This window comes from Peromyscus eremicus, chromosome 3 (genome assembly GCF_949786415.1).
Source record: "Peromyscus eremicus chromosome 3, PerEre_H2_v1, whole genome shotgun sequence".
Classification (NCBI taxonomy): Eukaryota; Metazoa; Chordata; class Mammalia; order Rodentia; family Cricetidae; genus Peromyscus; species Peromyscus eremicus.
Window position 1 is genome coordinate 84,085,996 of NC_081418.1, and position 72,089 is coordinate 84,158,084.

Below are 72,089 nucleotides of genomic sequence, written 5' to 3' on the forward strand. Positions count from 1 at the left end.
TGTATGGAGACCTGTTACAGCAGGCTTGAATGTGGCTTCCCCCCTCTACTGTTCTGGCATGGCTGATTTCTAAGGAACAATGCACATTCTAGATCCAAATTTACACAAGAGCTTGGAAGAAATCCTCAGAAAACTTCCTATAGACTTAGACATTCCTCACTGACCTCCCACTCAGCCCCCAGGTTAACGCCTGCACTCTAGGCCTTGTCTACTTAACTGATGAATAGATTTCTTCTGCAGTTACAGCAGTCCAAGAGAGGGACCACAGAAAGGTGTCTTCTTCACCAATGCTGCCCCTTCATGGAGATGGGGATTTTAGGTCCAACTGTCCTAACCCATCCAACACTGCCGCTTCCTCCTTTGTACACACAGGACCAGAAGACAGACAAGGACTGTTCAGGTGCAGTTACCAGTCACTGTCTGGGTTTTGGTTAGTTCCAATTTCCAAACGTGGTGGCTCTTCACAAAAGCAGGACACATCAGTGCTGTTGTATTAGTCACAAAAGAAATGGTGATTACCTATTTCTTTGCTTTTAAGAAAGGCTCCCGCACCAATATTTTAGGCCTACATTTTCTAGAAGGTGTGCAAACACAGAAAAAGGCCAGTGAACCAAGCCGAAGTATTATATGAATATTTTAATGCAAAATGCTTACCACTTAAAATTAGCAAAGCTTCATTTAAATTAAAATTCCATTAACTAGAGATGGTTAACCCCAAGAATTATACAGTAGTTATTTCCGCTATATAACGCCGTCCTATGCAGTACATTCAGAACTGCACCATTAGCTGTCATTCCCTCCGGTGCTCTTCTGGACCCTAGTGGGTGAGGGAGGGGCTCCAACGAACATAAAACAAAATAAAACCCCATTAAACTCAGCAGTGATCCCTAGTAGTTAAAAAATCCATTTGAATGAGCTGTCCAAACAAACAGCTGGGGTATAACTGCAAGTGTTGTTTCAGAGCCAACAGGTCTTCAGCTAGGTAGAAGATCTGCACTAGGTGAAGTCACAGTATAAGGATGCGTGGTCTGTAAATAGTTACTACATATACACACTTAGTGTCTGTAAACACTAGAAATATACATTAGATAGAGACAGTACCCTTGCAAGTCGGGTGTACTTTAAAAAAGAAGATGAGGTAACATGAAATCTCAAAGTCCACAGGAAGCCTGCCTGAAGAGTTTGATCAGCTGCCAATAATTCATCTCCAATGTCAAAGAGGAGTTAAGGTTTGCCCAAACTGGCTTCACTGGCTTTCAGCATAGCAACTGCATCTTTCACTGCATGGTAGATAACATTCTTCACCTAGAGATGGAAGAAAAAGATGACTGCTTCGGTAAACCTCCAATCCCTCACTAAGAATAACCTCGCCAATCACAACTTTTTACTCTCTCAGAACTGAAGTCAATACTCAACACGTAATGCCAAGGGTCCTGGTTCCCACAGACTGGTATGCCACATACATACAATCCATGCCTTCTCTGGAGAACTTACAAAGCTCTTTTTTCCCTTAACTGGTTTTGGTCAATCAGACTTTAACAATTACTGTAGTTTTCAAACATGAAGCAATATGCATTAATTCACTGTTAACTGGGTTTGAATTGTGGTCTTGCTGTACAGCTCAGGGTGGCTTCAAACCCTAAAATCCCCCTCAGCCTCTGGAGTAGAGTAGCCGGGACCGCAGGTGAGCCACAGCACACAGTCTGCTGACGTTAGCACTCAAACAACATCTCTGAAAACACCCCTTCTGATCCCAGTGTTCACTCAGTCCTGTTCTATCGCTGTGACAGAAACACCACAGCACTAAAGGCCAGGCACTGTGTTCCAGACCCCTGGTTAGTGGCTAAGCCAGGGACCAAAAGTCCTTATCCATTTCACTACTGAAGACTTTCAGTGCCTATGACGAGGGTGAGGCTTCCTCTGGGCTTGTAGCTCTGTCACTCAACTGGACAGAAAGCTGGTTCACTATTCTAACTGTGATACAGCCAAGTATACTGACTCTTATAAGGTCACTACTGGTCATGAAGCCATAGGCAGCAAGTACCAGGAACTGGTGCTATTTTTACCTGTAATTTATCTTCGTGGTTGGTATGAGTCTGTGACAAATAACGGAATTCCTGAGTAAGCCAGAAGCAGTGTTTAACATGCTCTGGAGACACAAAGTCTTCAGCCACTTTGATACAACTGTATAAGTTATGAACCTGAAAAACACCAAGCCACAGCTGTAACAAACCCACAATTTCACAGTAGAAAGGCAATAAATAGGAAATAATAACTGGTTCTGACCTGATGTGGCGCTCCTGCTGGGATAAATACCACATCCCCAAGAAATTGTACAATAGCCCAGCCTTGAACTCCATACTCTTGATACAGGCGCTTTCTTAGTGATCGGTCTAAATACCAGCTCTGATCATGAATAGGATCGTGGTCTGCAGGGTTTTCTTGACCCTGCTCTTCTGATACCTACACAATACATTAAAAATAGTACAACTTAGCAAATGCCAAGAACCAAAGAGGGTGTTTTCCCTTCCCAAAATACAAGCACTCAATAACATCCGGCCGCCACCAAGCTCTGCATTCCCATTGGCGGAAACGGCACTCAAACACATGGACAGAATGATTCAGAATCAGAGGAAACCTGGCCTGCCTGCTGTTGTTACTGACAGTCTGGATATGTTCTTGGACAATAGTGTAAGTCCAATTTTTAAATGTAAGTAGATTCCTTATGAGCCAACTTGTCTTGCACTTATTGAAGGTCTATAAACACTTACTAGTCTGAGTTATGAAACAGTTTCAAAGACACAGACTAAACTTCTTTATTCCACGTTCAGTGTCTGGAAAAGCATACTCAAAAAAGTGACATTATCAAGGGAATATGGTGACCAGGAGGTCAAAGAGTCAATCTTTAACAGAAACACTAGAAGTCTAGCAACTGGCGATTAAAGGACCTACTTGATGTCAGGACCACAAATGGGCCAGGAATGTTTCTATGACTCAGGTATGACTAGCGAATGTCAGTCAAATATCCCTGGTTTGTAAGCAGCAGCCTGAGTTTAAGATAGAAAGGTCCATCTTTCCAGTGCCAGGAAGAACCTACACCTAACATCCTGCAACTTCAGTGACAGAGTCCTCCCAACTCCTGCCGCCCTCTATCTACAGCACAGTGAGAGTCCTCCCAACTCCTGCCGCCCTCTACAGCACAGTGAGAGTCCTCCCAACTCCTGCCGCCCTCTACAGCACACAGAGTCCTCCCAACTCCTGCTGCCCTCTACAGCACAGTGACAGAGTCCTCCCAACTCCTGCTGCCCTCTACAGCACAGTGAGAGTCCTCCCAACTCCTGCAGCCCTCTACAGCACACAGTGAGAGTCCTCCCAACTCCTGCTGCCCTCTACAGCACAGTGACAGAGTCCTCCCAACTCCTGCTGCCCTCTACAGCACAGTGAGAGTCCTCCCAACTCCTGCTGCCCTCTACAGCACACAGTGACAGACAGAGTCCTCCCAACTCCTGCTGCCCTCTACAGCACAGTGACAAGAGTCCTCCCAACTCCTGCTGTCCTCTACAGCACACAGTGACAGAGTCCTCCCAACTCCTGCTGCCCTCTACAGCACAGTGACAAGAGTCCTCCCAACTCCTGCTGCCCTCTACAGTACACAGAGTCCTCCCAACTCCTGCTGCCCTCTACAGCACAGTGACAAGAGTCCTCCCAACTCCTGCTGCCCTCTACAGTACAGAGTCCTCCCAACTCCTGCTGCCCTCTACAGCACAGTGACAAGAGTCCTCCCAACTCCTGCTGCCCTCTACAGTACACAGAGTCCTCCCAACTCCTGCTGCCCTCTACAGCACACAGTGACAGAGTCCTCCCAACTTCTGCTGCCCTCTACAGCACACAGTGACAGACAGAGTCCTCCCAACTCCTGCTGCCCTCTAGAGCACACAGTAACAGCAGAGTCCTCCCAACTGCTGCGCTCTAAAGCAGGGTCTCTCACCAACTGAAAACAAAACCAATAGATTTCAGTGATGTATTGAGAACATGAGAGCTTGGGGCCCAACACTGACTCATGAACTAATGAAATGCCCGTATTTTCAAGGCAGTATTAAAAAAAAAAAAGCCAGGCCGGGCGGTGGTGGCGCACGCCTTTAATCCCAGCACTCGGGAGGCAGAGCCAGGCGGATCTCTGTGAGTTCGAGGCCAGCCTGGGCTACCAAGTGAGTTCCAGGAGAGGCACAAAGCTACACAGAGAAACCCTGTCTCGAAAAACCAAAAAAAAAAAAAAAAAAAAAAAAAAAGCCAGGAGATGATCAGACAAACTCAACTGAAGACAGAACAAAAACCTCCCAGTGCATTACCATAGAAAACAAATACAGAAGACAAGTCCTCCTCTTTTTAGAATCCTGGTTTCTTAGCAACTACTGACAGCCCATCCAATTGATATGGATTTGCATCATGTGGTAATTTACAGTATTTCTATTCTTATGCTCTCCTCACATGGCACAGGGTAAGAAACACACCTTTTTAAGGAATTCTCTTATCTTCTCCGTGTCCTTAGCAGCATATATGTGCCAGAGGGCTCCTGGCTTCTCTTTTCCTTCAATAAATCGCTTAATTGTGAGTTCATCAGAATCTCCATCTTGGATGGTTCTAAGGACTTCTAGAGGAAGAGAAAGCAAGTGTGAACCCCAGGTCCTCACTCAGACAGTAAGCCCAGCTTCCATGTTTTAGACCTTACCTTCTTCCTGCTCACACTGTCCTTTGGGAATTCCCACATAAACCATAACATTAGCTGCATCAGATACATCTAAGTGAAGATTTGTGGTCCCATATTTCCGATCTTCAGGAGTGATCAATCCTGTAAAAATAAAATGCCCGAGTGTACCAGGATACTTGGAACCAAGAACACAAGTGAGGGATCAGAGTAGTGAAGCAACCTGCAGGAAAGATTTGCTCAAAGGACGTTTCCAGAAACAGCTAAAGTCAAGCTTTGGCTTCATAACCAATGGAGGCTCAGAGACAAAAGACATCAGTTCAGCTCACTCAAGGAGTTCACTGGGCGTTGCTTCCACACACAGTGCAACCTCAGGCAGCTCCACTCAGTAGGAGGGGACACTCCTCAGCACACTGAGTCCCCGGCAGTGCTCACAATGTATCCACAGGACAAAGCTGCCCTGCTCAGTGGCCACTGGGTACTTCTGACACCAGGACTCTCCCTCTAAAGCATGGCAGGCACAGGCCTGGTAGTCTCAGAAAGGTTTCATTTCTGGCTTGCTAGTGCTTGCCATTTGAGGGAGGCTACAACTGAGGGGTGGTGGGTTTGTGCCAACCTGGGACCCTAGAAGCCAGCTACACTTTGTTTCCACCTTGCTGAAACACCAGCCCTAGGAACAGGTAAAGCCTTAGATATTTGCTTCACATCATGGAATTTGAAATGTGCTTTACAATGATAAAAGAACAATTAATATAAAGGGGAGACACAATGAAACAACCGGAACAACAGCTGACAGTGGTTTACACTGGATGAGGTGCATATGAGCCTCTGCACTAGACACTGAAGTTTTCAATGAGTTCAAAGATACTCCTATGGTAAAAAGTATAAAACATAGGCTTAAAAAGCAATTAACATGTCAAAAATAAGATGAAACAGTTCCGTATGACCACATAGAGTATTTTCAAAGTCAGATTCTACTTAACATAAAGCTCAAAAGCAGGCTATAAACAATACTATGACAAAAAATAGATTCACTCCCCGGGCAGTGGTGGCGTACGCCTTTAATCCCAGCACTTGGGAGGCAGAGGCAGGTGGATCTCTGTGAGTTCAAGGCCAGCCTGGTCTCCAAACTGAGTTCCAGGAAAGGTGCAAAAGCTACACAGAGAAACCCTGTCTCGGAAAAACAAACAAACAAACAAACAAACAAAAAACAACAAACAAACAAAAAAATAGATTCACTCTCTTGAAAACATTTTTATGTGTATGAGTTTGTGTTGAGTATGTGTCACATGTGCGCATGTACCCACAGGTCAGAGGTCATGAGATCCTCTGGAGCTGGAGTTAGAGGCAGTGTGTGCTGCCGACAGGGGTGCTGGGAACTGACCAAGGTCCTCCGGAAGTGCAGCAAGCACTCCGACCACTAAGCCACCTCTCTAGCCCCAGAAACATATTTGATAGTTATAAAGATGAGAGAGCGATAAACACAGACCTCAAAGACAGTGACTGAGGACAGGAGACTTAGGGTGGAGCTGGGAGGAAGAGTGTCCAAAGAGAATGGTAGCCAGGGACTGCAGGCTGTTTTGGCCAGTGCCATACTGGGTAAAATGAAGGGTTGTAACAAAACCAAGATAAACTGACTCCTGCTCAACCTACGATACTGAAACCAGCCTCTAAATGAGGCAGCCTCAACTTGAATGGAACCAGGATTACACAACTACCTCCCGCTCCAAATCCTAAGGAGTCTCAGAAGTTTTTTCCTAGGGAAAGCTTTTGCAGACAGTGCCACCTATCGGTGTCTGGGAGGAACAGATCTACCTGCTGCTAAAATACTTAAAGTCAGAAATGTTAAAAACAAATATTGAGAATTGAAAAGGCTAGCAAAACGGACCTAGATATCACCAAGATTCAAATGACTACACAATGTAAAGATTCTGCAATTAAAGTTGATGTTGAAGACAGAAAAACATAAAATTGCAATCTGCCTTAAAACTGCAGCTGTGCAAAAAAGCAAATACATGTACATGTGACCAAGAAAGAATGTGCAAGACCTGAGGCAGTGTCTGGCTGTTCTCAATCTAAGCGTTTTTACAAATACCTTGTTTCATTTCCATTATGTTCAATTAGACATTTCCTTCTTACCATAAGCATTGTACATCTTGGGGCCCAGGTCTGGCCGTACAAAGTAGTTTGGCAGTCTAGAGGCCAGATTCAGTTTGCCATCTCGCCTGGTATACTCGGGTAGTGGAATGTTGGCCATCAGATCATCAAACCTAGAACAGGAAACCAAGAATTTGCAGAGCAAGGTCGATTTTCTACTCTAGTACTCTAGGACTTCCTTTGTCCCCTTCTCAACAAAAGAGCAGATCGGAGACAGCGAGGGCTAGCCTTGGTATCTAGACTACAGCAGTCACCAACAGATGTCGTCTTTCCTGTGCTACACGGATGTGTCAAAATGATCTGGAATGTTTCAGGCTACAGAGCTGATATGTACTTCCTGAGGGGAGCTAGCACTCAGGCTGACACTTTACTCCTTAGTTATGAGGCTCCTTTCTAAGGGTTTACGCTTAACCCGAGAAAATGGATCTACCAATTCAGATGTCTTAGTGTGTGATCCCAGGACTGCCTGAAACCCAGTCTCAAGTTTTCAGGGCAGGGCACTTCCATATTAAATATGCAGACCATTCATTAGCCAGATCTAAAGTCATTACACCTTTCCATTTCATTTAAAAATATACTTATCTCCTAAAGGTACAGATACAATGTAAATATAAATATAAATATATATGTGTGTGTGTATATCTCAGAACAAATAAAACCATGAAGCTGTCTTACACCTCATAAAAACTACTTTCCCACTACTGGAGAGACTGTTATTACCAAGCAAAAGACAGAATTAGCTCAGCCACACCTGAAGCCTACCTGGAAGGCATCATGTCTCTGAAGTCTTCACCTGGTGGCCAGTCCTTAAGCTTCAACACCATTGGTTCTTTTTCTTTTTCATTTTTCAAACGGTCTTGAGATTAACCAGAATAAAGGAATTGTTATTCATACTTCAGAAACAAAAAAATGTTAAGTTAGTTTATACCTTAATATTGCAAATAGAGTATTTTATCTGTACAATGCTATTTCCCTCTTGCCAATTGCCAACTCTCATTTTTATGGCTTCAAGAAATAAAGCTATACTATACCTTGGAGAGAGCAAAATAAAGACTGCTAGTTAAGACCTACTGGGTTCCTGTTTTTGAACACACAAAACTTGTCCCTGGAACCCTGATTTTGTTTCTTCTAAGTGTTGTGAAAGTACCAGCACCACCCCAACTACCCACCACCTTCCTGCACAATCAGAACCCTGGGGGGAAGGGGGCTCAAAAGCAATCTCCAATCTCCTAAGGTCGGCATGAAACAGAAACAGCTTGTTTTACTCAGAAAGAGGTTGAGCCCACCTCCCTAAGGTTCAGGGACAAGAGGGCCTATTAGTGTCCTCTATGCCCATCTTCTGGACTATACAGGTCAGGTTTAGTCAGAATTGCTCTCTTATACTAGTACCACCACCAGTGGCAGGCTAGTTCAAATGCATAAACTTTGTAAAAACAAAGAGAAGAAAGATACAGCAAATTTTGAAGTCCTGAATCCATAGGCTCCTGCTATTCCCATGTCCCCTCTTTACACATCCTTAACCTCTTTGAAAGATCTTTATAATACATACTTGGAACATCTTCAAATCCGTCCCAGAAGTCTCCTACTGTGGCTCCTGTGATGATTTCATTGGTCCTACAATTGACTAGGTCCACTTCCTGCTCACCAAACTCTTTCCTGAAGGACTCGGGTTTCCAGAGCTCAGTGTTTAATTTGTGATGCACCCCCGACACCATCACTGGCTAAAGGAAGGAGGAGGAGATGTAAGTCTGACTTCTACCAGCTCTGCCCTCTTTGAGCAGCTTGTCCTCAGTCTCAGCTGCTGAAATGACAGCTAAGTCCTCCAAGCTTCCAGTGGCTGTATCCTCACTATCCACCTGCTACATGCTTTGCTCTTGCCGTGTGTTAAGAATCCCTGGATTATTAATTACGCTGCTAGGAGAAAGGATCACTCTTCTGACAGCCCCCAAGGCACAACACCAGGCTGGGTATGTATGAACATGACATATAAGCCAAAAAGTGTTACCCACAAGGCCATGAACACTGTGACGGGATCACCCACAACTGAAGAGCCAACGGAGCCACCCTTGAGAGCAGGCACCACAGGCGAGGACACACCGATTCCACGATGACATTATACGGTCGTGGCACATGCAGAACTGCCTTCAGCACAGGGCTTTGTTGTTCTGTTTAGAGTTTGGTTTATTCCATGTCTATCTGTGTGCCTGTGCTTGTCTTGCCCCGTGTTCAGGGACACCTGAGGCTGGAAGATGGTGACACAGGCAGCTGCAAGCCAATCATGGGGCTGGGGACTAACTCAGGTCCTCTGCAGCAACAGCAGCTCTTAACCACTGACCCTCTCCCCAGCCCCCAAGCACAGGCTTTAATCCACGAAAGGGGGATGTGTGATCTTCTTTTGAAATTGCATTTGTCAAATCTCTCAAATCCCAACAGTTTCTCAGTCACTTTCACTGTTGAGGTTGATCACACAAGGTCACTCAGGCCTGTCTCCCATCAAACCCCAAGAAATGGCTGGCTAAAAGCAATCAAATTCTGAGTGGGAAAGAGTGCAGCTGAGTCGGTTTATACAAGGAAGCCGCAGCCACATCCACCCCAAACACACAAACCCAGGAAGAGAGGAAATAGACACCACCAAGGAAGGAAAGTGGGGGTGGGTTGGGGGGGCAGAGGCCACTCTTACCTGCCCTTGCTTCCAGCATTCCCTGAACACATTCCAGTTGCTCTTATTGTTGGGGTCTTGCAAGCACAGCAGGCGGTTATCACACAGCCAGTAGTGAGGCGTGTCAAAGCCAAGAATGCTGGGCTTGATCGTCAGCCCCTGAGGCCTCTTGGGTAAATCAGAAGAAGTCTTGTTTTGCACCAAAGAGGCAAAGATGTCATCAAGGATTTTGGGTGTGTTTTTGAGTCCATTTTCTGTCTGAATTTGATAAAGAACACAAATCTTAACTATGCCATTCTCTATTGTTGAAAAAAAAATCTCTATGTCTCTACAATGGTACGATGACGACGAACACATATCACATATTCACAAGAGACCAATCAGAGAACCCAGAAGAAGAGGCAAGCTCTCAACTCACACACCTGCACACCTGGGTTTAAGAAAGTGAAAGTAGCTGGAAAAAAAGGGCCCATCGCATCCCTAGGAGCCTGCGGAGCACCTATGGTGACACATGACTCACACTACTTTTTCTACTCAACTTCGTAAGGGGTACCAATAATAAAACAAGCACATACCTTTCCTGTGGAGGAATTCAAGAGATTTCGAAGGAAACCAGAATTATTGTTGCTCACAGGTGTCAAAATTGTGCTGTTAAAAGTATGGAGGACCGTGCTGGACTTGTTCAAAGGGGGCAGGGGTGGAAGGCATTTGATTTCATTCTTTAAAATTGGCATAGTCAGCTGTTTTTCTAAAACAAAAACAAAATATCCAGATGTGTATTCAAGGCAAACTCCCTGTTTGTCCCTAATAGGATGGCTTCAGGGTGTAGCTCCCTCTCCTAAAACAAAACAAAACAAAACAAAAGCAAACAAAGAAAAACCCTCTACAAGGATCAACACTAACAGTGTGTGTTAGGTGAGAGTTCAAGGGGCTGGAGAGATGGCTCAGTGGTTAAGGGCACTGACTGCTCTCCCAGGACCTGGGTTCAAGTCTCAGCACCCACAAGGCAGCTCACAACTGTCTGTAACTCCAAGATCTGACCATCCTCACACAGTCTATGTACATGCAGCAAAACACCATTGCAAATAAAAATAAATACATTGTATTTTTAAAAAAAAGTTCAAAACAGAATCAAATACGCAGGGGAAACCAGAAAACCACACATGGTTTTTACTTTTATTTTATGGATGTGGGTGCTTTGACTGCTTATGTGTCTGATTCCCATGAAAGCCAGAAGTTGGGAGTGTATGGATGAGTGAATGAGGATGCTAGGAATCAACCCAGGTCCTCTCTAAAGGCAGCAAGCACTCTGAAGGCCTACATCTCTCCAGCACCATAAATGGTATTTTAAGAATAGCGTGTATGCCGTTATCACACTGGCCAGGACTCCCAACAGAGTGCTTCGAACAATAAGAACCTTCATCTTATTCCCAAGTACAAGGAATCTCTTAAAACAATTTCAAAACAAGTTAAGACAAGTGTAGCGTTTATCCACCTGTGTCCTAGCTACTAAGGAGGCTGATGTAGGAGGATCAACTAAGCGCAGGAATGGAAGACCAAACTGAATAACATAGTGAGGTGTTTCCCCACCACACCCCCAAAATCATTATTTATAACGCTTGCTGTGAGCACTTTTTCTGGAGAAACCCTTAATGATATTCTCTTCTAGTCTCAATTTCAGAGTTCCATAAAAATTACAGGTGTTAAACTTCAGTTTTTCTACCTCTCATCACATGGCTTTCTTCTTCAACTTTTAGATGTTCAATTATATGAACATATCTGAGTATGGCCATTCATACAAATTATTTATAATATCAGATCTGATTCAGAAAAATTTTAAGATGTCTTCATGAAAGAACTGATTTGCAATTTTTCTCTTTCCAGAAAGCAAAATTACCTAAATTCTTGTCTAACTTTATCTGATTCCAAAGCCCATGTCTTTGTATTTACTTCGAGCCATTCTGAGACAAGGACGTAAGAAAAGACAGCATACTGAGACTAAGACAAGACAGGACAGCAAGTGAACCATCACTTAAAACAAGCCAGAGACCTCCTCAAGGATCAGGACACACAGAAGGAATAGGGAGCACAAAGAATTAAGAACCAGAAAATAAGGAGAAAGAAGGCCTACAAAATGCCATCTAAACACCACACAGCCATCCATGAATCACAGCCTATATCCCCTACTGGCACTGGCCACACAGATCAGGCCACCCAATAACTGGCTATGGATGGGGTAGGGCACTTCACCAGGGCCCCGACACTCACTGATGAACTAAAGACTCTAGTAGAGAGGGAGATATAGTACCCAGTTGAGCACACACTGGAGAGCTAACTAGGTTCTAACAGCTAGTTTCAAACCCATGACTTATATAGACAGTCCTAGTTAAACTCTGTAACTAACAAAACAGAAAGTCACTGAAAGAAATTTGAAGGGAAGAGGCAGGACTGTCAGGGGTAGGAGGGAGGTAAGGACAAGGGGAAAGTACCTAGAATGCACTATTATAAATGTATGCTATGTCAGGAGGAAGGATAAAAAGTCTCAGCACCACTCCATTCTTGCCAAAATGATTTCAACTTCACCAAAATTCGATGAGGAGGTAAAGTTCCCTTCTCAGGTGCTGCATAAACAGTCTTATGAATGCCATGTACCTGTACCTGGATAATAGGAGGAACACTTCCCATGATGCAACACTCCTAGTCCTGTTCTCACAGCAGTGTTAGCTGCTCAGTCTCTCTGTGATTGTACTCATGTACTCCAGAAGGTGGGAAGCACTCACCCTTGTTTTCCTTGTTGACATTCCCACTGGTAAGGTCGGCCAGCCAGTTTAGAGGCGATGTGGTGCTGGCGGGACAGGCGGGCTTCACGCTGCTGGCTGGTTTGGAGGCTACTTCTCCACCCACACCCGCCGGCTCCAACACAGGGGAACTTTGCTGGAGCATGGTTCCAAGAGCTGGTTTTTCTCCAGACAAGGATGTCTGTAAGTGTACAAGCAGAATTAGGTGTAAACTGAAGACTGGCATTTTCCTTTTCTTCTACCTTCTCCCCTAACAGTTGACACACAGCTGACACAGTCATCCAACAGCCCCGGCTGTGTGACTGGAGCAACCTTCTGGTAATAACACAGAACAATAACGACAAGACAGAAATTTCCATTTTTAGCGTTCACGTAGTACTAATGAAAACACAAGCTGTGGTAACAAACACCCTTTGGTATTGCCTCACTCACTCACCAGACAGGCTTGCACACATTCCTATGGCCCCAGATACCAAGAGGCTTCAAATGATTGATCTGTGCCTATCTTCCCTGGGAACTCAGCCAGAACCCAGAGCAGGCACTCAGAACATGCATACAAAGTCAACAGATGAGGTGGGTACTGAAATGAGGGGGCTCAGCAGTCAGCACACAGATGGGATTCTCTTCTGACTAAGCTTTAAATGTGATGAACCGCTCCAACACAAACAACTGGGAAGAACACACCACTTACTCTGTCACCTGGTTGCAGAGTTTACACAAATAATCAGAAAGGAAAAAAAGACTATTGAGATTCCTGTGGTGGTTCTGGCCCTTCCTTTCTGTGATGTGCCTCACTCAGGCTATCTATGCAGCCTCCAGGACTTTCTACCACTGTGTTCTTACTGTAGGCAGGCTGAAGCAATGAAAGCCAGTGGGTGAGAGCCAGTGACAAATGGCAGCAAAGAACTCAAGTTCACCAAGTCTTTAACCCCAGCGCCAGGAAGCGAGGGCAGGTGATCTCAGTCAGTGTGAGGCCAGCCCAGTCTACATACCCAGTTCTAGGCCAGACAGGACTAGAGAGACCTCGTCTTAAAACAAATAAAAAGAACTCAAGTTTAGTTCTGGCACCAAGCATCACAGCTGTCTAAGCCCAGGCTGCCCTCTGTAAGTAGTTTTAGAAAATGCACAAGAGTTGAATCCCGAACACAACCTACAGTATGACGACTGGAGAAGGGCAGGAAGGAGGCTCAGGATAGGTGTGATGCTAACCTAACAATACCACCAGGAAGAGGCATGCGGAGTCAAGCACTGGGCATAGAGGGTTCATTTTCAACAATTCCTTTCATTCTTCCGACATTGTATAGGTAAAATACAAGAATTAAATTTAAACCTTATGTTTTTGCTTTTCAAGGGATAAAAATACTAAGAAGTCACAGATGAGTACACAGGTAATATGAAGAGTGAGTGAGACGCTGAACTGTCACAGGCAAGAATGAAGCCTCTCCCCAGAGTGACTGCTGTCCTTATGTTCCTTTCAAACACAGACAAATGACAAGGACAGTGACCTAAGCAGTAAGCAACAGTACCTGTTTCAGGTCTTCCTTTAAGGCTGGCTTTGAGAAGAGCTTGAACTGCCTGCTGGAGCAGGGACAATTGGCCTTTATACCCCATTTTGCTCTGATAGAATGCACAATGTCTCCAACATCATAGAGGGCTGAAACAGGACAGAGGCAAGTAGTTCAAGCCAGGTACTGTGCACTTTCACCCTCCACAGAGCAGAAAATGACTTTCCCATAAGACTGCTTTACTCGGTAGCATGATGCTCCATCCTCCCTTTTGTCCTGCCTTCCTCAAGTGCACACTTTGTTTCCTTCTACAAAGCTGTCCCCGAGGCCTTAAAAAGTGCAGGGACATTTTAAAACGTTTTCTAAGTATTTTCAGGACAATACTAAAAGTTAGCATGCAATCACACTATACCTAGTAAAACTAAACTGAAACCCTTGTAAGCTACCCAAAATGAGGTGTGTGCCATTGTGTGTGTGTATGTGGGGATGGGGGTGTGGTGGCCATGCCTCACAGGAAATACCTTTGCCAGGGATGATCTGTGTGGGCATCAGGTTCTCAGGCTCATGTATCTGACTCTTCACACACCTTATCCAAGAGAAAGTCTTGTAGGCAGCACCTGCAAAAAATGGACTTGTGCTAACTGTTTACCATAAACCTTAGAGTCCCAGTGCTTCACAAACCTATCAACCACAAGCCAACAAAAGACTTAAGTCCAGTATGTCAGGGGCTGGAGGAGACTCAAGTCTGTTCACACTCACCTTGTTGGCAATTCTTCCTCTTCATCCGATAGCAATCCACACACACTCCAAACCCACACCGAGGGCACACCCAGTGCAGGTTGAAAATGGTTGTGTCACACACATCACACATTTCTCTAACACCTTTGACAGCTCGCTTCCAAGCAACCTGTCCTGCAAAAAAATCAATAAGCCATTTATTGCTGAGGTACATACAGAAGGTTTCTGAAATCAGACATAAGTGGGGGTAGAAGTCCTCCCTGGGTCCAGAGTTCCCACTGACCTGTAACTTCCTCACAGATGCTGCTGTCCCACAAAGCTCCCCTGAAGCCCTCAGCATGCCTGTCCAGTCTAAGAGTGGACACCTACTCTTACTATCAAGATTGAGGGGAGGCCTTTTTGGTAGGGTGCTATCTTTCAATATCATTCATGGCATTTCATTTCCTTCTCTAATGCAACCAGCTTGTTACATAAGAAAGAGGAACAGGATGATCACAAAAGCAAGAAAGAAAGGTCCACCACGTGTAGGTTTTCAAAGAGAGGATTCTTTAATTATACTCTTACCAGACAATTCTCTGTGCATAGAACAAGTGTCTATGCACTGCAGTCAGAGGTGGACTGCCATAAGAGCAGTCATGTAAGAAGTTTCTTTACATAGAGTACTTTTACCCAAATCTGTTTAAGAAGGAACCCATCAGTGCACATGAGAAACTTATCCTATGCAGAGCACAGAGAAAAAGTGTAATAAGACCGCTGACTTCTGAACACATAGACGGAAGCCTAATTCTAAAGCTGCTCCTTCCTTCAGAGTAACTCCAGCAGCCCCAGGAGCTCTTGATCCCCAGGCACACTTCTGGATCCTATTCCTTAAATCTAAGGAACAGGCCTACAGAGATGGCTCATCAGTTAAGAGCACTTTCTGCTCTTTTTTTTTTTTTTTTTTTTTTTTGGTTTTTCGAGACAGGGTTTCTCTGTGTAGCTTTGCGCCTTTCCTGGAACTCACTTGGTAGCCCAGGCTGGCCTCGAACTCACAGAGATCCGCCTGCCTCTGCCTCCCGAGTGCTGGGATTAAAGGCGTGCGCCACCACTGCCCGGCACTTTCTGCTCTTGTAGAGGACCTTAGGTGGCTTATAACATCTTTAACTACAGTTCCAGGGGATCTCTTGGCCTTCCTGAGCACCAAGTGCACACACACAGTTCATTTACATAGATGGAGGCAAAGCCACTCATACACAGAAAACAAAAATATATAAATCTTTCGAAGTCCTGAAAAATACATCAATCTAGTATTTTGTCTGAAGCTAGCTTCAGTTTGTTTATGGCAAGTACAAGCAAAATTCTGAGAATGAATAGACACTGTCATTCAAACACACTTGGTTATTCAAAATCCAAAATGGTAGACACTATTGTTGTCTTTCAGTCACTTGGGGGAGAAAAAACAATCGAAGAAATCATGAGACTTATAAGACAGGAGTCCCATGGTGCTTTTGGCTTGATACCTTACCTCATTTCTCCAGACTATGCAGAAAGGGGGAAAAAAAAAGTTATCCTTCCAGACATCCTACACCTTGAGGTGACCAAAGGAGGCCCAGTTCTTCTGTCACCAACACTGACCACTAAGCTTACTAGACTGCACTAGTGACGCAGTGCTCTTGAAGAGTAGAGGGTAGTCATACACTGAACTAGCAGCTATCCCTTCAGATCTTGATGTGGGAACAACTGTCTCCATCTAAGCTGGTTCCACTCTCACACCCAGTTCTCTATGGGACCTAGCCCCGCACAGTGGGACTCGGGAAGGCTTAGGGTATGCCTGTCCACTCTTACTGTTTTTAAACTGTACTGTGAATTAAGACTCTCTTGTCTGTAACCAATGTGAAGTCTCACCTTCTTCTGGTGAGTTTACACAGCTGGTGAGGCTGTGCAAATGTCACTACCACCTCACACTGACCTTTCAAAACAAAAACAGAATGCTCTTCCTTTGCTAACTGTCGTACAACAAGCCCACAGACAGCACAGCTCAGAAGAAACCTGTTACAAAAGGAAAAGTACAACCTCACTATACCATCCACCCAGGCTTCTGGTGAAAATGCAGTCGGAGCAACTGGGATTAGGTGTTATGAAGAAACAAAAGTCAAGTTAGACTCAAACATCCTACCCCCTAAGAGATGTTCTTACTGTGAGGCTCAATAGTTGACATGGCTTCCTTCTCAGAAATGACCATTTGACAGAAGTGGTCCCCAATATTGGCCAGGATATACTTTGCTGTGTCCAAATCAGTCCCCATGACATTTCTAGTCAAAGGCAGCCACAAGCCGATGGCTTCACTGTCGTACTTGTTTGGTGTTAAGAAGCCTTCTACCCGCAACACACCGTGTTTGTTGAACTGTAACCTAGAAGTGGGAAAACACACAAGATGGATTTATAACTTGGACCGACCTACTACATAAAAACTATTTCAACCAACAAAGCCCCTCCTGGTCTTCTGTACTCTTCACGGCTAATGTCAGGCAATTACTTGCTAGTGACGGAGAAAGACTTTAAAGTAAGTAAAATATAGTAATAATAATAATAATGTTTTTCTCCTGAAAGACAAATAAGGCATGTGAGAGAGATGTCTATTTTGAAATCAATCCAAGTTATCCTATAGTCTCCAGAGACAATCTCTACCTACTAGATTTGGATTTTAGCAGCAAAGACAGTAACAAATAAAAAGAAGTGAACCAACAACCAACACCCAGCGAGCCAGGAGAAGTATCGCTTCAAGACTGATGCCAGCAAGGAAGGAAGGGCTCTGTGCCATCCCTGAAGCTATGACCACGCACATCTGAGGGGTGTCTGCTGTCCACATGCACCCTAGAGGTGCATTACAGTGGGAGCTTCCAGAACTTTTCAAAAAAAACATGAAGCTGGAACTCAGAACCTAAGAAGTACACTGGTAGACAGAACACGTTCTCAGAACACCAATATCTGGATGTTTTGAGAAGATATGGATTAGCTTTGAATATTTTTTAAACCTAACATTTTACTTGTAGCTGGAAGCATTAAGAAGTTGACATAAAACACATAGTGACATAGAATATGATAAACATCATGACAGTCACAGGAGAAAGTGCTGACTCTGAGTTTGGCAGGGCTAATGTAAAGAAAGCTGACTTCAGGTAGAGACAGTAGTAACTAAGCTTGCCTTGTAAGAAAAGGGAGACAGCTAAATTCAGCAAAATATTCTACAGAAGCAAGAAAGACAGGTGCAACTAGAGAATGGTTAACAAGGGATTAATTAAGGTTTTATATGCAAATGTAAAGATCAAGAGCTTGAAAGGGTCTATTAGGGTCAAACACTGACAGCCTTTAACATTTTGCTGGGGGATTTCAATTTCTTTGCTGGGCAATGATTAACTATCTAAATTCTGTGAGTCTATGAGAGACACAAGGAAGTTTCAGAAGAACCTTGTCAAGAAACACCAATTCCAGTGTATGAAAATGTCATAATGCAGCCATTATTTTCACACACACACACACACACACACACACACACACACACACACACTCACTCTCCTCTCTCTCTCTCTCTCTCTCTCTCTCTCTCTCTCTCTCCTCTTCAAGAGTACAGAGCAAATAAAAGACAAGTCCCCGGGAACTGTATAGCAAATGCAAAATGATTTCCATTTATCCAAAGGAGATTCAAACTGACAAGAGTCCAAACCAGAAACAGCCACAACACCTAGATGTGGATACACACCTCTTAACTCCAGCATTTACGCTGAGGCAGGAAAATCACAAGTTCAGGTCCTGACTTAGCTAGAGCGAGTACAAGGCCAGCCTGCACAACTTAGTGAGCACGGCTCTAAACTATGAAAGAGTAAAGATTGGGTTAGGGATGTAGCTCACTGGTTGAGTACTTGCTCATTAGCACATGAAGTTCTAGGTTCAATCACCAGTACAAAAAAACAAAAGGAAAACAAACAAAAAACATTTTGTGGTTTCTCCGCAACACATGGAAGTACAAATATGTGTACATCTTAACACACTTATTTGGAAAAGAAACAATTCTGAGAGGAAGTAGATTCTAACTAACTTTATCAAGAAGCTCTTCCGGGCCAGGAGTCATTCAGAAATGCATCATGTGCACATGACAGCAGCTCTAAATGCTACACACATTACCATATTTGTGCAATGACTCGGAAGCAAATGGGGCAAGCTAGTGTCTGAAATGCCCCCAGTTTACTAAATAAGCCAGTGTGAAAGCTACTTGCACACGCTATATGCAATGATACTTGAATATCATTTTCCCAGACCATAGTAAGACCTCTAAAATGGTCTAAATGACCTGTACATTTAATCTAGCTCAGCAGTAACTTTTCAACTTACATTTAAAATTCTATTTTCAAATAGATTACAAGACAAAGACAACAGAGAGAGAGACCAAGACAAAACTTGTTTATAATGAAAACTAGCTGAACATGAAAAATATCACAAATGAGAAACTGTCCTACCTAACCTTCATTTACACCCAGAACATCATTCATTCATGTCTCAACAACAGAAAACAAAGTTGTTTCACTCTGGACAAAGGGATTTGAATAAAATGAATCTAACTTTTAAGTAGTACAGTAGAAATATGTAAGTTTGTCTATAAAATTGTAAGCATTAAAAAGAAAACCACCAGGTTTTCTCTTATATGCAGAACCTAACTTTGAAAAAGAAAAGACATCAAAGCAGAAGAGGGATTATTTGTGAAGTGGGAGGGATCAAAGGAGGGGATGCAAGGGAGTAATCTGGAGATGAACAGAGTCTACTTCACACGTATGAAAAGGTCACCATAACCTCACCTCATGCTCTTGTACAGTGTATATGCTAATGGCAGAAGCAAGATAATTCCACTGGTAGAGTAAGACACCAATCAGAAGTGATGACTAAGAATTTAAAGGCTAAGAGGGCTTTAATACTAAATTATATATAGCTGCTGAACAGTTAAACATTGACATGTTATCTATGTCATTGTAGTATAATTCTGTAAACTATTTTTTAATTGTGAACAATCTGGAGGAGGGGAGCATCATTAACATACTGGTTTAGGAAAAGAAACAGCAATTTTATTTGTCTACTTTTAAAACATCAGCTTATTAATGATTAAGTTCTTCTGGTCTCTCTAGGTTTCACTTTATTTTACTACAGTACTACCTGACAAATGATTAACAACTGTTAATCTGATTTAAATAGGCATGGAACAGAATAGGGGTAACACTCAAAGAGAAAAGTCAACAAACTACATAATGTGAACAAATATGAATGCAAGAAAAAAATGAACACAAGAAATTATTCACATGCCTCTCTCCATCTTGGCAGAGGGACAGACAGACATGCTTGATCTGCCAGTATGCCTGGACACCGGTGTACCCTTCCTGCAGAGCAGCTTGGCAGACAGTCTTAACACTCAGCTAACCCAGCGATGCTACAGCTAGATATGTCTTCAAAGTAGATGTGGGCACGGGATGACCACTTGAGACAACCACTCTAGTAAGTTCGAATGCATACAAGACAGAATTCCAAAATATTTGCATATGGTGATATATGATCAAAATATTCCTTCTTATGATTTGGTAAAGATTCAACAGTTTATGCAATACACCAACTTGGTTAGGTGTGCCCAAACAAACTTTCTGACCAAGCACTAAAAACGCACTGTAAAAAGAAGTTACCTATAGTGATTTTCCAGAAACTTCTGCATTTTTCTATGACAATTATCTGAAAAGAATTTGTAATATGGGTTTTTGCTGTTTTGTTTTTAAGATATATATAAATATCTATATATAGGTATATAGATATAGATATATAAACTGAGGGCTGGGGATTTAGCTCAGTTGGTAGAGCGTTTAGCATGCACTGGGGTTACTTCCATCCCCAGCACCACATACACCAACCATGGTTTCTGCATGCCTGTAAATCCCAGCACACTAGAAATGGAGGGAGAAGGATTAGGAGTTTAAGGTCATCCTTAGCTATACAGGGAATCTGAGTCCAGCCTGGGATATACGAAAAAAGGTGTAAAAGAATAATACACAGTTAAGTTCTAGATTGCCAAACACATAGTAATGTCTACATTCTAGATTTCCTGTTGACAGGAAGAAAAAGTATGCAAACAGAGCCCAGATCACCTGAGCCTTTCCTCAGACACTTTCCTCACCTCCTAAAGTGAAAAAAGCGACAGAACACCGGCGAGTCCTTCTGCTGGTCCTTATCCTTGCGCAGGCTGTCTAATCGACACTCACGGCACTTGGGCAGCTGGGCCATGATGTTCACACAGGAGTCATCCTGAACAAAGGCCTCTCCGCTCTGCTGTAGCTTTCTGAGTTTATCAGGGTCTGTCAAAACTGACTTCCGGGCTGGGGCTAGAAAAGAAGAGAAAGGAAATGAAACATCAAGTTTCTGAAGAGAACACCAACCATTTGACTGAATTCTAATAAAAAAGTCAACATTCCTAAAGAAAGCGTATTCTTCTCCATTTTTATTTCAGCTAAAAGTTCTTCTATAAGAAGATAATTAAAGGAACAACTAGCAAAGTTTTGCTCTTTGTTAAAAACAAACAAAAAACCATTTTGGCAACCTAAACCACCAAATTCAACAGCCAGACTCACAAGTGTGAGTCAGCGTACTGTCTTCCCAATGCTAGATGAGAACAAGGGGCTAGCTAGAAGACCTCCTCTAAATGAGACTTGGTGCAGTCATGGCAGAGCGGGCTACACCCACCCAGGCCAGCACCTCCATTTTCATGTTCAAAACAAAACTATTTTTCGCTGTAGTCCCTAAATGGAGCAAGGGAACAGAATCTTCCTCCAGAGTCTTTGTGTCCACAGGCAACTGTGGTGGGCACAACCCCGAGATCCTGATGGGCTGCTGACCCACAATCGATGGCAACATGTGCTAGTCCAGATAAGGGGCAGCTGCACAGCACAGTGAGATAACGCTGGACTCCAGAGCTCACTCAGATACCTGCCATGTGTTTACTCAACTACGATTTTCATTCCCTCTTCACAGAAACTAAAATGACTTGCTTCAAAAGCTAGCTGTGAGAACCGATGACTCAAAAAGAATAAATAGAACAGATACGTGGTTATGAATATTCACTTTCTCTTGGGAGTTATATAACTCCTAAAACGGTATGAATTTTATGTAATTAATTTTAAGCAAACTAGCTGTTTTATCAACTTGAACCTCAAGAATGATGAAGCTGGGTTGAAAGAATCCCTAAACGTTTATTTCAATTTTTCCAGAGCTATACTAAAAAGATCTACAAGCCAACTTAACCTGCTGTCACACTAGTGTGGGTTTGGTTGTCTATGCACTCATAGCACACTTTATACAGAAAGTTCAAAGGACAACCTGAGGGAATTATTCTCTCCTTCCACCATGTGGTTTCTCAGGACTAAACTCGGGGCATCAGGCTTGGCAGCAGACATTTTTACTCAACTGAGCCATCTCCCTGACACTATGGTTTTGTTTCGTTTTTTCTGAAGAGCGTTTTTGTACTAGGGTTTTAAACAACTTTATAAAACCCACACTGATTTTTTCATATACTGATAATTCAGGTTACCTTCTTGTAATAGCTCTGCACCTTCTCACACACTTAGGTTCTTTTCAATGTCCTAATCACAGTAACAGTACTTTTGATTACTGACTGCCCTCATTAGAAATGACGGGCAGCACAAGTTGAGTAATCCTTATCCAAAAGGCTTACGACTTGAAGTGCTGTCAATCTACTGTTTTGTTTTTTAAATTGGGACTGTTGCATATACAATTCATTTACGCTTCTTAGTGTGCCCATCCTGTTACTACAATTCCATCACATGAGGTCAAGAATGGAATTTTCCACTTGTGGGGTCTTATTAGTGCTCAGTTTATGATTTTAAAACATTTATGAACTGGATTAGGAATGTTCAACTTGTAAGTATGAACCATGGTGTACTATCTTCTCTGCATGAGCACTTCGTTTGAAAACTGAGTCTATCAAGACCTACCCTTAACAACTGTGCTCAGTGTTTCCACCCATGTATGAGATGGGGGAGAGGTAAGAGAGGGAGAAAGCGCGCGCATGCACACACACACATATGAACTACCTGGTATGAGCACAAAGCCCAACTTCTCCCACCCCAACCGGGATGCTACAAAGACACCAATAGTCTGAAGACAAAGTAATCACCAGATCACTTTAGATTTTGCTTCAAACAGGATTTTCTTACAATAAAAAATTAGGAACCATCTGACCCATTTTAAGTCATAGGATAAATGCATATAATGGAGTCTTTGCAGCATGAAATGTTACTAGAAATTTATACTAACCCACTGGGTAAAAAGAATTCATTTCTGGGCCGGGCGGTGGTGGCGCACGCCTTTAATCCCAGCACTCGGGAGGCAGAGCCAGGCGGATCTCTGTGAGTTCGAGGCCAGCCTGGGCTACCAAGTGAGTTCCAGAAAAGGCACAAAGCTACACAGAGAAACCCTGTCTCAAAAAAAACAAAAAACAAAAAACAAAAAACAAACAAAAAAAAAACAAAAAAAAAAAAAAAAGAATTCATTTCTATAACATGGCTTCTTTGAATTTGTTTCTACTATCATTCACAGGGGAAGAAACATAACATTTGCCAATAAAGATTTTAAAACACTTACAAGTCTGGGTTTTATTACCGCTTCTTGTACAACAGCTTTCATTATCAACTTTTACTGACGTTTCCTTTAAATTCTGTGACTGGCACCCTACACTTGAAGGTTCGATCTTCTTTTCTACACAACTATTAAGGCTACTGACACCTGCTTTCACTTCAGGCTTCTCTGAAAGGTCATCGGATGTGGAAGCTGCATGCTCTAGGTGTTTCTGCAGTTCAGGAGTCAGGGCACCATCTGGTTCTGCCTTAGAAGAAGCCTTTGCAGGAAAGCATTCCTTTGGAGGAAGGCCAGTGACTGGTTGTAGAGCAGATTCCAGTCTGCTCTCCTCATCAGTGCTTGTTTTAGGCTGGATACAGCTACCTTTGGGCTCACTCAGAATTTTCAAGTCTCCAGGCCCAACCTGAGAAGATTTTGAAGAAAGCAATCCTGCTTTGCAGACATCCGGTTTTGTTCTCAGTACTTCAGGCTGTGTGTTTAGACAAGAAGAAAGTTCTTCTGGTAAACTCTGCTTATGGCATCTGAAAAACATAATAGGGAAAAGTTGCATCCTGGTCTTTCTTATCACTTATCATCCTAAAATAATTCAGTTTGCTATGGCAACCAGCAAGAAAGAAAAAAGAAAACTGTTATGGTAGAAACTTTTGGATAGGTTTCTGTGAGCTGGAGTGGAGAACAATCCATCCACGGCTCTGGAAAAGTGTCTTACACACTAAGAAAAATGAAATACTAAATGCTCCGAGCATGCTCTCCTGACACTAACTGCTCAAGCCACTTCTGCTTCGTAAAGCATAATGAACCTCAGCTTTCCCTCAAAACAAACGGAATCAGAAAACATATGCATATACTGAGTTAAGAAACTCAGGAGTTTTTAATGTATCAAATTAAAAGTCTACACAAGGCCAATTACCAAACCTCTTCTTTTTCTATTTCAGAAAAACCTGTGCTGATGTCTCTCATATAATAAACAAATTTTTCATTTAAATTTGCAAGAGAAAACTAGTATTCTTGCTTACCAAAACTTGAAAACTCAATCTTACAGCTGGCAGATGTATTAAGATAAAAGCTTTAAAGTATGTATGTATATTAGAAATATCAGAAATTTCTTCAAATACAAGATATAAACTTGACACTACTACCTACCACCAGCAGCATGAAACTCTTGTTCTCCTATGAGTAACAAGCCACCATGAGTGGCTAGAACCCAAAGCAACAAAACAATCTCATTTCTTGCTTGTACATGGAAATTATTCACTATTTCTCCTACTTTTTAAAAAATATTTTTATTTATTCCTTGAAACTACCATACATTTATCCAATGTATTACTACTTTTATTAGACTGATTCATTTGATGTGTGTTTTGACTGACTGAATGTCTGTCTGTGCACCACCTGTGTGCCAGGTGCCTTTGGAGGCCAGAAAGAGGGCACTGGATCCACTGGAACTGGAGTGACGGAGGGTTCTGAACATGGAGCTGGGAAGAAAGCCCAGGTCTTCTTTCTGCAAGAGCAACAAGTGCTCTTGAACTATCTCTCTTGAACATCTTGAACAAAGCACTACTCACTCACCCTTGAGGAAGTTTTGCTCCAATGTTAGGTGGAGAGTTGGCTGCCTGGGGAGTATTTTGCTGTCTTAGGTCCTTGCTAGAAGGAGTTGCTGCAGTACAGCCAAGCAGGATCTCCTTAAAAACTGTTGTAGGAACAGATTGTACGGGGCACACACTGGGAGAGGCCTAAAAGATACCAAACCAACAGACATTAAATACAAAATCCCTACTGGGAAATAATGTTAATGAAATTAAAGATAATTTCCTTTGTTTAATGCAAAGCAAGCACAAAACCATTGCCAAATAAAGACCAGCATAATAAACAAGTGATAAATCAAACACCAAGAACTCTTATACCATATAAGTGATCCTACAAGATTACAAGCTGATCTTTTCCAGAACTCTGCCACTGTGTAAGGAAGAGAGATGTGGCAATTGCTTTATTAATGCAATGCATAGAGGTGAACTTTTACGTGACAGCATCAATGGCTGCTGCTTCACATGCAATCATCTGGCTATGACTCAAGTGCCCACCACGCACTTACTGCGTAGATTGGCAGGAGACCAGACCACATAGGACTCTTGTAGGCAATGGACCTACTGGGTACCACGATAAGCCTTGGCAATGCAATAAAGACTGAGGACACGATTCCTTTTCTTATGTGGCTCATCAAGTCACAAAGGTCACCCCAAGCTGCAAAAAATATTAATTCATGACTGGCCTATGGGAAAAAGCTGGGATATCTTTCCCCCTTCCCTTCCCATGTAATTTTACCTTTGTAAAAACAAAAACATTAGAGATCCACACCTTATATTTATGTTAGCTAAAGAAATAGAATTCCCTACCATGAGGAAAAAAACCAAACATCTAAACTTCAGACAACTTTTGTATGGTGGACTGTGCAGTCAGTTGACCAGCTTTTACTGGACTCCATCTGTACATCAGTCCTAGGCCTTTCTGAGAAATGTCATATGCCATGACCTCTATTTACCAAATCCAAACCTAAAGTCTTCAGTTCTTCATCTAATAACCTCTAAACTGTGACACACAACTTTCCTCAAGTTTTTAAAACCTGACAATTGCCAACATGTTAAATGCCATCTACACATGAATCATTTTTGCATTTACTCTAGTAGGCAACCTTGAAAAGACTTATCTAATACAGAATTTTTAAAAAAAAAAATAAGAAAAATTTAATTATCAAAGTTCTGGCTTAGTTTTGATAACCACTTACTAAATCACTAGTCTCCAAAAGCTGAATTACCACATCATTATAAATGCGTATTCAAGGTTTGCTTTTATCAACACTTCTTCCATCTGTCACCTCCCTTCCTTTGGATCCATCTAGAGTTGATGTACTGATACTTCAATCCTTAAATTACACTCTAAAAACAACAGACTTAAAAATTTAGATTGTAAACTGTAGGATATATTTTTACTCTGTACAATATCTATCAATCTGTTTAAGAAACTCTCCACCTTCCTCATTTCCCACATCCGATCAATAAATCATGCCTCCATTTTCAAAGTATCCATTGAATCTTTCCATTTTTATGACTCCACTACTGTGTTTCTCCCAGACTAGTCTGACTTCCTTCCACTCTTGCTAACCCTAATCTTCACATTTCTACCCAGATCTACCCCATTGTAGACTAACCTTTACAAAGCATTCATCAAGTAAGGCTATCCCCCACTACCTACCTACAAGAACCACACACAGTCCAGCCTCCTGCCAACTGTGGCTCCTCTCACTGAACTCTTCTGCCCCACTCCTCCAGCTGAGCTGGCTTCTCTGTCAACACTCTTCCGAAGCCTTTTCAGTCTGGGCTTTGTCCTTGCTGTCCCTGCTGTCTACAGTTTTCAGTGGCTGGCTACTCCCAACTTCTTACCCTTAAATTGGCTGAAGTGCTTGCTATTCCTCAGAATCTCAGGTTACTCACTGCAATAGAGTGTTCTAGAAGCCCCTCCTTAGCTTTATCACAGCCTCATTTCCTTTCCCATAGCACCTGTTACACTAGGAAAGTATCTTTTCCTTAGTTGTTGCACAATGTACACTTAGGGGTATAGGCCACTCTTTTATCCTGTCTGAACTCATCAAGCCAGACATAAGCAGATGATCAGTAACACTGGTGGGATGATATATGCATGACCAGATGGATGACACAGTAACACTTCGTATTAAGTAACTATAGGTTAAGTGTCAGAGGTTACCTGAAATGATAGGCAGCAGTAATGCTCACCACGGTAGATCAGTATCTCCCACATAGCACTCAGTAAATATTTGTTGGAAGGGGAGATAGAGTGAAGGGAAAGGGGAGGAGTCTGCAGTTTTTACAATGGTGATTCATCAAGGAAAGGATTTGGGGAGAAGTAACAACAGTAGCACAGTGGGTAAAAGCACTGGATTCTGGTGTCAGACCTTGGTTTGTGATCCAGTTTCCGACATTTCTTAGCCACTGTTCCCATTTATACGGTGATGTTAACATTTACTACAGTGCTTGGCACACAGGAAAATCAATTTTAGAGATAAGCTCATAAAGCAGTAAAATCTTGTACAAATGTTCTTGATTATGTCACTGTGTGACAGAATCAGCGTTACCCGAGACTGTTTTCTTTAAGAATGTGAAGAATACCTCTCCATACCCTGCCTAAGACTCAACAGGGACAGGACTCCTGATCCCCAAACCCATCTTCACGCACACACTTCTGCACTGGCCTCTGACTTGACAAAGGTCAAATTTTCTTCTTACCTTAAGAGTTTTCCCTGAAGGTCTTCTATACCAGTCATGGCAATAGTTCCTCCCTGCCAGCAGACGGAGATAATATAATTGAGTGTACGACAGTATTCTAAAAAGGTCACTGCTGGCTCGCACTTTTCAGCAGACTCTCCCAATTAACCCAGCAGCATCATAACTCTGAGGAATAGTCTGCTAGGCAGAGAAGACCTTCAAGGAACAGATGTCACTGGCAAGCATGTTTATCTTAACCACACCACAGCCAAATGTCTCACCTACCTAATCCCAAACTCCTGTCTTCCAAAGGCCACCCTACAAGTCAACCTGTGCCAGTGCAAGGTACTTGGAAAATGGTGCCAACTGCTACTGTACTCACCTGTCTCTGACATTCACAGTAACTGCCTGCTTTCTGTTTCTTTACCTGTTCAGCTCTCCTAAAAGCTAGGTCAGGCCATTGTTTCCAAAACTTTCTCAATTATAAAATCACTCTGAATATTAAAGAACACTGATACGGGAAAATATTCGCAAGGAATCAAGGAGGATACAGGAGTTTCAAAAGAGACATTCTAACTCCAGGCCTCTGTGATACATAAAAGGAAGGGCAAGAGGAAAGAGCCTAGAGGAACAGCTACCATTTCTTTGCTTCACTATACTTTTCTAGACTAACCATAAAATTTGAAGAAATAGTGCCAGACCCCTAAAGCCTCTAGGACACAGGTAAAACCCTACTACTGTCAACTTCCTTTAGAATAGCCTGACTGTGGTTAAGAATTAAAGTTGCTATGTTTCTTCTGTTAGCCTCCTCTCCGGCTCCCAGGTCACCCATGTTGATGACAAACTGAAGGTGGATAACCAATGAGCATATCACACTATAACCCAGACTCAAGTGATCCTCCTGCCTCAGACTTCTAATAACTGGGACGACAAAAGTTCACCACTGCGTCTGATAAAATCTGACATTTTTAAAATATGAAATGTCCTTTCTCATTTTCCATGTATAGGTTAACAAACTATCTATTATCTCCAGGCCAAAGTTCAGGTTTAATTTTTAAATAGTCTCTACTCTATCCAACAACCAGTTCAAGAGCGCACAAACTTACTAAACCAAGCATGAGCAGATAATACAGACATGCTCATCAAAGTTAAAGTCTTCTTTCCCTACTGGTGTGAGTCAAGCAGAGGATCACTATGTATCAGTACGTTTTACAAGAAGTGCCTTAAACGTAAGTTTACCTGGCTTAATCGCCCTTCCCGCACTCTGAAGAACTCACACACACACACACACACACACACACACACACACACACACACACCCCGAGGTCTCTACAGACCCCACTTCTGTCAGCATCTCAGGACAATTTCCCAACATCCAATCGAGGTGCACCATTCCCATTCCGTGACCTTCCCCTCCTACAACTCTCGTTCTCACCACACGTCTGACAGGGAACTCAGCCAACCGGCCTTTCCTCACTTCCATCACAGACTCAACAACGCTCTCCAGTCAAAAGCTGACAGGTTGTAACTGTACTCACCCTGACTTAGCTTCTCTCTCACAACCCTGACTGACCTGGCAAGATCCTCTCGGAGCTTCACCCTAAGGTGTACTGCATTCGTTTTCTCTTTGTAGTCCTTTAATACTTCTCCCTTTAAAAAAGCCTTACTACTCACTTCCTCCTAGAACAAGGAGCTCTAACCAGCTCAGACCCTTCTTACACCGAGAAACTACACAGTACTATACGTGGTCAGCTGACCACATCACTTGAGTCAAATTAACGCTATCCTCTTAGGTTACGACCTCACTTGAGATGCATTTACGGCAGCTAGTGCCATCAACAGTACCAGTGCCCATGTCTCCACTGTCACTTCCTCCCGAATTACACCATACAGTCAAGACCCAATTGGGGCATCCCTTCCTCCTCTGAAGGTGCTTCCTTTGCTTCTCATGCCTCTTGTCCTCCAGCCATGATGAACTACTTCCCCTTAAGTAAGCACAACAGGTTCTTTCTGAGAGCTGCCTGTGAGGTGCCTGCACAACTCCTGCTCAGGACATGCCCTCTGAGCTTAAAGGCGCCTCTGGGAGTCTATCTTTCTCTTTAGATAACTGGTTCTTCAAGAAGGAAGTCCGAACACCTTTTAGTCTTCAAGACTAGATATCTAGCACATAGTAAACACAGTATCTTTCTGGTTTCCTGGATGGGTATATTTGAAATTAAATGAAAAAATAATAATATTAATTTCTACAACCTCTTCACTCTTTCCTGAACAATGTGAGCCTCAACCAAAGAGATTTAAAGCCCAGACATTTGCAGGGAAGACAAAAAGCCCTAATTACCTTGATTCAGGTAACTTTGGGCAAAGTATCAAAGTTCTTATTGTCTTAACATAGATGAGAGGTTCAGGAAAGGCCATTAGACTCCCAAACTAGTCTCCTGGGTTTCTATAGTGAAGTGCTTGCTTTGACTCTACCTGATCCAATAATCTCCCCTGCACTTGATACAGAACCCTAGCTAGAGTCATTCACTGACTCACTCTCCATGCTATTTTTCCTTGCCTTAACCCCATCCCTAATAGTCAAGTGTCCCTCTTAAATGTTGTAAGCAGTCTGTTCGGTATCATTCTAGTGAATAATTTTGAATTCTAAACTCTAACCTGAAGCATCATAATGTGGGAAATTATTCATCACCACACGTTCAATTGGATCCCTAAACTGTACAATTTATTAGTCCTGTAACAGATCCTACAGACGAAAGGATGAACAGCCCCAAATAGTATATAAGAAGAGAATTAAATAAAGCAACTGAACTCACGTGGCATCTTTAAAAGCCAGTTTTTCTGAGCCAAAATTAATCAGCCATTTACTCTAAAAAGGTAACACATCTATATACTTCATCACAACTGACCAATGCGAGTCATCATTCTCCTAAGGCTGAGGATCCTATTTCAACAGACAACCTTCTCACAATCCTAAAGTTCTTCCCTTTCTCTCACTCATGCCAGGCATGTTTCCAACTTAACCATACAACTCAATTACCTTCAGAAACACCTCCAATGATAGTGTCACATACTGAGAATTTTCACCAAACAACTAAAAAATGAAACTTTTAGCCTCAAAAAATAGTGAACCAGAAATTTATATTATCTCCATCTGCTTGAGTATAGAAATTATGGCCAAGATCTGGAACTTAAAAACAGCAGCAGACAAGACAGCACAGAAGAGCAGAAGGAACTGCTCATCACTATTAAAGACTAGCCACGCAATGTTAAAGTTTCAGTAACAAAAATCAATCAGTTACCTCGGAGCAAGATTTTGCTTGTTTAGAAACCAAACTTCCATTATTCTCAGAAGACTTGCGTTTTACAGCTCCGACTCTTGTAGAATTACCTACAATATAGAATGGTGGGTAAGTAGGATTCCTTCTTTCTCTTAGTGAGGAAAAAGAAAGAGGAGGAAGAAGCACGGTTTTAATCAATGTGTCTTACCACATGTCACAAAGTTATCGTGTACAACTTCAACATGAATCAGTGCAGGGTCGACAATTTTCAGTGCTGGAATCTTAAAAATAAAACAAATAGACTGGAAATTTTTAAAATGTTGAGAACAATACTTGGAATTTAACACAACTAACACCATACAAATAACTTCTTTTTATAATGACTGTTAACACTTTTTATTTCTAACATTTGATAAAAAGAAGAAAGGATTTGACACCAAGAGCACAGCTCTGTATGGTACCCTACCCTATAAGATGATGTCAATTATCACTGCTTTTACCTCCTCACAGTTGACTTGAAGAGTTTTTGATGTTGGGTTTCCATTTACAACAGTTGCTGAAAACCACTGAGTAGATGGATCCAAGCTATAAATTTTTACTTCTGATCCAACAAGGTTCTTGTCACCTTAAAAAGGAAAAAAAAAGGAAGGAAAAACAATTGCATTCTCCCTCTTAAGAATGGCAATATTTTATATTACTATACTCTATGGAACCAAGAAGTACCACACTAGTCACCAAAGGTGAGCTGTCCCCTGTAGTTTTAGAATAATCTAATGCAGGAACCCCGAAAAGAACCCCTAAGGCAAAAGCCAAAACAAAACAAAACAGAAACAAAACTGAAGTAAAATCTTAATGGCTATGAAGCTGACTGAGAAACTAGTAACAGTAAACAGAAAGGTGAAGATTACCAGATAATGTCTTATCAACTTCATATGACAAAAATTCCAAATACAGCAAATCTATGTCAAAATACAGCTGATTTTGTAAGTGCCGCTTCTGAACTCTCAAAATTTATTTAGCATAATAAAATCCATTGGTCACCTAGTACCATATAGAAAGCAACAAATTTGTTTTCAATTTTTGAATTAAAATTTCCAATTTCCAACATCAAAAAAATATTTCTTCCAATGAGTAAGTGAAAGTCTAAATCCTAGCTTCTTATAGGTCCATCATTGGCTAACACATGAACTGTCAACAACAGATTATCTACACACCTTGTAAAAGATGGCTTTCATCCAAATGTTTTACAATCAAAGCTTGAAATTCTTTACTGACTGTCTGATTATCAGTAAGGGAAAGCCGAAGACTGTTTACGTCCTGTAAAATCAAAGACCACAAGAGTTGTTTATGAATGTTAAGAGCTGGATGTTTCAATTGCTTCAGTCAGATTAGTTAAGACAGCTTCTACTAATCATTTGATTGCATGAACTACTGCAACTCTAGTGAACTGAAGAGATCTAAAAGTCACAAACCACCAGCCACAAGTATTCAGCAGACTGAAGGAAAGTCTCCCAAGTCAGGAGCATGAGATGAACTACAGGTTGGGTTGGAGAGATGGCTCAGGGGTTAAAAGCGCTTGCTGTTCTTCCAGAGCACCCAACTTTGGTTCCTAGCACCCATGTCAGATGCCTGTTAGCTGCAGCTCCAGGGGACTCAATGCCCTTTTCTGGCCTCCAAGGGCACCCATACACATGGCATACATTCATACAAACACAAAAATAATTTATTTTCAAAAGGTATTCTAGAAGTCAACATGACATAATTTTATTATGGGAATAATACACAAATCAAACGGACCAATCCAAATAAAAATATTCTCTATCCCAAATCCTGTTAAGGATGGGGAAAAGTCAGAAAATACACAAGTCAGATGCATACAGTCAGTTCATCAAAATTACTGGTTTTATCAAACAATTTATTTCACATAAATCACTTCATCTAACTACTATTCTAAATGCACTTCTCTTGTTATAGAAGGTAGAGGGACAAACAGAAACTCTGAATGATAGCCTGAGACTTCAGAGTACGCCTGTTCTGAGACACTTCGTTCTTGGCAGTAGCTCCATTCTTGGCACTGCTCCATAGCTCCCTGGTTTTGTGTGCACACCCAGTTATGACAAATTTATACAGGAACTATCCCATCAATAGGAGTAACCTGCCAAACCCAACTTCTAATAGGGCAAAGAAAAAGGTGTTAAGCAGAGAGCCCTCCAGTAGCAAACCTTGAGGCTTTTGTGACTTGGGAGCCAAGCATGGCTCACTCATGTCTCCCACTAGAAACACTAGTCTCAGAGTAAGAGATCATACTAGAAAAAACTGCATTTCTCTTTACCCAGGTAACATCAGATAAAACCTAGAAGCTCCATAAATACTCAATCACCAAACACTCAGCTGTGGGTGTTTTTACTTCATGCACTTACAATTTCATGCTATTTACAATTTCAGGGGAAAAAAATTAAGATGATTCTCCAATTCCTACTACAAAACGAAACAATGAACTAACAAAGATAGCTCCACAGGGCTCTCCAATGAAGCAGACCAATTCTAGTCTGTTCAGGAGGGTTTTAGGGCCAAACAAATGTGTCAGTGGGTTCAGATACCCTTTTCTTACTCACAAATTATCATATTCAATGTCAAGGCAGACTGAGAGTTTCAATTCCAACTTCTGTGTATGTCAAAGGATTTTTCAGGAGCAATCTACTACATTTCTTTAGAGCAAGCATACCACACAGGGTAATCACAGCCTCCAACATGGAATTTGCCAGAAAAGTGCCTTTCTACAAAGAAATAAACTTTGACTGTTTTTTAGTCAAAGTAACAAATACACATTATATTCTTCAATTAATGTTGACAGTAACATTATGTAATTACATTCACACTGATAACCACAGTGCATTTTTCCTGAGAATAAAAACTTCAACCTCAATTTTTTTAGTCTTAAGAAACAGAACTAAGAATTCTACTTTCACTGAAAAGGTAGGACACATAAAAGATGTAAACTCTGAAACAGTGCCCAGAAGTAAAAATTACTCTTATTACTCAGAAAGTAAAACATCCACTTCACTGATAATTCCCTGACCCTTACTTATGGCAAGTCATTCTTCCATTTAAAGCAGGAAAATCCCTTGCCTTGAGCCTCCCTAACACACAACCTGCATCGGAAACTAACTCAGGAGCAAGCACGTTCCTGTGCCAATACCTGAAACATTATCCAGTACATTCATTATCAGCCTTGTTTTTCAGGACAAGGAAGTGACACACAAGAAAACCAGTGTTCTAGGCTTTCCAATATAGGCCTAGCAATCCTGTTGACCACTGATTCCAAATTGCCTGTTAGCAAATGGAGATGTTTAATTAACTCTGCATGACACAGAAACAAAGAGACTCCAAATCACAAAGCAGAAGTGGAAAGGGGGGTTAGTAAAGCTTAATAAAATGCTATCTAAAAGATGAACGTTATCATGAAGCCAACACTATTCTTAAGGTAGCAATCCCTCCCTTCTAAAAAATTCTTAACAAGCACCTATGGGCAAGATCCAAGAGCTTTTACAAGATCCAAGAGCTTAACTGTTGTAAAGAAGATCTGAGTTTTGCAAACTGATTGCACGCACACTGTAACTACTGCTGATACTGAGAAGTGACTACACAATTGCTAACAACACTGGACTAGGGAACACAGAACAACTGCTCTGAGGAGATATACACCGGCTTGGTGAACCTCTAGTCTACATTTCATCAGCTGATCAATATGCAACAATTTTATATTATGTATACATCTGTTCAGAGACAGATGTCTCACTTAATATATATTGCTATTCCACTAACCCTGAACCTCATGGCTGAACAAAACTTAGTATCTAATGTAACCTTTCTTTCTTTACTACTTTCTTGCACCAGACAGCACTTAAAACAATGAAATTACAGGGAAAAAAAGAAAAAGAAAAGAAAGAAAAAGAAAAGGAAGAAAGAAAAGAAAAGAAAGAAAAAAGCAAAGAAGGGGATGGGAGAAAATGGAACAGAAAAAAAAGCATCACTAAAATGCACCATGAAATTTCTTCACACTATCAAAGCTGAAAAAGGCAGAAGACAATCTCCCTGTGTGACTTCAGCTGGGACTAGCATTGGGGAAACTGAAAATTGTTGCTCTGTGCAGAACTCCACAGGGCCATGCACCACAAGCAGCAATTGGGGGTTATAAATACATTTGAGCAAAAAGGCAAACTCACAAGCTAAGACCCATGAATGAAGATTACATGTATGTATACCTATATAAATAGTAACTTTGAAAAATCATTTTATATCACATACCTTTTTCCACAGCACACAACACATCAATGTGATACTGCTGTCCTTTTAATTCCAAAGGGACAGCACAAACCCACAGGCTAACACTAAGAGATGCTACCCAACAACTTTTGGTAAGTTTTTCGCTATTAGGCATCTTCATGAGGGCAATGAATAAGAGTGTTTTACTTCTCCCATTAAGAGAACTTCTATTTGGATGTTAAATACTATTCCTATGGTTTACCTGTATAGGCTTCAAAAGGTCTTTGGAAACAAATACACTTTGTTGATCTCCAAGGAACCGAACAGAAGTTATGGATCCCAAGCCAGCTTTGTCTAGTAGAGATTTGTACATCTAAAAACAAAACAAAAAACTGTTATGTCACTGTAATTGCTATCAACAGCATTCTGGAAACAGGAATGGGCAATTTTCCACACATGAAGAATGTGACAGCCGGGTGGTGGTGGCGCACGCCTTTAATCCCAGCACTCGGGAGGCAGAGGCAGGTGGATCTCTGTGAGTTCAAGGCCAGCCTGGTCTACAGAGCGAGATCCAGGAAAGGCGCAAAGCTTCACAGAGAAACCCTGTCTCGAAAAAACCAAAAAAAAAAAAAAAGAATGTGACAAAGCCATTAAGTTTTTATTTACTGCAAGGATTTCCTAACATTTGTGCTGCCACCAGATTACAACATTTATTTAAACCCAGTAACTTAAACCAGATATACAGTTGGGAGTTATTAACAAACAGGTCTACAGATCCATGATTTCCCAAAAACTTAAGTTGGAAAAAAAAGTATACATGTTTTTCTGAGAGACAGGGTATATTTTTAGAAAATTCTTAACAGCTGGGAAAGAATAAAGGGTGAAATACAATCACAACCCCATATTGCTCAAACATCTGCAGTGGCTTTTCAATTAGAGACAAAATGTAAACTTTTGCTAGCACCCTTCACAACCTGCCAGCTCTCCACCCGCTTCCCAGCTTTTCCAACTACTCCATAGGTGACTCTTCTTGTTTCCAGCTCCAGTTTGTATCCCATGAAATCTAGCCTGTCCTCTCCAGACTATGCATCACTTTTTTGTTGTTGTTTTTGGTTTTTCAAGACAGGTTTCTCTAACAGCCCTGGCATTCATTCTGTAGACCAGACCAGCCTCTGCCTCCCAAGTGTTGGGATTAAAGGAGTGTGCTACCATGCCTGGCTGGATCACTTTGGCTCCATACTTACAATGTGGGTAAAGCAAAAGCCTATGAGTTTACAGACTCTTGAGCTCTTTCTTCCCGCCCTCCCCACCCACCACCTCAGGTCCTCTTTAAACGCCCATTGAGTCCAGTTAACACTGCTTGTTAGAATGCACCTGCCATACTTTTAAAAAAGTTAGCAGCAAATTCCAATTTTCTTCAAGTGCTGACCATCTGGTCAAACCAAAGGATCTGTGTGAATGTACGTCTGCTATATTCTAACTTGTGACCTTGACATTATCTCCACCTCTATTTCTAAGTGAAGAAAATAAGGCCCTAAAAAGTCATGGGACCTGCCTAGAGCCACAAAGCTCGCAGCAGGGCAGGCAGAAGATCCTGAGTACCTTTCTAACTCTTCCGTCTTGTCACACACACGGCACTGTAACTTGTTTCCCTCAAGGTCAAAGGGGCATTATATTTCCCTTGTTTCACCCAAAATGTTAGATTAAATGTTCTCTATTTGTCAGTTTATGAAACAAGTTTTACTCACTATTGCAGGCCATTGAATAACTCGCTCAGGAATTTCAGGTGATTTTCGTTCCGCCAGAACCAAGTTATGCTCTACTAAAAACACTCTCCTCAGAAGGCTGTAGACATCTATCCATCTTCTCTTCCTCCAAGACTCCCCATCAAATTCTACACACACCTAAACACAGTAAAGCAAACTCAATTATAAACGCTCTCATTATTCTACTTGAATGCATGATGTTTCTACTGGGTATGCTATCCCCATTTCACAGCTATAATATGAATGATAGATAATCACAGTCACACATGGAACAAGCTCTGGCTCCCAGGATACAAAAGTCTAAAGCACTTAGGGTCAGTGCCCTCAAGATGACCTCTGGAAGTCCCAGAACTCAAAGAACCCCCAACTAGAAGGGTTTTACATATGCTAATTAGTGTGATCTTTGGAGAACTACAAGGAATTTGAAACCCAAAATACTTACTGTGCTACACTGTAGTGTTAGCATTAAAGTGTGTTTAAAATGACTCCTCCACAACAACCTACCTTTAGAGTTCTCCACTATCAGAAGAACTTAGCACAAAGCCTGATATACATGGCTTCTCTTCAACATTCCTTCCAGCTAACCTCGGAAATTCACCTCCGAGTTAGAAGCCTACAATTAACTTCTTTACTCCATAAAGAAATATAGACATATCTCTAAAGGCCTGTTGTCTGATTTCCAGTACTGAGAAAGAATCCAGGCAAGTGCTCCATCACTGAGCTACAGCCACAGCCCATACAGTTCCTTACATGAAAATCATGACAAAACATACAAGCAAAACGGGGAAAAAAAACAAAACAAAAAACAAAACATAACCGCAAAGCAGGTCTCTGTTAGTATCCGAGTCAGGAATTGATCACAAGTCACAAGATTTTAAATTATATAAAATTACTGGAAACACCCCATTTCTCTAAGTCATTTATTCTAGATATTTAATCTTTTTCAACAGATTTCAATAAAATAATTAATATCCAATGCAGAAGAATCAATTATTTTTATTTAAAATTTCTCCTCCTACAAACCAGCCTCATTTTGAGTTTCAAGGATTAATCAATCTTTTATCTACGGAGTCTGCTCACGACTCCCACTCCTCCTCAGCAGTTGAGATTACCAGCTCACTTCATCTGCTAAAAGCTAGAGAATCCTTTCCTTGAAGGTCAACATCTCCTGGTGTGGACGGAATGAAAACACTACACAAGGTTAACTCCAATCCTAAACCTCCTAATCTGCAATGAGGCTATGGGCAAGAGATGGCTCAGCAGTTAAGAGGACTTGCTGTTCTTACAGAGGACTGGGGTTTGGTTCCCAGCACCCAAACAGGGGCACATAACTTAACTCCAGCTTCATGTTCAAAGACCACCATGTTCCTGTTTCCTAGCCAGAGAATCAGTTCACATCAGCCTGAAGCCTAACCCAGCTTTCAGTGACAGTTTTTTTCTATGTATCAGAAATGTAATAAAAGGGATAACCAGAAACAAAAGTACAGAATTAGAGATGTGGGCTTGAATTCCAGCTCCAAAGTTTTATTAAAATGATTTTACATGAACAAAATCAACATAAGAAACCAAAGGAAACCAGGTAACCTGAACCCTAGCTAAGAACCCATCATTTTGTATGATGTATAATAATAAAGTGAGTCTGATGGACAGCATGAGGACACAATTTCGTATTTCTAGCACCCACAAAAGGCTGAGCACGGCAGCACATGCCTGTCATTCCAGTGCTGGGAACAGAAGATCTGGAGGTTTGCTATTGGCCAGTCTTGTTTAGTCAGTAAGTTCCAGGCTCAGGGAGATCCTATCTCAAAGAGTAAGGTAGAAAGTAATAAGCAAGACACTCAGCATCAACCTCTGGTCTCTACCACACATGTGCATACACACCTGCATATGACACACACGTACACTCAAAAGAAAGAAATACATACACTGGTTTAAAAAAGTCTAAACCTTAAATTTAATCCTTTGAATCTTATTTTACTAGCTTTAAAATAAAAATAGTAACATCTACCTCTCACAGAATTTAGATTTAAAAATAATTATGAAGTATTTCCAGGCTTTTTTTTTTTTTTTTTTTTTTTAAAGACAGGGTCTTATGGCTCTAGCTGTCCTGTAGTTCAGCTGTACAGACCAGGCTAGCCTTACAAGAGATTTGCCTGCCTCTGCCTCCCAAGTGATGGAATTAAAGTATATGCCACTCTGCCCAGCTTAGACCTCATGGTAACTCTCACTGCTAGATCACATGTTAGGACTGGGAAAGAGTCCACAACATGATTATAGACTATCTAGCTATATTCACAAGGAATAGGGGAAGGATTCCCTTTAAGATACTAAGTAGCTGCCCAAAACTTAACTAACATCACAATTATTATCCATTCACTATTTGAAGCTTAACATAACCTAATCAAAAAATCAAATGAGAACACACTCTCAAATTTCAGGTACTTACAGAAAAAAAGACTTTAACTACTGAAAACTGTCCAACTTTTAACACTGCAAAATGAAAGCATCATCTACAAAGTCTAATTCCCAAAACTACACAATCGTGTTTTTAAAAAGAACAACAACAAAAAAATCTCTAATATTTTGTTTACAATTTTTTGAGCTGCATTTATAGCTACCTTGGGGCACATGCCAAAGGTTGGACACATCTACATGACTTTCAAGTATTAGGTTGTGTTTGGCTAAAATTCATATTAGCGCTGGCTTAAAAAAAGATGACTTGTACAAAATATATACTGTAATCTAAAACTTATGAGCTTTCCTCAACAATTTTTAGTTTCCTATCAAAACCCTGTATGTCTTTTAAAAGCCAAGGATGCAGCTCAGTGGACACTTGCTTACCATGCCTGAGGTCCTGAGATAAAAAATGTCAGGCACAGTGATGCAAAGCAGGGGGACCAGGAGTTCAATGTCTTCCTCAGTGACAAATTAAGTACATGAGATCTGTCTCAAATTATCAAAATTAAGGGCACTCCTCAAGATACTCACCTGCCAATATTTCTATCAGAAGATACTCATACTCAAAGACAACTGTATGCCCTATCAACCTACCCAGTTCCCATTGCGTTCTTTCCATGGGCGTACAAAGAGATGCTGCTTATGCTTAATTACCTATGGTTCACTACCTATACTTTCCAAATTTGCTTTTCTTTTAATTGAGTATTTATAAGTGGTACCTATCAGTCTATCAAATCTTGATCAGATGTTGGATAGTTCAAACTATGTCAAGCTAATTTTCCTCCCAACAGTGAAATCTTTAAGCTAATGGAGAAATGTTACATCTGATCAAGCTAATCTCCAAACCTACCAATTTTGGTTTAAACTCACCTCACCCTGGTATTTAATTATAAAGCCTTTGGAAATGCCAAGGAAAATGTGTCCAAGTTCACAGTAGGATGGCATGGTTAAGCAGAAGTTCTGATTATACACTGACTCTATGCCTAGCTCTACAATGCAGAGCATTAGTAGTTTCCCTACTCCATAAGTTAAAAAAAAAAAAATTCAGTGTGTGTGCATGTACTTATGTGTGCAGTGCTACTTAAAAATCCTACAACCTAGCCGGGCAGTGGTGGCACACACCTTTAATCTCAGCGCTTGGGAGGCAGAGCCAGGCAGATCTCTGTGAGTTCGAGGCCAGCCTGGTCTATAGAGCAAGATCCAGGACAAGAACCAAAACTACACAGAGAAATCCTGTTTGGGAAAAAAACCAAACAAAGAAACAAAAAATCCTACAACCTAACTAACATTCAATTTTAAGAGGTAAACGGTGTTTAGTGCACTGTGCTGAGTTTCTATTTTTTCATAGCTTCAATGGCAGTGGAATCCACAGTTTTCCAGTTCAATTGGTATAGAAGGACAGAGACTGGGCACCAATCAAAGCATCCAATTGCTGACAGTAAGAAAAAAATGGTATATACAGGAAATAAAAACTACTTATTTTCTAAAGAGCCAAAAGAGGGGGCAGAAAACTCAAGAAACTGCCCATTTAACGGAAGCTAAAGATCTACACAGGCAAGGTGGGGTAGAGGGCATTGTCAACACGCACATGTACCCTCTAGTAGAAATGGTAGGGTAAGATAAAACAAGTTCTTAAAACTAGGAAATGGTCACTGCCTCATCAGTAAATAATTTGTTTCCCCATAGTAAAAGAAATGGTCTTGTAAGTCCTTCATTTATGTATCCAAGTATTTGACCACACACTAACTGCCTTCGAGGTGTTAGACACAAAGCATGCAAAATAAAGCACACTAATCCCATTCTATCTGAATATTAAAGCCACTGTCAGAGGTCTGCCGAAGAGTGGACGTTATTTAACTTCCTTAAATTTCCTACATAAAAAAAAAAAATGTATCTTACCAATTAGGACACTTACAAGGGTTCAACTGGCACTTGCCACATAATAACCATTTGATAATTAATGACTCCACCATAACTTCTTCAGAATCTACTATTACATATATTGCTTTTCTAACTTTCAAAATCACTTTGTTACAAAGTCTTTTTCTAGGTGAAACAATGTTAAAATGCCTTCACTCTAGTTATCCTTCATCCAGCTGCAAGTCTAGAAAGGCTAGTATTATTAATACTAACAGTAAATGGACAGTTGCATACAACTTGAAATTCCCTTGAATTTAGCCTAGTCACTCCATCACCAAAAGATATTGCCTAAACCCTCAATGTCCCTAAGCCCAGATGTAAACATAGTCTTAATTACTTGATTCTTGCTTTAATCTCACTAAGCACAACTTGGTTCTAGAGATTTTTTTGGTTTGTTTGTTTTAGAGACAGGATTTCTCTGTGTAGTTTTGGTGCCTGTCCATGTAGACCAGGCTGGCCTTGAACTCAGAGATCCGCCTGGCTCTGCCTCCTGAGCACTGGGATTAAAGGCATGCACCATCGTCGCCCGGCGGTTCCAGAGTTTTAAGATACATTTTTGTTAAATACAACGTGCGCCTAAACTTAATTACTTTTGCTATTCAACTAGGGAATGTAGTGATAAATGCTTATGAAAAAGAAAGGAGATTTGCACCTTACACAAAGACTAAGTCATAAAAATTTCTCAGTAAGGCAAAATCCTTCAAAACAAAAATTTTCTTCAACTGAAATCCCAGAATACACACTGGCAAACATGGATTCAAATCCTCCCACTATCATTTAGTAACTAGTTATGCCAGCTTGGACCAAAGACTGAAAGTGAAGCTCTCACCCCCTCAAAGGCTTCTGGAGTCAGGAATATGGAGATGAAAATACACGTTAAGGACCTTTTGCATTGCATGTGTAATCCAACAGGTTCTTAATCATACGAGAAGGAAATACCTAGTCACCTGTCAACTTCCCAAGAACTAAGGACTATAAAGTTTAAATACTGCTCCCATTTAGATCAGATCAAACAAATATACTAGAATTTTTTTTTAACATGGCAGGTGAAAAAAACCACAACCATGACTGAAATCTAGTACACAGCCCATTTTATGTAGAAAGGTTATTAGCCAAGAGCAAATAGAATGGTCATCCCACAGAATTCACTATCTCTAAAACCAGACTTGGTAGAATGAGTGGGATGGAGGAGAAAAGCTACACTTCAAAGTATGTAGCAGCATGATGGTAATGGGGGAAGCCTCTGGAGGAAAACTTCCTGAGTTAGAATATGTTAATTCCTAAGGTGAAGGCCCTAGGCAAATAAACTTAGTCTTCCCTATGCACAAGATCTTTATCTGTAAAATGGGATCAACAACAGTACTTAGTAGCCCAAAGTACTGCTATAAGAACCAAAAGAGTGTAGCTGTTACTGATCACAACGATGCTTGAAATGTGGTTTAAATGCCCAGTGGTCACTCTTCCCTTGCAACATGAATACAAGGCACATGGTGAAAACGGTAAATATATAACCAAATATCCTTTTCCAATAATCCTCTGAAGACTTGTAACAGTATAGGCATGCACTGTCAAGTCTGTGTTCAAATGAAGTTTCAGAAATCAACATTCAACTGACAATGTTTGCTAAAACTTGCTTCCTCTGAGTAGTTTTCAAGAAAAGGGAAAAAACATAATGAAGTAAAGATCCCAAAGCATGTATATTATTCAGGGTAGAAAAGTCTTCTGTCCTGACAAACTTCCTTTAAGTTATCACCACTTTGGAGTCTTTGTTAGGAATCTTTTCTCTGATGTTTTTGCACAAGGGAGTCATTGATGACACAATGGCTTCCTCACTGCTTGTTTCCAGACTATCTTTTCACACTAATACTTGTATGAGAGAGTAGAATTCAGCCTTTCAAAAGCTCTAACTGAAAAAACTTCCAGTGTCATTCGCATTAAAAATATATTCACTGGTCACACCAGTTTCCTTTCTCTCCTTCCTCCCAAACACCCACATGTATTATTTCTGAAGATATTACTCCCAAACACCCAGAATGGGACAGCTCCACCCAAGGCCTCCATATATGGTCATATCCACACCAACCCAGCCTCAATGACAACAGGAACTCACTCCTGCCTCACTAACCATACACCAGCAAATACCCACCCGAACAAGCTGAACAGAACGAAGCTCCTCCTTCTACATTCATACTTCATTTCCAAGTTGTAAAGTTCAAAAAGTTGAGCGAACAAAAAAAGTACTTCTGGGTTAGCTCTTGGTAACTAGTGATTCTAAACGTCACCCACTTCTCTAACCTATTACTAATAAATACTCCTCCCGTTGGGGGTATAATCAGACAGTCCTGGTGGGACCCAGCGCCTGTATTAATGAAGCATGTCTGAACAATCCTAAGCCCATTATTAATCTCAGGCAGCTGGAGCTCTAGGCCAAACACACCTTGACGCTACACACCATTTCAAAGACTTTCAAGGTCTAGATTTCTGCACCTTTAGATCACATGCCAACTTTCTAGTGGCCCATTTCAGAAAAGAGAGGGAGGGGCGCTTGACTGCCGCGTTACCAAGGTAACTGAAAACCCTCTGACTGCCCAGCCCCAGGAGATGGGTCTTTTTGTTTGTTTGGGGGTTTTGTGTTTTGTTTTTGTTTTTTACCTTCAGATCTTTCTTGGTAACGTCAGTGTGGGAAACCGCTCGAATGGTTCCCGACAGCCAGGGCCACTCCGCGACTCGCTCCAAGTCCCAGCTGTCGTGGGCGCCGTCGCTGCCTTCGGCTGCGGACAGACTGAGGAATCGCTTCCCCACCAATACTGGCCAACTTTCTCCGAGCGTGAGCACCATGGTTTTCACGCCAGCAGGAAGGGCTCCTCCCTGCAAAAGGCACAAAAACAAAATGCGATGGGGGCGGCCGAGGTCGGAGGCGGCCCGAAGAGACGAAGCGCCTACGGGGACCGGTGGAGTGACACCCCCGCAGGTGGACCCCGCACCCCAAGCTGCCACCCGCGCCTCCCCACCCCCTTCAGCACTCCCCCGCCGCAAACACCGGCCCGAGTGCCGCGTGACCCTCTCGCCCCACCAACTTTCGCTTTTTCCAAACCTTTCTGAGCTGGACGCCGAGGGAGAGAAGGGAGGACTGCGCCGCAGAGCCAGCGCTTTTTCCTAAGTGTTCGTCCCCTCGCCCCGGCAAAGAAAAGGCTCCCCTAGTGCAGAGGGCTCGTCCCAGCGGCCGGTCCCCGCCCCGGGCGGCCTCGGAGCCGCCGTGGACTAGCTCGCGACTCGACACTTGCCGCGCCCCCGCCCCCCGCTTCCGGGCCGCCGACTCGGGCGCACCCCCGCCCGGCCTGCGCCGTGAACCGGGGCGACGCGGCGGCCGCCCGCGAGGGCCCTTCACCTTTCTCCCTCGGTCTCCCGCAGCCGAGGCCCGCGGCGCGCTTACCCCGCCTCCCGCCTCCCTGAGTCACCCGCGACGGCGACAAGAGAGACCTGCCGCCCAGCCGACTCCAGCTCTGACTTGGTTCAAGAGCTCTCTCTCACAAGACACGCACAGCCTCCCGGGCCCGCCCCCTCGGAGCCGCTGCCACCGTTCATTGGCTGAATCGCGGGGGCTGGGCGGGGCAGCTGAAGAAACTATCCGTTTCTATTGGCTAGGATGAGGAGGGCGGGGCGAGGAAAAAAAAACAATTCCTTGGCTGCCTCCTCCCTTTTCCCCCCCTCCGACTCGAAGCCGACCCCCCATTAGAGCGCGCAGAACGCAGACGGCGGATCCCTCCGCCGCTGTTCCATTCTTCCATTTGTTGCCTCGCGCTACGCAAAAAAGTCCCGCCGAATCGGTTATCGACTTTGAAGCCAGACAGAAAATCGCACAGGCTCACAGCTAAGACTGAATGGGGAGACCCAGGACCGTGAGCGCCTATTGGATCGCGCGTGAAGCGCGTAGGCTGTCAACCGAAGACGGACCTGCCAAAGGCGGAAGAATCTCACGGGAAAGGGGCGGGGGCGGTACACAGTCTGCGGGGGAGGGACGGGATGGGACGTGCGGTTTCAGGCGTACGCAGCTAGGGGGAGGAGCGACTAGGCTCCGGAGGCTCGTGCGCAGGCGCCAGGCGGGGCGGACTCCGAAGCTTGGGCTGATGGGTGAAATGGCCGCTGGAGGCGCAGGCGCACGTGGTGCTGATCGTGAATGTCTAAGTCCGCCATTTTGAAGGATAGGTGAAGAAAGGCATGGAGTTACTGGAAAATGATGTTCATTAAATCTAGAGGCAAACAATCTATTAAATGTTGTGTGGGGTGTATTTTTTTTTTTGATGTAAAATGGATAGAAGATGTTGTGAGACTTAAGAAATTTAAAAAGTAGATGGAGTTTATGATGAAAGTGATAATGGAAGAAAAGGTGACTTTGAAGGACAAAAGAGACAGAAGATGATTATGTGGTTTGTACCAGAAGATTCTTGGTTGAATGAAGAAATGGAATGAATAATTGAAGACTTGCTTTATGAAGCCTGGTGCTTGACCCAGCATCACATTTAATCCTTAACATAAAATAAGTGGAAATTTCCTGTTTTACAAATGTGAAAATGGAACATCAGATAAAGTTCAAAAATGTATTAAACTGGGCAACGGAGGTGGCGCACACCTTTTATCCCAGCCCTCGGGAGGCAGAGCCAAATGGATCTCTGTGGGTTGGAGGCCAGCTTGGACTACAGAGCAAGATCCAGGACAGGCACCAAAACTACACAGAGAAATCCTGTCTCAAAAAACAAAACAAAACAAAAACAAACAAAAAAATATATTAAGTAATGGATATACAATGCACATTAGTACCAGATGTTCATTTTGAAATATATTTGGACTGAATACATGACATTAAAAAGTTAAAGCTTGAATAGTGCTGAAGAATCAACTGAGTTGAATTTATAATATGCAGACCATTATGAGGTGGGAAATGGAATGAAGAAACCTGTCCACTTCAACAAAAGGCAGAAATGGGACCAAGAAAAACAAAAGAAAAAAGAAGAAAGTATGGTAAAAATAAAATGACAGGAATAAGTCCATTTGTATTTACAATAAATATAAATGGGTTAATTTTATTCATAAATGTGGAAAGGTACTTAGTATTATAAAAAAATAAGTTCAGACACAAGAAAACTGCAGCATAAGAAGCTTGAAACAATTATGGTAAATTTTTATCAGAAGGTAATCAAAAGAAAACTAATATCTCTGTATAGTTATATATCATTTAATAAAAGATATGTTCTGAGAAAAGGTTCAGTGATTTCATCACAGTGATAACATAGTGTGCTTACAGAAGCTTACACGTTACAGAAAACCTTATAGGATCACCATTGTATATATAGTATGTCATTTGACAAAATATTGTTATATAACTAAATAAAAGTAAAAGCCTAAAAAGAGGCATGGTGGTGCATGCTTTTAATCCTAAGTACTCTGGAGGTAGAGACAGGCAGATATGTGAGTCCCAGGCCAGCTGGGTCTACAGAGCAAGTTTCAGAACAGCCAGGGCTACACAGAGAAACTGTCTTGAAAAGCAAACAAATGAAAGAAAGAAAAAGAAAAGGAATAAAGTCCTGAAAAAAGAAAGGATTTTATACTAATAAAAGATTGGGTCTATAAAAGAATATATAATATTGAACTAATCTTACTGAAAATTTGAACTAAAGTTAATAGTACTAAGTTATAAGAAAATTTTGATGATTGGTAGTCAGCATAAATGCTATAAATCCACCTATCTCAGAAATAAGCATCTTAGATTTTAAAAACAAGAGGATGTGGAAGTCATGTAATTAACTCATAATTAGAAAAGTAATTGCTGAAGCATAAATTCTCCTAAAACATAAAAAACAATTTTGTTTTCTTCATTACTCCAGAACTCAAGAAAAGTTGGAAAGATATCCAGTGTACTTTATGAACTTACAAAATCCTATTACCAAATCTGAACCAAAAAAGTACAACAAAAGAAAACTGACTATACTTACATAGATGGGAAATTCTCTTGTTTAGTTGAGTTATTGAAAAACATTCATGTGTGTTGCTAATTATTAACATAATCATTGTATAAAATAATGAGTTTCATTTGGAGATTTTCATAGGTAATTCATTTTGGTAATATTCATTCCTATATTACCCTCTTATTTTCCATCTCCTTCCTGCTAGTGAGAGCTGCCTAGAAAACTAGAAATATTGAAAGGAAATCGAATGTTCATGAGCTTAAAACTTTTATGAACATCCAAGAAACCAAGGTGTGTGTGTGTGTGTGTGTGTGTGTGTGTGTGTGTGTGTGTGTATCCTGGGAAGCCACCTAGCAGATATGAACTGGAAGATAAGACAAAATAATTAATTTTAGTGGTCAGCATTCAGTGGATGCTGTGGATATCGCTATATGTAAATAAACTCTGATTGGCCAATAGCCAGACAGGAAGTATAGGCGGAACTAACAGAGAAGAGAATTGAGGGAACAGGAAGGGAAGAGAGAGACTGCCTGGAGCCGCCGCCAGGACAAGAAAGATGTAAGGTACCAGTAAGCCATGAGCCATGTGGCAAAGTAAAGATTAATAGAAATGGGCTAAATATAAGAGTAAGAGCTAGACAATAACAGGCCTGAGCTAATGGCCAAGCAGTTTAAATAATGTAAGAGTCTGTGTGTTTATTTTATAAGTGGGCTCTGGGACTGGCGGGACTTGGTGGCGGGAGCTGGAGAGAAATTCTCCAGCAACAAATGGCGTCCAACGTGGTGGCAAGAGTTTCCACCTAAAAACTTAGAAAAAAGATTCTAAAACGGAACTAAAAACAGCTTCCTAATTGTCTCTCTCAAATGAGCGGCAGCTGCCGGTTTGAGCTACTGGCGGGTTCCTAGCATGCACTCTCGACCTGCAGTATGGTGGGAATGAGGCCTCTGCAAGTAACACATTAAGCTATGTGGTGGATTTAGCCTTTGCTAGTACAAAACAAAAAAAAGAAGTTTCTGGGCTACACGCTACTTTGGTAAAAGTGTAGACCCACTATTTCTGAGAGTTACGGCTCCCAGAACTGGCGGAAAGCGGACCACCGCCATGTTGGGAAGCTGAAGTGGGCGGAGCCAGCAGCCACTGCGCCATTTCAGGCTTAGAAGGCTGCAGTTTAAAAGGAATAGGCTCAAGCTAATATAAAAAAATAAGCCACGTAAAGATGGCTACCACACAAAGAATCTGGATTATGTTCTCTTTGATATTCGTAACTGCAGAAAAACATTTGATTGTAAAAGCTGTTGAGTTATGCCAAAATGTATATTTTAAAGGTACCTTGACTTCAAAATTTGGATATAAGGATATGTTGCTTTGGAAAAGAGTCTCTGCTTTTGTTTCCACAGAAAGCCAGAGACTATGGATTTGTTCCAGATTAAGATACATCAGGTTTGACCAGCCAAGACCCCCTGAAAGGTCTCCAATGACACCATGGCCCAGATGACTCAACATCCAGAATGGTTTCAAGGCAACTGGCTCAGACGATACAGCCTCATGGACTACTCCATGATCCTAAAATTTTCTTTGTGTCCCCATAAGATACAGCGCCCCCCTCCAGCAGGAAGTAGTAAGAGAAGCTACGCCCAAATTTCCAAATATACCAAGCTGGCTTTAGAGATGGAATTGGCTCACTCCCCCTCTAAACCCAGACATATTGCTCAAAAAAAAAAAAATGGTTAAGAGATTCTTATGTCCCAAATCAGAAGAGCCCTCTGGTGTGGGACAGACAAAAACCAATATTTTTATTTAAAGCAGGTTGATTATAAATACAATCTCTTTCTAAAGAAAAAAAGGGGATAGTTTAGATATGATAGGATGAAAGGGTAGATTAATGAACCTACTTTTAAAGAGTAACAACTTGTTTAAAATGTTTTACATCGCTATAGATTTTAGTTTATTGATACAAGTTTAAACTTAATTTTGTTATACTGTATATATATTTCTATTCTTGTTTGAGGTATTATGTTTATGTAACTCATTTAAAATTATAATGGATAATTAAAAAATAGATTAATAATTAGTCATCTATGATAATCATATTTATAGCCATGTTAGTTAAGTCTTCTAGGTATACATAGTTATATTTCAGATAGATAGGTAGTCTTCAAACACTTCAAAGACCTACAGAATATGGCATTTAAAATGTTTTAAAAATTTAGACTTTCTGGACAGTGAGACATGTCTGCTCCTGACAGCACCGATTTACTTCAGATAGGAGGATGGGCATCGAAGACACTCCATACGGAGTTTATCTTCACCTTGACAAAAATAGCCATTTGGGCAAGAAACTGTTCTTGCCTGGACTGCCTGATCAACTGGACATGCAGGACCCATACAGAGGTGACCACTGAACTTTGCTTGACAAAATGGTCCTTCAGGTTCCTGCTTTGCAGAGAAAACTGCCAGACATTCTACAGGACACAGAGAAAAGTGAATAAGAGACTCTAGGCCTGTGGGCTGAAGACAGATGCCCCAACTTTATAACAGAACTTTAAATGACTGTCCAGGCTGCCAGCTGTCTCTGTCTACCCTACAAGACTCCTAAAAGTTGCTTACATCCTTCTCCATTTCTCAGGTAGTATTATATCCTTCTGAGGTCTTTGATGTGGTTAAAGACTAGATACTTACAATTTTCCTTAGTTATAATAAAAGATAAGTTAGATATAAAACCTTAAACTCACAAATATAAGATAGATAGGATCTCTTCTTTAATATTGTAACTGTAATTCTTGCTTGATAATTGTTTTGTTATATGTAATTTTACTATGTTAAAGTTAAAACCTTCCTTTTTAAAAAAAAAGAAGAAAAGGGGAAGTGCTGTGGATATCGCTATATGTAAATAAACTCTGATTGGCCAATAGCCAGACAGGAAGTATAGGCGGGACTAACAGAGAAGAGAATTGAGGGAACAGGAAGGGAAGAGAGAGACTGCCTGGAGCCGCCGCCAGGACAAGAAAGATGTAAGGTACCAGTAAGCCATGAGCCATGTGGCAAAGTAAAGATTAATAGAAATGGGCTAAATATAAGAGTAAGAGCTAGACAATAACAGGCCTGAGCTAATGGCCAAGCAGTTTAAATAATGTAAGAGTCTGTGTGTTTATTTTATAAGTGGGCTCTGGGACTGGCGGGACTTGGTGGCGGGAGCTGGAGAGAAATTCTCCAGCTACACAGTGTACTTTATGAACTTACAAAATCCTATTACCAAATCTGAACCAAAAAAGTACAACAAAAGAAAACTGACTATACTTACATAGATGGGAAATTCTCTTGTTTAGTTGAGTTATTGAAAAACATTCATGTGTGTTGCTAATTATTAACATAATCATTGTATAAAATAATGAGTTTCATTTGGAGATTTTCATAGGTAATTCATTTTGGTAATATTCATTCCTATATTACCCTCTTATTTTCCATCTCCTTCCTGCTAGTGAGAGCTGCCTAGAAAACTAGAAATATTGAAAGGAAATCGAATGTTCATGAGCTTAAAACTTTTATGAACATCCAAGAAACCAAGGTGTGTGTGTGTGTGTGTGTGTGTGTGTGTGTGTGTGTGTGTGTGTATCCTGGGAAGCCACCTAGCAGATATGAACTGGAAGATAAGACAAAATAATTAATTTTAGTGGTCAGCATTCAGTGGATGTGGGGAGTAAAACGGAAATAATCTAAATGTACTTCAGTTCGAAAATGAGTAAATAAAGTGAATAAAAGGAACCAGCAGTAATTCCAGCACTTGGAAAATGGAGGCAGGAGAATCAGGAATGGATAACTAGCCTCAAGCATATAGGAGTTCAAGGCTGGTATGGGTTACCTATGATTGTGTCTAAAAAATAAACAACAAAACATAGGAAATAGATTAAAAAATAAATGGAATGTGGTCTTTAATACTGGAAAATTTCAGAGTACTAGAAAAGGAATGAAAAATTCTAAATGTACCAATGGATTACCAAAGCCTTTTGAGGAAAAAGTACTGCAGTTGCCATTATCACTACTTAATAATACATACACAAAAATACTCTATATGGTCCATTAGTTATAGAAAATTTGTACACTGGTTACTGATATGTGGAGGCACATACCAGAGTTGACTGTGGTAGTCGATGATTAACATTACTTATGGTCTGATTTCTTTTGTATTTTAGTTGTTTACATTAATTTAAATTAAGAAGTACAGCCAACACCACTGTCTAGATTCAGAACACCTGCATCATCCCCAAAAGGGATGTTGTGCACATTAAACAGTCCTCATTATCACCCTGGCAGCCATTAGCTTGGTTTTTTTCTCTATAGAATACCATATTCTGGAAATTTCATATAAATAAAATCATATAATATGTGTTTTGACTTCTTTCAGCTAGCAGAATATTTTAAAGGTCTGATCATATTGTAGATTTATAACTTTTATGGTCTTCATTATAATCCACTGTGTGGTTAGGCCATGTTTTGTTCATTCACTAATTGGACAGTAGGTGTTTGGATTGTTTCTGCCTTTTGATACCACCAATAGTGTTATTATGAATATCTAATGCATAGGGTTTTTTATTGGTTATCCAATTTTTTTAAATTCTTTTGAATGTAAAATAAGAAGTGAAATTACTAGCCATAAGGTCAAGATAAAAAGTGTATCTAATAAGCCATATTTGTGTGTGTGTGTGTGTGTGTGTGTGTGTGTGTGTGTTTGTGTGTGTGTGTATGGCAAGATGACTGAATAAAGATGCTAGTCGCCAATCCTGAGGACCTGAATTCTAGCCCCAGAACCCGCACAATGAAAATTGGCCTCTGGCCGCCCACGTTCAAACTGTGGCAAATGCACAGAAGTAGAGTCAGGACATTACACGTGGTATCACCACACTTGGCATTTTAATTTTTTTTAATTTCTGCCATTTATTTATTTTGTATGTGTGTTCCTGTGGAGATCAGAGGACAACTTTTGATAGGACAACCTTGCCAGGCTGCTCTTGGCATGTTTACATGGGCTCTTGGCATCAAACTCAGGTCTTAGTGCTTTCAAGGCAAGCACTCTACCAACTGAGCTACCCTTCTGGCCCCTCCTACCCTATCAGTCCAGATCCCAACATTAACAGCATGCTGAAGACACTTTCGAGTGGAGAAAAGGACCATTTACAGAGTAAGGGCTGATATGAAGAGCCACAGAACAATGATTGAGACACATCAAGGCTTGCAAACACAGGACCCATTACCAACCTAAAGGGGCAAGAGAACTGTCATGGCTATTTTTGGTTGTCAACTTGACTATATCTGGAATAAACTACAATCCAGAAATGGAGGGCACACTGTGATCCAGATCTGGAGGCTGGAAGACACAGGCTTTTGATCTAGATCTGTTTCTTTGTTTGTTTGTTTTGTTTTGTTTTCAAGACAGAGTTTCTCTCTGTGTAGTCTTGGCTGTCCTGGACTGGCCTCGAACTCAGAGATCTGCCTGCCTGTGCTTCTCAAGTGCTGGAACCAAAGACATGTGCCACCACACCCGGCCTTTGATCTGGATCTTGAGGTGGGATGACACAGACCTTTATGCAGGTCTCAAGGCATGAGGACACACCTTTAATCTGGGCCACACCTACTGCTGGAAGCCTATCTAAGAACAGTGGAAAAGCCTGCTTCCTTCCCTTGCCATCAGATCTGTTCCTTCACTGGCATTGGAGCCTACACTTCGGGATCCTAGCATATACAGAAGACCAGACGAGACACCCAACCTCATGGGACTGAGGAAGTACTCGATTTTTGGACTTTCCTTTTTTGTTTGTTTTGTTGTGGCTTTTTTGAGATAGGGTTTCTCTGTGTAATGGCCTTGGCTGTCCTTGAACTCTTTTTGTAGACCAAGCTGGCCTCAAACTCACAGAGATCTGCCTGCTTCTTCCTGGGATTAAAGGTGTGTGATACCACGCCCTTGATTCTTGGACTTTTCATTCACAGCTAGTCATTTTGGATTAGTTGGACTACAGCCTGTAAATCACTCCTCAAAAGCCCAGCATGGGGGGGGGGGGAATTTAGCTCAATGGTAGAGCGCTTGCCTAGAAAGCACAAGGCCCTGGGTTCGGTCCTCAGCTCCAAAATAAATAAATAAATATTAAAAAAAAAAAAAGCCCAGCATGCTGCTCTTTAATCCTACTGCTGGGGAAGCAGAGACAGGAAGACCCCTGGAGCTTGATGGTCAGCTAGACTTGCCAAATCAGCAAGCTCCATGCTCAGTGTTAGATCCTATCTCCATAAGATGGAGAGCAATAGAGGAAGATGTCCCAATATCAAAGTCTGGGCTCCCATGGAAACATAGGTGCACACGTATGTGTATACCCACACACATACAAACATGTATATTCATGCAACACACACACACACACACACACACACACACACAAACACACACTCCAAGTTGCCTGAGGAAGACAAGCACCCAAACTGATTTTTTTTCTGAGATATTATTTTATCTTGTATAATATTAGAGGGACCAGCCTTAATATTATACATCCCAGGGGCTCAGGAGAGAGAACTACGAACGGCGAGGACTATTTTTTGGAAATAGAATCTCAGCACACCGAGCTCTATAGTCCACTTGCTTTAATTCCTCTGGCATAACATCCACATATACACAGCTTCAGTTCTGTTCTCGTGCCTAGCTCCTTTCTTGCCTGATTTCTCTCTGTTTATCTACTGCTCCCTATTAAGTTCTATCTTAATTCTCTCATCTTAATTCTGCCTCATCTAGGTCTTTTTCACCTTGTTCTTACCCAGCTAGGACTTTCCCATATCAGCTCCTCTCCCATCTCCTTCTCTCTCATCTTGTTCTTCCCCATCTTGTTCTTCCCCATCTGGCTCTTCCTCATCTTCCATCTTGTTCCTCTAGTTCTCTCTTCTAGCCCTTCAGTCTAGTTCTTCCCCATCTCAGTTTGTTCCTCTCAAGTTCTTACCCATCTAGTTCTTCCATTCTCTTCTCTCTTCTCCGTCCAGTGCCCTGGAAGTCCCATATATAAAGGGAGGGTCCGAGCCAAATTTTGTAAAGCTATTACTTAATGTCCACCTGACCTAGGCAGTGTCTCCTTGTGGAATTTACCTTAAGTCAGGAGACTTGCACATGGGCTGTTATCACTGTTATCCTCAGAAGTTGGGCGCCCACCTGGGCGGTGTTTCCTGTAGTCCTTGAAAGTGGCTAAGGGAGATATCTGATTCCAGAGAAAGCCTTTCCTGAGGCTGTTCTCCAAATACCTGGAATGTGTACGTCCAGAGAGTGATCGATCCATACTGTTAGCCCTTCTTAGGGAAAAGTCAATTGGGAAAACTATGAAGGCACACATGATTTTCATAACAGAATACAGCTGATATATAATAAGCCAAATAACACCAAAAGCTCCTTGGAATTTGGCTTCCTCTGGAGGAAATCCTTGATTCCTCCAGGTAGTGACTTTGCCATAACCAGCTGAGTTCTTATGATATATTCCTGCAGCCTGCAGCAATTTTATTTATTTATTTATTTATTTATTTATTTATTTATTTATTTATTTATTTATTTATTTATTTAGCGGGAGGTTTGAGACAGGGTTTCTCTGTATAGCTTTGTGCCTTTCCTGGAACTCACTCTGTAAACCAGGCTGGCCTCGAATTCACAGAGATCCTCCTGGCTCTGCCTCCCGAGTGCTGGGATTAAAGGCGTACACCACCACTGCCCAGCATTATTTTATTTTTACTATGTATATGTTCATGCACACATGTGTGCAGGTGCCCAAGGAGGCCAGAGAGGGCATCAGATCCCCTGGAGCTGGAGTAATAAGCAGTTTTTGAGCCACCTGAGATGGGTGCTGGGAACTGAACTCAGTTCCTGTGGAAAAGCAGCAAATGCTTTTAACCACTGAAGTGTGTCTCCAGCCCTTCCGAACAGTTTTGGAACAAGTCATGTCTTTCAAAGCCCACTACTTCCCAATCATTTTTGTCTTTGAAGCCACAGTAACACTTAAACAAGGTTAAGATTTGAATGCAGAAATCTGGTTGGCTGGAAAGCTAATCAAACCTCCAATTTGGTCAAACAGAACTCTAGAAAATTCCAAACTGTGCATTTCACAGAGATACAGTCAGCTGGAATCATCAACACTGGATTGTTGTTAGAATATCCAAGGTCTTTAGGTAGTAAGGAATACAGGCATCCTTTTTTTTTTTTTTTTTTTTTTTTTTCCTGGTTTTTCAAGACAGGGTTTCTCGTGTAGCTTTGGAGTCTGTCCTGGAACTCACTTTGTAGACCAGGCTGGCCTCGAACTCACAGAGATCTGCCTGCCTCTGCCTCCCAAGTGCTGGGATTAAAGGCGTGCGCCACCACCACCTGCAGGCATCCTTAAACAGTTGTTCATTGTCCTCTCTTTCCAGTCAGGTATTGAGGAGGAATATGTGGGATGACACCAGCAACAGCAACTGTAGCCTTGATAAGGGAGTCATTGCAAGGGAGGAGGGTTACACTTTTCCTCCGTTTTGATGCAATCCTGCCAGGTCAAGTACCTCTGAGTTAAGGTACAAGTGGCCTAAATCCAAGTCCAGGATGTTTGTCCTAGATTTTAGATGTGAGTAAACGCAGCCCTCAGGGAATTGCTAGCTACTCACATAGATTGGGAAACCATCTTTGTCTTGGTATTTCTGGAGTCGTTTCTAGCCTGATCACCAGCTAGTAGGAGTTCTGCTGAAGCTCAGACAAGTGAGGTAGGTAAAGATGCTTGCTGTCAAGCCTGATGACCTGAGCCCACACAGTAGAAGACTGATCCTTGTAAGTTATTCTCTGACCTCTACATTAACACCCACTGTGGCATACACAATAGATAAATGTAATAAAATGTTTTAAAATAGTGATATTAATTTAACAAGAGTGGTAAACAAAAGACCTTAAAAGCAAACACAGAAAGCTAAACAGGTGTAGGCCTAATTTTCTGTCTTGCCAGCCAGCTCCCAAATAAACACACAAAGACTTATTATTAATTATAAATGCTCAGTCAGTAGTTTAGGCTTGTTACTAACTAGTTCTTACAACTTAAATTAAGCCATATTTCTAATCTACATTCTACCACATGGCTTGGTATCTTTTTTCAACACAACATGTTCATCTTGCTTCTCCCTGTGTCTCCTGGCAACTTCTCCCTTCTTCATCCCCACACTCTCTGACTGTCCACAAGTCCTACCTAGCCTCTTCCTGCCTAGTTATTGACCATTTAGCTCTTTGTTAAACCAATGAGAGCAACACATCTTCACAGTATTCAAAAAGATTATTTCACAACATTTTCTCTTTTTTGTCTAATTAAAAAGGAAGGTTTTAACTTTAACATAGTAAAACTATATACAACAAAAACAGTTATTAAGTAAGAATTACAGTTACAATATCCAATCCATTTATATTTGGCAAATTTAAAGAAAATATTCTATTATTTATCTTATCTTTGTGAGTTTAAAGTTTTATACCTAATTTACTTTTTATCATAACTAAGGAAAATTATAAGTCTAACTATTTAGTCATTAACTCCATGAAAGACCTCAGAAGGATGTAATATTACCTAACAACAGTGACATCTGGCTGTTTGGACAGTTACTCAAAATTCCTCTGCAATATTGAGGCATCTATCTTTGACCTACAGGCCTAGCATATCTGACAGACATATCTGAGAAGCAGGGAATTTTGAACGACTATCCTATCTTGTCTTGGCAAAGTTTGGCAGTTGTATTCTTTTGCATCCTGTTGGTCCTGTTTGGACAGCATTTTGTCAGCAGTAAAGGCAAGGGTAGTTTTTTTTCCCCAAATGGCTAGCTTTTTCCATAAAGAAAGCAAACTCCATATGCAGGTTCTTTGATGCCCATTATCTTCTCCGAAGTAGATTGATGCTGTAAGGAACAGATGTATCTCACTGTCATGAAAAGCCTTATGTTATGAAAACATTTTAAATGCCATATTCTGTAAGTCTTTGAAGTGTTTGAAGACCATCTATCTATCTAAATATATCTGTTTAACCTTGAAAACATACCTAATATGACTACAAGTTTGATTATTATAGATGACTAACTACTAACCTGTATTCTTAATTATACATTACATTTTTAAATGAGTTGTATAAGCACAATACCCCAAACAAGAGTAGAAGCATACATACAGTATAACAAAACTAAATTTGTATCAATAAATCAAAATCCATACCAATGTAAGTATTTGAGGTTAATAGTTGTTCAAAAGTAGACTCAACAATCCACCCTTTTATCTCATCATTTCTATACTATATCCCCCCTTCTTCCTGTAGAAAGAGATCTTTGAATATAACTCCTTTGTTTAGCTTTTTCCCTGACCATGTAACCAAACCCCCACCAAATGATGACAAACATCCACAACCCATCAAGTGACCAAAAACAACCCCATCTCTTGGGAATGTGGGCATTGTTTTTTCTTTTTTCTTTTCTTTTCTTTTTTTTTTTTTTTTTCTTTTTTTGGTTTTTCAAGACAGGGTTTCTCTGTGTAGTTTTGGTGCCTGTCCTGGATCTCACTCTATAGACCAGGCTAGCCTCAAACTCACAGAGATCCCGCCTAGCTCTGCCTCCCGAGTGCTGGGATTAAAGGCTTGTGTCACCACCGCCCAGCAGGCATTGTTTTTTCTAGACTGCTTCCTGTTGTCTGGCATGCTGGTAACCTTAGGGGACACTGAGAAACATCAGGATAAGAGTTGAGTCCTGGTTGGAAAAGTCTGTGAGGCTGGATCATCTCAGACAGCAGCCTTGAAGCTCTTTTGGATGTAGAACTCTGAGAAAACTTTAACAGAGGCACTCTGAGATGCTGGATCACCTGGGCCATTCATTTTCATTGGTGTCTGGTCCCCTTGTTCCAAAAATACATAAACTTTCAAAGGTAGCTTACATATCTGCATTAATACAAGTACAGACTGTGCATTGTACACAAGTCAGCCAAAGATAATTTTTTTTGTTTTATGTTTGAGTAGGTAAAATATATGCACCCTGTCTTGTAGCTTTTCTAGGTTTATTCCTTTATGTCTGTAACCAGGATTTTCTGAGTGGTCTTCCCTTATCAAACCTGATGTTTTTTAATCTTGAACAAATCCACAGCCTTTCATTTTCTATGAAAATAAAAGCATAACCTCTCCCTCAATGTAATATATTTTTTGACTTCCATTTTGAAGTTGATATTTTTTAAATATATAGGTTGGTTTAATGTAGCAGATTCCATAATCCAATGTCTCTCAGTAGCTGTTGCTCCTTCATCAGCAATCAAAAAATTTAAAGTCAGACTCCCTATGTATTTCCCATCTCTACATGGTTTATTATTTTTTTTATTATTTTACTTCTCTCTTACTATTTTTAAACCATTTTTTCTATGACTGTTTATACTCTTTCTCTTTTGTTTCTTAAGCCTATGTACATTATAAACACACTGTAACTTGTTTAGAGGTTTTTTTCCATCTGTATCTGTCTTTACTGAGCATCTGTAGTATTTTCTGATCACATGAGATGAATCTTAAACTGCTATGTCAGCTATTGGTGCATGGTACTAATGGCTGGCTCCACCTTGCTGGCAGCTGCTGGGAGACACATCTCTGTACTGTAGTTGGCATGAGACTGTGAGAATAGGCAGCTATGTTTGGAAATGTTTTTGTGTGTTTGGAGCCTTTTCTTAAGCTTCTTAAGGTTCTATGTGGCTGGACATTGGGTGCCATTTGTACACCTAATTTTCTGTCCCACCAGCCAGCTCCCAAATAACCACACAGAGACTTATTATTAATTATAAATGCTCCCACAATGGCTTAGGCTTGTTACTAATTAGCTCTTACAACTTAAATTAACCCATATTTCTTATCTACATTCTACCTCATGGCTCAGTACCTTTCTTCAATATGGCATATTCGTCTTGTTTCTCTCCACATCTCCTGGTGATTTTGCCCTTCTTCTTCCTGATGCTCTCTCTTCCTGCCTGTAAGTTCTACCTAACCTCTTCCTGCCTAGCTGTTGGCCATTTAGCTCTTTATTAAGACAATGAGAAAAACACCTCTTTAGAGTGAACAAAAAGATTATTTCACAACACATGGGTATAGAAAAAATAGCCCCCAAATAAAATATATGGCCAAAAAGACAGAAAGCATATTCTTCTTACTGTTCATGCTAACAGGATAAAGAACTTGCATAAATTATTTTGTAGTGATGTAACAAATACCACAATGGGTACCATCAAACTCAGATACTCATGGAAACAGACTTTGTGATGAACAACATATGGAAACACAGAAAGTAGGCAATGCTATCACAAAGAGCATGTGTATACACAGTCCCATGTAAAACAGTGGAATGTTGGCTTGAATTTCATCCCTTTATGTCTTACACCTCACATCCAATCCATCAGCAAAACCTTCAAAATATATTCACAAAGCTGGATGTGGAGGCACACATTTTTGATCCCAAAAGGGTCACTTGAGTTCATCATTTCAACCTAAGAAACATGGCAAGATGCCATGTAAAATTTTAAAAACTTAGGCTGGGGATGTAGCTCAGAGGGTAGAGTGGAATGCTTGCCTACCATCCTCCAGGAGATGGCGTGCTCTTGAGCACTACATAAACCAAGTAGCGTGCCTGTGATCCCAGAACTAAAGAAGGTAGAGGTAGGAGGGTCAGAAGTTTAGCTTATCCTCTGCTTTTTAGAGAGTTAGAGGTCAGCCTGGGCTATATAAGACTGTCTAAGAAGGAAGGAAGGAAGGAAGGAAGGAAGGAAGGAAGGAAGGAAGGAAGGAAGGAAGGGAGGGATGAGAGAGAGAGAGAGAGAGAGAGAGAGAGAGAGAGAGAGAGAGAGAGAGAGAGAGGAAGCAGGTCTATTTTCTGGCTATGTCTCATCACCTCCCCTGCCATCATTAACTCTCACCTAGACCCCCAACTCCTAACTTCTGCTCTAGCCCCAAGAATCATCCTGATCTAAGGAACAGCATATGATTTTTTTCTGAAAACCCTTCTCTGGCTTCTCATTTAGCTCAGACTAAAGTCCAAAATGCTTACAATGCCTATAAGCATGTGTCTTCTCTCTACATTGCTTACTCTCCCGCAGCCATTTTAGCCTGTGTGGGACATGCCATGTAAACTCCTCCCTTAGAGAGCTGGCTGATCCTTCTGCTGAAAAAGCTCTTTCCCAAGTTGTCCTTATGATTTGTATCTTCGTACATTTTGTGTTGCTGTAACAAAATATCTGAGGCTGAGTAACTTCCTAAGCAAAGATATTTATTTGGCTCACAATTCTAATAGCTAGAGGGACCAAACAGCATGGTTTCAATGTGTTGATGGGGGCCAATATGTGGAGTGTTCTAAATTTATTTTATTTTATTTATTTATTTTGAGACAGGGTCTCACTATGTAGTAGTGGCTGGATTGAAAGTCACTGTGTAAATTAGACTGCTCTTGAACGCAGAGTCCTGGGATTAAAGGTATGCACCACCACACCCAGCCCAATTTGTGTTGTCCATATAATTATAGCTGTGGGGTCATCCACTGAAGTGCAGTTGACCTACCCACCCATTAAAGAGAATGACTCTCCCATTCACAGAAGCTGTTGACTGCCAATAGCTCCTCAGATAGGGGCAGAGGCTATAGAGTCCTTACCATCTCCATGCTCAAATGCTGACTGGCTTGATTTTGTGCTCCACAGTGTATCCTGATCACACCCACACCCCCTTTTGATTGCCTCTCATTATTCTTCATATCCTTCCATGCCCTTCCACCTCTGCTGCCATCCACCTGGATTAAGCTATTGTCTCCATGCTGTTGCTACCAACTCCTCCAATACACGATTCACCATACGGCTGGCCACTGAGATTCTTCGAAATACAGATTTGCTTAGTTTCTTATCTAAAAATTTTCCTTTACCTTCAACGTAAACTCTCTGACATGGTTCTAAAAGCCTCAACCCCTTCTATCTGAGGATTTCCCTTAAAGACATGAAAACTTAACAAAGACTCAAGGAGAAAGCCAACAGTGCGAAAGTATGACCTGATGCAGTGATTTGAATGAAAGGTCCCTGGAGTCTCTGGAATTTGAAAACTGGTCCCTAGTTGGTGGCTGCGTGGGGAGAGTTAGGAGGTGTGGTCTTTCTAGAAGAAGTATGTTACCACCTGTTACCTCCACTCCACCGTCATAGACTCTAGCCTTCTGAAACTGTAAGCCCCAAATGAACTCTTTCTTCTTAAGTTGTCTTTGCCATGGTGTTTTATCAGCGTAATAGGAAGGCAACGGATACAGATGAGCTCATTCAAAGGCAGGTAAGACATAGAAATTACTGAACTTGAATGCAAAGTGTTGAAAGTAACTCAAGATGAAAGAGAGAGAGGGAGGAGAAGGAGGAGTGGGAGGAGGGAAGAGCAAGGGGGCTGGAGATGTAGCTCTGTGGTAAAGCATTTGCCTACCATGTATGAGGACATAGATTCAATCCCCAGTGCTGTGGAGGGGGAGGCAATAAACAGAGTGTGAGCACTTGAGGTATGGAGAACAATACCAAGAGTTTCGTATATGTGTGAATGTAGTCCCACAGGAGAAAAGAAGTAGAATGGAGTAGAAAACATTTGAGGAGATAAGACCTGACAATCTTTCTAAAATTAGACACTAACTCACAGACCTAAGGGCTCAGTTGGCTAAATCTAAAGAAAACTACCTGTAAGGAACTGCCGAAAAATCACTGGGAAGGAGAATACCTGGAAAAAAGATCTGTCTGGTTTCCAAAGGACACATTATGTGTGTGTCTGTATGAGTCTATGCCACATGTGTGTGCGGTACTCACAGATGTTAGAAGAGGGTATCAGATTTCCCTGGAGCTGGAGTTACAGGCGGTCTCTGACATTTGATTTCAGACCATACTGCATAGACACTCTTCTTGTGCCCCACCCCATGCCATGCTTTACCCAGTGAACTGTCTCCTCACCCTACTCAGGCTCAGCTTCTCACAGACCAAACAAAACCACCCTATTCACCACCCCGCTGGGGCTCTTATACCCCATGCTGGGTTGTGTTGTGTTTGTCCTTACTCCCTCTGGGCTTCCCCTTCCCCCAGTTCTGGGCTACCTCCTTACTCCTTTCAGTACCTACATCCCACAAAGGCAGTGGTCTCCTGGTGAAAACCTAGCTTTCTCCGTCCTTTCTAACGGTTTCAGGATTGAAATGTTCAGGAAGGAGAAAGAAATAAGAAAATATTTGACTTGATTTTAAAATGTGGAGATCTGCTCCATGTGGACCTTACTTTTACGAATGAGTTATGAGTTTCCTATTTTTCTCTAGTGAATAACCAACAACCTCCAAAGTACTAGATAGATTATTGTTTGCCTTTGCTAGAAACACCACGGTAATTATAAAGAAAAGTTTGTATATGGGTCTATTTTGTATTTTCTTAACTATTTGTATATAGCTATCTTGATTTTCCTTATTGTTTACTTTGAGGGGAAATGCATCCCTGTGTGTATGTGCATATGTGTTTATGTGCATGCACACGGATGTGGGCAAACATGCACATGTGTGGTTTCTTTTTTTCTATCACATGTTCTAATTGGTGCTTGATTTAAATTTTTCTTTTCCTTTTTTTGAGACAGTGTCTCATGGAGCCCTGGCTGGTCTCAGGCTTTCTGTAGCTGAGGGTGACCTTGAACAGCTGATCCTCCTGCCTTCTTCTCCTATATTCTGGGATTTCAGGCATGCGCCACCATGACTAGTGAATGCAGTAATAAGGATTAAACCCAGTGCCTCTCACATTCTAAGCAAGCACTCTACCCTACTGAGCTATACCCCCAACTTCTTTTTTTTTTTAATTTTTAAAAGATTTGCTTTTATTTTATGTTGTTAGGTGTTTTGTCTCCATGCACGTTTGTGCACCACATATGTACTTCGTCAGAGGAGGCCAGAAGAGGGATCAGAGCCATGGGAACTGGGACTGTGGGTGGTTGTTAGCCACTGTGTGGATGCTGGGAATTGAACCTGGGGCCTCTGAGAGGACAATTAGTGCTTTTCATCTCTGTGCCATCTGTCCAGCCCCATTTCATTTGTTTATGGGACAAGGTCTCTCTATGTAGCCCTGGCTAGCCTGGAACTCTATGTAGACCAGACTGGTATGCAAATCCACCTGCCTCCCCATTCCTAGTACTGGGCAGATCAGATGTTCAAAAAACAAATAAAAAGAAGCTGGGAGTATAGCTCAGTCAAAGGCATGTGCCACCATGCCCAGCCTCTTTTTGATTTCTACTCACTGATTTTTTTCTTCATTACTTCTTTTGTTTCCTCTGTAGGCAATTTTTGAAATTTTATTTTTGAGATTATAATAGAATTACATTTATTTTATTAGTCCCTGTAGGCAGTTTTCTGTCCCATCAGTCAATTCCCAAATAACCACACAGAGACTTATTATTAATTATAAATGATCAGCCAATAGCTCAGGTTTGTTACTATCTCACTCTCTCATTTTAAATTAACCTATAGTTTTTGGGGTTTTTTTTTGTTTTTTTGGTTTTTTTTTGGTTTTTTCGAGACAGGGTTTCTCTGTGTAGCTTTGCGCCTTTCCTGGAACTCACTTGGTAGCCCAGGCTGGCCTCGAACTCACAGAGATCCGCCTGGCTCTGCCTCCCGAGTGCTGGGATTAAAGGCGTGCGCCACCACCGCCCAGCTTTAACCTATAGTTTTTATCTACACTCTGCCATATGGCTCGGTACCTTTTCTCAGTATGGCAAGCACATCTTTTTCTCTTCTCTCCGCATCTCCTCAAGATTCTGAGACTCCTCCCTTCTTTTCTTTCATGTCTTCTTTTTGTCTGCAATCCTGCCTAACCTCTACCTATCTAGCTATTGGCCAGCCAGCTTCTTTATTAACCCAAATCACAGTGACATGTATTTACACAGTGTAAAGGAATATTCCACATTTCCCCCCTTTTGTCTAATTAAAAAGGAAGTCTTTAGGTTTAACATAGTAAAATTATATATAACAAAAACAGTTATCAAGTAAGAATTACAATTACAATATCCAGTCCATTTGTAGTTGGCAAAATAGAGAAAATACTGCATCAGCTGTCCTCTCCTGAAAAGTACAGAGTTTCATACCTAATTTACTTTCTACCATGATTAGGGAGAAGTGTAACTGTAAAATTCTAGTCTTCAACCCCATCAAAGACCTGAGGAGGATATAATATTACCTGAGTAAACAGGAAGTGCAGAGCAAGTGACTTCAAAAATTAAGAGATGACAGAAACAGCTGGCTTCCTGGACAGTTACCCAAAGTTCTTCTGTAATGTGGGAGCATCCATCTTTGACCTACAGATCTAGTATATCTGATAGACATTACTGAGAAGCAGGGAATTTTGAAGGACTGTCCTGCCTTGTCTTGGCAAAGTTTGGCAGTCACTTTTTCCCCCTTATCTATGCTCTGCCATATGGCTTGGTACCTTTTCTGTTTTGGTTTGGTTTTTTGTTTGTTTGTTTTTTTGTTTTTGGTTGTTTTTCGAGACAGGGTTTCTCTGTGTAGTTTTGAAGCCTGTCCTGGATCTCACTCTGTAGACCAGGCTGGCCTCAAACTCACAGAGATCCGCCTGCCTCTGCCTCCCGAGTGCTGGGATTAAAGGCATGCACCACCACTGCCCGTTGTAAATGGTCTTATTAAATAAGAAACACAGAGCCAGCCGGGCGGTGGTGGCGCACGCCTTTAATCCCAGCACTCAGGAGGCAGAGCCAGGCGGATCTCTGTGAGTTCGAGGCCAGCCTGGGCTACCAAGTGAGTCCCAGGAAAGGCGCAAAGCTACACAGAGAAACCCTGTCTCGAAAAAAAAAAAAAAAAAAGAAACACAGAGCCAAATACAGAGGTAATAGCCAAAGAGATCAGAGCAATAGCCATGACTAGCTTTAGCTTACCACCAGCAGTACCTTCCACAGAGAGAGAGCTTCTTCCTGTCTGACCTGTGTTTTTATTGCCTTCCTGTTCTGCCTTCTCATTGGCTCTAAGCCCAGCCACATGACTTCCTCATCTCTGCCTGTTTATACAGACCTCCAGGTCTCTATGGTTGGTACTGGGATTAAAGACTTGTGTCACCACGCTTGGCTGTGTCCTTAACCACACAGAGACTCTGCCTGCCATGTGATCGGATTAAGGGTGTGTGCTACGACCGCCTGACTTCTGTTTTAAGGCTATTTGAGCTCTGATCTCTGGGCAATTTTATTTATTAACATACAAATAAAATATCACATTTCAGCACAAATAAAATATCACCACATATTTTTAAACAGGGTTATTTTTTGTTTGTTTGTTTGTTTTTAGTTCTTTATATACATTTGGATATTAGCTCCCTATCAGATGTATAGTTGGTAAAAATCTTCCCCCATTCTGTAGCCGGCCACTTTGTCCAAGTGATGGTATACTTTGCCGTACAGAAGATTTTCAGTTTCATGAGGTCCCATTTATTTATTTATGTTCTTAGTAAATGGCAGTTTACTTTCAGAGTGACTCCAAACCTCATTTGTCCTGTAGACCATAAAAATCTGCTGCAGCACAGCTGGATACTTGGGAGTCAGGAACGAGGAAGACTGTTTCTTGTTGCCCCTCCCAGTATTGGCTGTAACTGTCCAGTTCCAACGTTGTTTTAGCAGCAAACTAACTAGTTGTCCTTATCCATTGTCACTGATCCCAGCTCTAGACTGAAGCTATAAGCTGCTGCAATGTCCCCAGCCTGGACTTCAGAATTGCTGATCGCCTGTTGTCATTATGGCACGCTTACAAAAGTTAACGACTGGCAGCTAAGGACTGCATGCCCCTGGCTGCTGATCATGAGATTTTCACAGAGGGCTGGGGGTATAGCTTAGCTGACAGAGCGCAAGCCTAGTGTACACAAAATTCTGACTCCATGTCTCAGAAACTGGACATGGTGGAACACACACCTGTTACCTCAGCACTTAGCAGGTGAAGGCAGGAGGATTGGAAGTAAGTTCATCCTAATGGACATAGTAAGTTTGAGGGCAGCCTGGGTTACATGAGAGAGACGCTCTCTAGAAAAAAAGCATGTCATATATTGCCAGTCAAGAAGATGGAGTTCCATCCAGATTGATGTGACCCAAATGTTGGTGCTCCTGATAACCTTGAACTCATCACAGTCTCATTGTGTAGTGGTTGGAATGAAAACTGTCTTTTTATAGGCTCTGGCTTTTGAGCACTTGGTCATCATTTGGTGGCGGTGCTTGGTGAAGGTTGGGTGGTGTGTCCTTGTTAGAGGAAGTACATGGCAGGGGGAACAGATTTAAGATTAAAGCCTCATACTACCACCACCCCACCCCCCACCCCACCCCCGTGTACTCCTGTGCCACCTTCTCCTTGTCTGTTTTGAGGATGTGAGCTCTCGGCTTCCTGTTCTGGGTGCTGCTGTGGGATGGTCTGTATGTCAAATGTGTTGCTGATTGGTCAATAAATAAATCACTGATTGGCCAGTGGCCAGGCAGGAAGTATAGGCGGGACTAACAGACAGGAGAATTGAAAGAACAGGAAGCTGGGTGGGAGAGACACTGCCAGCTGCCACCAAGACAAGCTGCATGTGAAGATCCCGGTAAGCCACGAGCCACGTGGCAAGGTATAGATTAATAAAAATGGATTAATTTAAGCTGTAAGAACAGTTAGCAAGAAGCCTGCCACGGCCATACAGTTTGTAAGCAATATAAGTCTCCGTGTTTACTTGGTTGGGTCTGAGTGGCTGTGGGACTGGCGGGTGAGAGAGATTTGCCCTGACCGTGAGCCAGGCAGGAAAACTCTAGCTACAGGGTGCCTTGCCTACCACGGGCTGCCATGCTTCCCGACTTCTGGAACCACAAGCCCAAATAAGCTCTTCCTCTTACCTGTAAGTATTTGTGCGCTCCAAGCAGGCCCTAGGATGCGCCTGTAGGGTCCCCCGGCCTGCCATCGCCTGTTCTGTTACCATCAAAGAGGAAGGCTAAAGCCGCAGATCCAGTCCATCCAGCAGTCTACCGAAAGGCTCCTGGGGTAGGCCTGTGGCCTCTGCTCCCACCCTACTTGTGTGTCAGGTTGTCTGTTAGCATGTAGAGTTTTCAGCCAGTTTCTATTATAAATATTGTACTACATCAGGTTTTTGTGTTTTGTTTTGTTTTTTAATTTGTCTTACAGGTTGGTTTTGTTCCCATTTCCTCAACCTCTCTTCTACCATTTTTTAATCTCTCTTTAAAAAAAAAAAGAAATGATATCTAAGACAAGTGAGAGGCAGAATGTCACCATTTTACAGCAGGAAGAACCAGGAGAAACCGAAGTCAGGGATAGTGTCTACTTTCATCTGCAAACCCCTGCTGCTCAGGGTAGGAGGATGGCAACTCTGGCCCCTCATGCCTTTGCATACAAGATCTCCATGAACGTTACCATGAATTAGGAGCATTCTTGGGGTAGCAGTCCCTCTCGCCCACCATCATTTGAAGAGGAAGTTTGATAATGTCAGGTCTATGCCTACATGCCATTTATTAAAGTTCTGTGTGCTTCTGATGTGTGTAACCTTATAGTCTCACCCACTTGCAACTGTGCTTGAGGCTATCGGGGCAGGAACAGTCAAAGGGATGTTCTGCAGACTCAGAGGCAGCCTGGGTGAGTTTGATTGCCTGGATCTTGAAGAGTGGCAAGGACAAAGTCCATTTGTGCTAGAATGAAGGTCTCCAGGGAAATTGTGGCTATTTGGCTGGAACTTACAGCAGAGACAATGCTATCAGGAACATCCATCCTCTCCTTGGTGAGTGAGGATGTCTTGTGGAGCCATTTGACACCCACTGTGAGAGCCCTTATCCTTTTCCTTCCACAGCATGGGTCAGATGTATTCTGTAGCACATAAAGAGAGTGATAAACTGTTGTTCATTCTTGAGCATCCTAATAAAGAATTATGTTCATATTTCATTTTAAATGAAATAAATAAAAATACAGTATTAGTGGGTCAGTACGATAACTCCCTGGGTAAAGTTGCCAGTTTTCAAGCCTGAGTTCAATCCTCATGGTAGAAGGAGAGATCCAACTCCCACAAGTTGTTTTATAACCTCCATATGCATATCATCACATGCACATACCCACACACAAAATAAATGAAAGCGTAATAAATTTTTTGAAAATATTTCAGAGAAGAACTAAGGAAGTATTTAAAACATGTCATGCCAATGAGCCAACATTGCAAACTGCTGCGAACACTCCCCTTGCAGTTCTGCATGTGTGACTCTAAGAGGGGTGTTTCTATGAAGCATGTTTATCTTCTCCTGGTTCTCAGGCCTTTGAACCACAGGGCCCACATTAGCTTCCTCCTCTCTTTGCCCTTGGTTCTTAGGCTGTTGGACTATGAGTTACCTGGTTCTCCTGCTTCTGGTCTTGTACTGAATTATACCACAGGCTTCCTGGTTCTCCAGCTTGTAGACAGCAGAGGGTTAACTGGCTTGGCTTTAAAAATAACATAAAACATATATATGTACATATCTATATATTCAATCATACACGATATACATAATGAGCATAATGAGAGTATACATTACATATGCATGAGAATACATATGTAAATATATACACACATACACTATTGGTTCTTTTACTCTGGAGAGTATGCGATTAAACTGGAGCTCCCTCCTCTGGCATTTGGCACAAATCGTACCCTTGCTCGCCTGCTGCCCTTTAAGGTTTGGGTGGTCCTAGCTAACAAGCTTCCCCAATGGCGACTTCTCCCCTTCAGTCTTATCTGTGCCCCTGAGGGGCTCTAGGCAGCACCCCTGCTTGAGCTGTTTATTCTGACAACCCTCTACCTGGCAAAGAGTGGGAGCAGACCAGTGGCATGAGCCAGATACAGTCCAGAGTCAGATTACCAACCGGCCATGAGTGTATCTGTCTCTAAAATTTTGAGACAATTTTTAGAATTTGGGAACTTCCTCCTTCCTTGTGCCTACATTCACTGTCAGTCATTATCAAGTATTTCCTTCACAGACGTAATTAGGCTTGGGCATAGTGGCACATATCTGTATTCCCACAAGGTGGAAACAGGATGAAGGAGAGGGTTGTAACCAAGGAGTGGAGTCTGAGGTGTTCTCTTCTAATTGAGTTATATAACCATTTCTCTACTGTGTGTCCCCCTTCCCACAATGCATCTGATTGTAATCATATGTGTACCAAATTATACATAGCCATACAATTATAAATAAGAGATTTTCCCTAAAAGTTCACTTTGAGGACACAGTTTACCTTACTGAGTGTGTGTGTGTGTGTGTGTGTGTGTGTGTGTGTGTGTGTTGGGCACACAGGTAAGGGTCTGAGACTGACAAGCACATTGTTTTTAGAAGGGGGAGTGTACTTATAACCCAAACCAAGTGGAGTCCCAGGTTGCTCAACTATTCCCTATGCTTGGTTACCTCAATAGTACAACAAATCTCGGCATTTTATCCTCACTGTGTCTGGACTGAAACTCTTTGCCCCAATATTTTTTTTCACCTCATTGTCTCCCAGCTCTGGGAGAAGCTCTCCTACCCTTCTCAGGAACCTCAGGGCTCTTGTGTCCTCTCTTTCAAAGCACTTTCTTCCACAGTTTTGGACACATTAGCACTTGTCTTCATATTCTACTGCTACGTCAGTGAATTGAGTACCCACCCTACCTCTGCTGGGTCTTGGGTCCTTTCTGATCCTATCCCAAGAAATTATAAAAGTCAGGACGGATGCTAGGATATCAGAATTCTCCTTTGAAAGTGTCACTGATGAATCTCCTGACAGTTATCTCAGTTTCAGATCCAGTCAGTCCTGCCCTGGGGAGTGACCGCATGCTAGGCAAACACTGTACCAGTGAACTACATGCCCATATCTTAATGTCAGGAGCCATCAATACCTGTAATTATAGGCACTTGTGGTCACATAATGAAAGAACCCCAATGTACTATGGAGCAGACAAAAGAGGTGACCCAAATTCTGTGTGTTCTAAACCATGACTTAATATGACCCTTTTAAAGGTTACCGTCAAGGAAATAAGATAATTGTTCACGTCATGGACATGCATTAAGCTGTAAAACCACAACAATTTTCTGGAAAATTACGGGATCAGGTTTGTTTATATTGTCAAAAGGCATTGCCAGGCAGGGTCCCACTCGAAAAGAAAACAAGAAAAACGCAAGCAGACCGTTCTCATTAGGAAAAGACAACATATTATTGATATCATCAAAACAGAATTTTATGAAACCATGAACTTGCTCACTAATTATTTTTTGCTGATTTACATATTTCCTCCACAGTAAAGTTTAATATGGTTCCATGCGGTCATTATTCACATCCGCAACCTCTAACAGAAGCCTCCTTCACCTGCTTTTGTGACACTGCATTCTGGCACTGGTATAGGGGTGGTGTAGGTAACACGAGTAGGACATCATTTCCCAGAGCATGCCAATCCAGCCAGGAGTGGACACAGGAGAGCAGTGTGGCCTTAGTTGTCCTGAGGAGCCATGATCTGACAGCCATTAATCCAGATACAGCACCACCAGCAGACCCAAGAACAGTGCCACCCAAGTCTGGCTTACTGAGTCAATGCGTTTAGTTGGGGTTGGTTATGGGAGCATGGATGAGAGGTGACTTGCAGGGTGTGCAACTTATACATAGCTATACCAAAGAAGAGTCTCCCTCTTACATATTTTTGGTGAAGGGTTAGACCTCATACACTACTCCTGGAACCCTCAGTCTCACGGGCCCAATGTTGAAGGGTCTCTTGTGAGCAAGCACAGATGCTCTGGATGGCCATGTCATGCCCAGAGGACAGAGATCCACAACATTGACCAGAACTTTTCTGTGGGATCATCCTCATCAGAACTTGGAAGAGAGCCCTGCTGTCTCTCTGGTTGCAGACCACATAGACGTAAAGCTGGAACTTCCCATGGCCAAGTCCCCTATTCCATGAGGGAGCCAGTCTATGAAAATGAAGCTAGCAAGAAGACAGATATGATCAGGTGTGGTCGAGTATGACTGTAGGCAGCAGACCCTAGCAAGGACAAAAGTTCAGGAATGAGACAGAGAGAGCTCAGTGGTTAGGAGAGCATACTGCTCTTACAGACGATAATAGTCAGGTTCCCAGCGCCCAAGTCTAACAGCTCACAGCCACTGCAACTCCAGCTCCAGGGGATTGGGCCCTTTTATGGCCTCTGCACTCATGTACAGACACAGACACACAGACACACAGACACACACACATACATACATACATACATAAATGTAATTTTTCACTTAAAAAATGGAAATAGAGATATATCACTTTCCCTCCCCCTTCCCTCCCTTCAGCCCCTCCCATGTCCCCCCACTCTCAAGTTGATGGCCTTGTTTACTTTGATTATTATTGTTACATACACATGTGTGTATATATATATGTGTGTGTGTATGTTTATATGTATTGTATGCACAAATATATATAAATATAACCTGCTGAGTCCATTTCTGTTGTTTGTGTGTGAACAGTTTCAAGACTGACCACTCTGCACTGGACAATCTTTTAAGAAATTCAGGATAATTCAGGAGCCGGGCATGATGGCTCATGCCTTTAATCTCAGCACTTGGGAGGCAGAGGCAGGCAGATCTCTGTGAGCTCAAGGCCAGCCTGGTCTACGAAGTGAGATCCAGGACAGCCAGGGCTAAACAGAGAAACCTGTCTCAAAAAAAAAAAAGAAAGAAAGAAAGAAAGAAAGAAAGAAAGAAAGAAAAGAGAGAGAGAGAGAGAGAGAGAGAGAGAGAGAGAGAGAGAAAGAAAGAAAGAAAGAAAGAAAGAAAGAAAGAAAGAAAGAAAGAAAGAGCGAGCTCAGGAATAATCCTAGCAGAATACAAACCCTGTATCCACTTGAACCTGGGGCTAGATCTCTTCCTCCCTCCTCCTCAGTACATTTCTGTATT

At 41.7% G+C, this 72,089-nt stretch overlaps 1 protein-coding gene across 1 annotated transcript; it reads right to left on the minus strand.

Moving 5' to 3' along the window:
* Nucleotides 1–621: 621 nt before the first annotated feature.
* On the minus strand, nt 622–44,907 carry Kdm3a (lysine demethylase 3A). The gene is made up of 26 exons (XM_059257950.1): nt 44,618–44,907; nt 43,837–44,052; nt 36,790–36,945; nt 35,304–35,414; nt 31,990–32,092; nt 31,276–31,400; nt 30,984–31,056; nt 30,797–30,885; nt 24,790–24,953; nt 23,227–23,741; nt 20,747–20,951; nt 16,738–16,952; nt 14,584–14,736; nt 14,346–14,441; nt 13,846–13,973; nt 12,302–12,500; nt 10,097–10,269; nt 9,543–9,779; nt 8,412–8,583; nt 7,625–7,718; nt 6,845–6,975; nt 4,730–4,849; nt 4,512–4,651; nt 2,287–2,463; nt 2,067–2,201; nt 622–1,305 (listed from the first exon to the last, which is right to left on the minus strand). The coding sequence occupies exons 2-26, from the start codon at nt 44,020–44,022 to the stop codon at nt 1,225–1,227; spliced, it is 3,978 nt and encodes a 1,325-aa protein (XP_059113933.1). The 5' UTR covers nt 44,023–44,052; nt 44,618–44,907; the 3' UTR covers nt 622–1,224.
* Nucleotides 44,908–72,089: the final 27,182 nt, after the last annotated feature.

What these genes read in the sequence shown, in the direction of transcription:
- Kdm3a (XM_059257950.1), bottom strand. Translation starts at nt 44,022, where the DNA reads ATGGTGCTCACGCTCGGAGAAAGTTGGCCAGTATTGGTGGGGAAGCGA. An exon ending in ACAGATCATCCCTGGCAAAG is followed by an intron (nt 13,974 to 14,345) that starts GTATTTCCTGTG and finishes GTCCTGTTTCAG; the next exon opens with CCCTCTATGATGTTGGAGAC. An exon ending in ACAGTGTGAGCAGGAAGAAG is followed by an intron (nt 4,652 to 4,729) that starts GTAAGGTCTAAA and finishes CTCTTCCTCTAG; the next exon opens with AAGTCCTTAGAACCATCCAA.